The 72089-nt window shown below is 44.8% G+C and overlaps 2 protein-coding genes across 2 annotated transcripts in view; both read left to right on the plus strand.

The window, feature by feature from the left end:
• Positions 1-3648, plus strand: part of LOC119923450 (vomeronasal type-1 receptor 3-like) — a 21329-nt gene extending 17681 nt beyond the window's left edge. Inside the window, 3 exon segments of the mRNA XM_038742826.1 lie at positions 818-1164; positions 1167-1682; positions 3410-3648. Of these exon segments, the coding sequence (XP_038598754.1) occupies positions 818-1164; positions 1167-1682; positions 3410-3648 (1102 nt within the window).
• Positions 3649-31848: 28200 nt separating this feature from the next.
• On the plus strand, positions 31849-47690 carry LOC119923451 (vomeronasal type-2 receptor 26-like). The gene is made up of 7 exons (XM_038742827.1): positions 31849-31880; positions 32123-32471; positions 37431-37572; positions 39511-40257; positions 42109-42355; positions 47051-47112; positions 47596-47690. The coding sequence occupies exons 1-7, from the start codon at positions 31849-31851 to the stop codon at positions 47688-47690; spliced, it is 1674 nt and encodes a 557-aa protein (XP_038598755.1).
• The last annotated feature ends 24399 nt before the right edge of the window (positions 47691-72089 follow it).

Consider the following 72089-nt stretch of genomic DNA (forward strand, 5'->3'; position numbering starts at 1 on the left):
ACTACAACCACATTCAAACATCATTAGGTTCACTTTTCTATTTGTGTGCAATTAGGTGAACAATTCTATGCTTCCTAAAATAGAGATCAGAAATTCTCCAGCATCATGGGATTTTATAATGGCAAACTCTGCCTTTTGATTTATTGTCCATCTTCTTCCTGATGACTGTGCCCAGTGTTTAGAACACTGCTTGGCACATAGTAAGTGCAAACAACTACCATTATTATTATTATTATTATTATTCCCAATTTTATATTGGACTCCTTGACTTCCACAGCCAATGAAGACTTAGCAATCTCAATAACAAGTTGTGATGTGAGGACTTGGAGCCAACTATATCTTAGTTGTAGCTCGGATTATTTTTCCATAGATCCATTACTTAGCATTTGTCCATACTGAAAATCATTTAATGTTTACTCCATTCTCGGGACCACAAAGAATATGTGCACATAAAAATGGCATTCACCAAGTGTGAAAGTTTAGTGTCACCTACAAACTTGGTGATTGTCTTGCACATTGCCTCTCCCAGAACATTCATGGATGTTTTAAACAATATCTCCTATGGTCTCTTTGGCTTCCAGATAGTTTAAGAGCAAATGCAAATTTAATTTTTGTTTGGGAAGATTGAATTCACCTTTCTCCCCCTCCCCATGTGGACATCATCCACCTCTGGAAGTTGCTATCCTGGAACATTACTTAGGGGTGGACTGGAATAGATATTTTGGCCATCATGCTGAACAGAAGCTTTCAGATCATCCTAATTCAGTGTTTCCAATGCTATCTAGCACAGATGAGCCATTTTGGTTTTCTCTTTAAGGTATTCTGAATTTTGCAATTCTGAAGAAATCAAGAAAATGTTTTTGAGTGACTTGATTTTCACAATTCTCTTCATCACTCAGACTGGGTTTGAGCTTCTGGGGAATTCAATTCTGCTCATGCTGTATGTCACCATCTTCATTTCCCATCACCGACAGAAGAAGATCACAGACCTGATCCTCATTCACCTGACTTTGGCCAACACAGTGACTCTTCTCACCCAGACTACTCCAGGGATGGTTATTGCCTTCAGATGGGAGAATTCTCTGGGTGTTATTGAGTGCCAGGTCAACTCCTACATCAGGAGAGTGGCCAGGGGACTTTGTATCTGTACCACCTGGCTCCTAGCGGTTTCCAGGCTGTCACCATCAGCCCCAGTAACTCTGGCTGGGCCCATCTTAAACACCAGGTCCCCAAATTGATCTTGCCTGCCTTTATCATATTCTGGATCATTAATCTTTTAGTGGAAATGAATGTACTAAAACCAATTGTAGACAGCAGAAATGTCACCATCCCAATCAGTGGCAATAATAGGAAGAGTTGTATTAACATATATTATTTAAATAAGCTAAACAGTTCTTCGTTCCTCACTGCTAAAACTGTCCGTGATGTTTTCTCTGCACTCCTTATGAGCTGGGCCAGTGGCTATACGGTACTTATGCTACACCACCACCATAGGCATGTCCAGCACATTCACAGCAGCAGGCAAACCCACAAAGCTTCTCCAGAGTCCAGAGCCGCCCAGACCATCCTGCTTCTGGTCACTTGTTTCATTTCTTTTTACTGTGTCAATAGCAGTATTATTCTGTTTTTGAATTTTATCAAGATGGATGACATGACACTTTATGATCCTTTATTATTTCTGGGTTCATCTTAAGCTTTCTTTTGCCCCTCGGTGCTGATCAGGGGCAAAAGGGGCAGACTCAAATCAATCTTTTAAGGAGCTGAGATATCATTCTCAGCTATCTTTCCTTCTATGTAATGAAGGAAAGAAATTCAGGTCAGCTCTTGTTTTCATTCATGGCATAAAGAATGCCTGTAAAGGCTCTAGTAAATCTAGTCATTCTAGTCAATCTAGTCAGCCGAGTCAGGAGATCTAGCTTCTAGTCCGAGCTCTGTCTCTGGCCTGCTTTGTGACCTTGGGCAAGTTGTTTGCCTTCCCTAAATCTCAGTTTCTTCAACTGTAAAATAGAGATGATAATAATATATTTTTCCTCTCTTCCAGGAATATTGTGAGGATAAAATTAGATTGATGATCTAAAAATATTTTGGAAAAAATAAAATAGTTCTACAAAAGCAAGGTTTCCTCACAACACAGATGGAAATCCTCATTGGTTTTCTTCCTTGTGCATTTTACTACGTTTGAATGTGAGGCTAATATTTTTCATTGATATTACCACTTGCTAGTTTTGGTTCTTGGTATTCTATTTCACAAGGAAATATTTCAAATTCTCACTCCATCACTTAGGGTCTTGACGATCTAATTCAATCTATTTATGATAACGTTTGGTCACATGACCTATTATGGTTCTTTTGCATCAAATAAAGTTCAAAGATTTGATATCTTAATGGTTTCTTTAATTCAATCAATCAATCATATTTATTGAGCACTTACTGTATGTAGAGCACAGTACTAAGCACTTGGGAGAATTAAATGTAACAGAGTTGATAGATACATTCCTTGCCTGGAAAGAGCTTACAGTCTAGAGAGGGAGAGAGACATGAATGAATGAATGAATAAATTGTGATTTGTACTATAAGCACCTTCTAGACTGTAAGATTGTTGTGGGCAGGGAATGTGTCTGTTAATATTGTTATGTTATACTCTCCCAAATGCTTAGTACAGTGCCCAACGTGAAGTGTTCAATAAATATGATTGAGGGATTGATTTGCATAATTGATGTGGGACTGAGGGAGGGGTGAATCAAGGGTACAAATCCAAGTACAAGGACAACACCAACGGCAGTAGAAGAAGAGGAAATGAAGACTAAGTCAGAGTATGCCTCTTGGAGAAGGTCTGGAAAACGATTGTCAGATATGAAGAGGGAGGTCATTAATTCCAATTCATTCGCTTTTAATAGTTATCATCATGTGTCCCATAATTCTTGTTTCAGCATACTTTTTTATTTCTAATGAGAGAAGTTTTGAATATTTCAAATATCACTTTCAATTTGATTTTTGAAGAGCTGTTATGATTTAGGAAAAGTTGTGTCATAGAAGAGTTTAAAATGGCTTAATGTAAAAAACCAGTCCACTTAAAAAATTATAATTAATTAATTCATTCATTCAATCGTCTTTATTGAGCACTTACTGTGTGCAGAGCACTGTACTAAGCGCTTGGGAAGTACAAGTTGGCAACATATAGAGACAGTCCCTATCCAACAGCGGGCAACAGTCTAGAAGGGGGAGACAGACAGCAAAACAAAACATATTAACAATGTAAAATAAATAGAATTAGTAAATATGTACAAGTAAAATAGAGGTAATAAATAAAAAATGCTAAACTATTTTCCATCAATGGCACTATCCCAAATCCATCCACAAATCCCAGACCGACCATAGATCCATTTCGTTTCTGGGCTGTGCAACCCAGGTCTTCTGGTGGTTCCATTTGCTGGTTCAAAGGTGTTCCTCCTCACGGTGATGTTCTATTACTGCTATGCCCGCCATCTGCCTCCCCCGCTCTTACAAGATCCTCAAGGACCCAAGGGCTTGCGGGAAGATGGCTACCATCTCATGGCTCGGTGGAGGGCTGTTTGCAGTGATGTCATCCTCTGGAACGTTCTCCCTATCCTTCTGCGTGTTCTTCCTGATCTGGCAGTTCTTCTGTGATAATGCCTCTGTGATCCGACTCTCCTGTTCTGAAACGTACCTAATCATCAATGTTGTCATAGTCACTGGGGCCCTTTTGGGGCGTCTTCTGCTTTGTTTCCATCATTGTCTCAAACATGCGCATCTTCCGGGACGTGTTGAGGATCCCAGCTGCTGAGGGCCGGGCCAAAGCCTTCTCCACCTGCCTGCCCCACTTCTTCATCGTCACCGTTATTTTCTCCATAGCCACCATTGCCGACTTAAAACAGACTTCCAGATAAAAGAGAATTCCCTTTCTCCTGAAAGCAGACGCACTTTCAACAAATGGCATCTGCAGCTAGCTCAGAGAAAGCATAGGAGAAAGGAAAAGGTGGTTTTTATGGACAGAACTGGAGGGGAGGTAAGGCCTGGCACTACTCAACCTAGCCAAGGACCTAGAGAACTGCCCTCTGCCCCAGGCACAGGAGCTCTAGCATTCCAGACAGTGGGAGCACCATGGGCAACTGGCATGAGGATGGGAGTCCAGGTGGTTAGCTCCTAGCACCGTCCCCCCTCTCTATCCAGCTATATTTCTGGAGCTTTTCCTGCAATCAGCAGCGGGCAAACTGAGGCAGGGGTGAGAGGCTTGGCAATGGGGGGAAACTGCAGAGAAATGGCAGTCAACAGTCTGGCCTAAGTGACAGGGGTGGGCCTGGGGACAGGGGACCTGGGCTCTAAGCCTGACTCTGTCACGTGCCTGCCCTGTGATTGTGGGCAAGGTGCTTAGTGTCTCAGTTTCTTTGTCTGTAAAATGGGGATTAAAGACCTCTCTCCTCCCCCATCCACCAATTCCCATTCCATGAGAAGGCAGTATGGTATAGTGGAAGAGAGAAGCAGCGCGTGACTCCGTGGAAAGAGCACGGGCTGGGGAGCCAGAGGTCATGGGTTCCAATTCTGGCTCTCCACTTGTCAGCTGTGTGACTTTGGACAAGTCACTTCACTTCTCTGGGCCTCAGTGAGCTCATCTGTAAAATGGGGATGAAAACTGTGAGCCCCAAGTGGGACAACCTGATCCCACCTTGTATCCCCCCCAGCGCTTTAGAACAGTGCTTAACGAATGCCATCAGTTATTCCAGCACTTAGAATAGTGCTTTGCGCATAGTAAGCACTGAGCAAATGCCATTATTATTATTAATCAATCAATCGTATTTATTGAGCGCTTACTATGTGCAGAGTACTGTAACTAAGCGCTTGGGAAGTACAAATTGGCAACACATAGAGACAGTCCCTACCCAACCAGTGGGCTCACAGTCTAAAAGGGGGAGACAGAGACCAAACATACTAATCAAAATTGAAAGTGATATTCAAATAGAATATTTGAAATATTCAATTATGAAATATTACTATTATTATTATTATTATTATTATTATTATTTTTATCACTGGGGAAGATGCAAGCTAATCAGGTTGGATACAGTCCATTTTACAGATGAGCTAACAGGCCCGAGAGAGGTGAAGTGACTTTCCCTGGGTCACACAGCAGATGGACGACAGAGTGGTGACAAGAATCCACGTCTCCTGACTCACAGGCCCGTGTTCTATCCTCGGGACTACGCTGCTTCTCCAAGCTCCTTTCTCGATCGAGACTGATTAGTTCTCTAGTCTGCAAGCTCGTTGTGGGCAGCAATCATGTCTGTTGTACTCTTCCAAGCACTTAGTACAGTGCCCTGTGCCCACCAAGTGCTCAGCAAATGCATCAAGCTGATCTGGTAGATTTGCTGCAGTTGTCTTCCAGCTTTCCATTTGATGCACTTTTCCTGTGCTCTGCTGCGTGGGAGTCAGAAGGACCGAGTTCTATCCTGGCCCTGGCACCTGTCTGCTGTGTGACCTTGGGCAAGTCATTACATTTCATTTAAGCACTTAGTACAGTGCTCTGCACACAGTGAGGGCTCAATGAATACGATTGAATGAAGGAATGAATTTCTCTGGACCTCATTTCCCTCATCTGTGAAATGGGGATTAATACTGTGGGACAGTGGAACAGGGCTGGGTGAGAGCTAACCCAGCTCTTAGAACCGTGCTTAACACATAGTAAGAGCTTAACAAATACCATCATTATTATGATTGTTGTTATTATGCTTATTAGTTACCCCATCATGGCTCACTATTCAGCAGCTAAGTTCAAAGCTTGTTGCAGGCGGGGAACGTGTGTATAACTCTGTTTTACTGGACTCTTCTAATCAATTAGTACAGTGTTGTACACCCAGCATATCACTCAACAGATATGCTTGAGAGATCACGGGCCTGGGAGTCTGAGGATCTGGTTTCTCACCCAGCTCTGCCACATGGTGCGCTAGACCATAAGCTTGTTGTGGGCAGGGATGTGTCCCTTTATTGTTATAGTCTGCTCTCGCAAGTGCTTAGTACAGTGCTCTATGTATAGTAAGTGCTCAATAAATGTGATTGACTGACTGGCATGATGATCGATTGAATATCCACTGGCCACCCTTTCTCCCTATTTATCCCACCCAGGAAAATTGTGTTTCACTGAGCAGAATTTCAGAGCTGTTAGAATGACAGCATTCTAAGAATTCCTGGTTTCTGATCCAGTCTTGCCACTTGGTGTCGAGGGATAACTAAAAGAAAAGATACTTTCTAGAAGCTCGATGACTGTTCCAGTGGAAAAAAAGTGTCATGGTAGAGTGCAGGTAACACAGGTGCTGAATAGCAAAACCAGTGTTGTCTGTCTCCCCCTTCTAGACTGTGAGCCCATTGTTGGGTAGGGACTGTATCTGTTGCTGAATTGTACTTTCCAAGCGCTTAGTACAGTGCTCTGCACACAGTAAGTGCTTAGTGAATACGATTGAATGAATGAAGGAATGAGTAACAATAAAAATAATAGTAGTACTTGTTAAGCTCTTACTATGTCCCAAGCACTTTCCTAAGCACTGGGATAGATGCAAGTTAACCAGGTTGGACACAGTCCTTGTTCCACATGGGGCTCACAGTCTTAACCCCCATTTTACAGATGAGGTAACTGAGTCTCAGAGAAGTTAAATGACTTGTCCATGGTCACACAGTAGACATGAGTCAGAGTTGGGATTAGAACCCATGTCCCTCTGACTCGTGACTCCCAAGCCTGTGCTCCATCCACTTTATAACACCAGAACAGACACATTCCCTGCCCCTATTGGAAGACAAAAAAGAATGTAAGGATGAATATGCAATTATCGTGTGCCATTTTACAGATGAGGAAACTGGGGCCCAAAAAAGTGAAACGACTTGGCCAAGGTCCCACAGCCGCCAGGAGACAGAGGTAGGATTAGAACCCAGGTCCTCTGACTCCCACTAAGCTATGCTGGGGAGAGTACAATAGAATATGAATGCTGACCTCAAGGAGCTCACAGTCAAGAAGAGAACTCCTGGGCCCATGCTTCTTCCACTAAATGAGAATGGAAATGAGTTGATTCCTGCTTGAGTTAGGTGAAGTGAGTTTAGAGACCTGAGTAATGAATCTGGGAATCTGGTTAGAGGAAAGGGGGATTTTAGCAGTGTTCAGAATTAGGAAAGAACTGTGCTCTCTCTGATTTTGAGTGGATAAGAGAAAGAGTTCCAGACTAGGATGGAAACGTGAGAGTTGATCGAGAGTAACAGCTAGAAAGTTGCTTTGAGAGCTGAGAAGATGAGTTCAACGATGGAAATGGGGTGAAGTGCCCTCATAGGGGTGGAGAGTTTATTAAGCCGCTTAATGAGATCTTCTAGACTGTATGCTCGTTGGTGGGCAGGGATCCTGTCTGTCAGTTGTGTTGCATTGTACTTTCCCAAACACTTAGTACAGTGCTCTACATGCAGCTGAATGATACCATTCTGAAAATATAACTGAGAGCACCTACTGCTCGAGAAATTCCTGAGCTCCAAGGATAAGGACGGGGTAGGAACAGGATTCCAACCTTGTTCCATTTGCAGCTCCCTGCCTCTGGTCTACCAAAACTGGAGGAAAGAGGATGGACAGGGATAGAATAGGGGAAGGCAACTGTGGACAAGCCCTGTTGTCAGACGTTACTTATTTTTTATAGTATTTATTAAGGTCTTACTGTGTGTCAAGCACTGTTCTAAGTGCTGGGGTAAATACAAGTTAATTAGGGCCAGATACAGTCCCTCTATCACATAGAGCTCACAATCTAAGATGGAAGGAGGAGGATTCAATCCCCACTTCAGAGATGAGGAAAGTGAGACACAAAGAAATGAAGTGACTTGTCCAAGGTTACAAAGCAAAGAAGTGGTGGAGCCAGGATTAGAACACAGGTCCTCTGACTCCCAGCCCCTCGGACCTTTTCCACTAAGCCATGCTGCTTCTCTGCCCATTTCTTGCCCACAGTCTGCCCCACCCATCCTGTCCCTACCTTCTGTCTGCCATGCCCTGTACTACCTGGGCCCTGATCACTGGGGTCATTTTGACCCTACCCTGCCCCTAGCCATGGAAGCCTCCTCCTACGTCTGGCCATGACTCCCAGGGATAGACTTTCTTCTAGCCAGTGAGAAGGAAGACCCTCGTGTTGTTGGATCTGGGTGAAGGTCAGTGATGCTGCCTGAGGCTGTGGATGGAGAGGATGGATTGGACACACACGAGGAAGAACCCATACCCCCAAGAGCTGTTCCACTATTGATCCTGGAGGACAGGAACCTGGCACCCCATCCACAGTCAAACCCCACGCCTCTCCCTTCACCAGAAGATATTATTGGTTCCCAGAATCCCTTGGGAAAATAGTCCCCTCCGACTTCCCCTATGGGTCAAAGAGATTAATAGTTTCATCCTTCATCCACAATTCATGATCTCCAGTATCCCAACCTTCCTACCAGCCCCTACCTTGATGTCTCCCCTTCAAATTCTCTGTGGACACTGATGTTGGCAACATCTTGTCTTTTTGGAAGAAACTGGTCTGTACACCACAAGATTTGGAAAACTGTTAGGAGTGAGCTTAAGCATGAGGATGAGGATGACGATGAAGAAACAGAAGCCAGAGAGTTGAGAGTAAGCTTAAAGCTAGGCTGGAATGTAAGCTCGTTGGCAATGAATATACTTACCAACTCTGCTGTATTGTGCCCTCCCAAGTCCAGGCAGTGTGGCATAGTGGAAAGACCCCGAGCTTGGAAGTCAGAAGTCGTGGGTTCTAACCCCTACTCCACCATTGACCAGCAGTGAGACTTTGGGCAAGTCACTTAACTTCTCTGTGCCTCAGTTACCTCAACTGTAAAATGTGGAGTAAGTCTGTGAGCCCAACTGGGAACGACCTGATTACCTTATATCTACTCCAGAGCTTAGAACAGTGCTTGACACATAATAAGAGCTTAACAAATGCTATTATTATTATTATTATTATTATTATTATTATTGTTATTATTATTATAGTGTCCTGCGCACAGCAAGCCACTCAATAAATAAATATCATTGATTGATTGATTAAGAGGAATCAAGGGAGAAGGTTCTGGGTTCTTGCAGCTGAACTCCAGGCAGGGGGAGAACACAGTCTTCCTCTCTTGACCCTGGGCAATTGTCGTGACTTTCTCCGCGCTCCGGGCAGGGGGAAGAGTCCTGGTGGATGAGGGAGGAGGGGACAATCTGGGGAAAATGGAGTGAGGCTTGAAGAACAGAGAGCAGGGGAGAACAGACTAAGAAATGGAAAGGAGGAACTGAGAACCTTTTCAATTAATGAATCAATCAATGGTATTTATTGAGAGCTTACTATGTGCAGAGTACTGTATAAAGCATTTGCGAGAGTACAATGAAACAGAGTTTGTAGACACGTTTCCAGACCATAATTAGCTCACAGTCTAGAGGAGGAGGCAGGTGTTAATAGAAATAAATACATTGCAAACATCTACATAAGTGCTGTTGAGAGCAGGATGGCGTGAATATAAAGTACTTAAGGAATACTGATTCAACTGCCTTGGTGATGCAGAGGGAGAGGGAGTAGGGCGAAAGAGGGTGTAATTGGGGTAGGCCTCTTGGAGGAGATGTGACAAGAGTGGGGTTCTGTCAGCTATGGAGGGAAAGGAAGCTCCAGGTCAATAGGGGGGACATGGGCAAGGGGTAGGCAGTGAGATAGACGAGATTGAGCTACAGTTAGTAAGATGGTGTTAAAGTTGGAGCAAGACGTTTAGACTTAGTAGGGAAATCAGTGATGTAGGGTAGAAGGGGACAAGCAGATTGAGTGCTTCAAAGCTGATGGAAAGGTGTTTTTGTTTGATGTGGAAGTGGATGGGCAACCACTGGAGGTTCTTGAGGAGTGGGGAAACATAGACTGAATGTTTTTGTGGAAAAATGATATGATATGAGGAAAGCCAGGAGAGAATAGTGTCAGTGAAGCCAAGGTTGGATACTATTGCCATGAGAAGGGGGTGGTTTACAGTGTTTAATACAGCTGAAAGGTCGAGGAGGATTAGGATGGAGTAGAGGTCATTGGTGACCCTAGAGAGAACATATTTCATGGAATGAAGAGGCAGAAACCAGGTAGGAGGGCATCAAGGAGGAAATTGGAGGAGAGATGGAGACACTGGGTATAAACAACTCGCTCAAGGAATTTGGAGAGGATTTATAGGAGGGAGGTGGGGAGATAACCATAAGGCACTCTGCAATTCATTTTAATGCCTGTCTTCCCCTCCAGTCTGTAATTTTTTTGTGGTCAAATATCATCTATACGTACTTTGTTGCACTGTGCTCTCTCAAGTGCCTAGTATACTGCTCTGCCCACAGTAAATACTCATTAAATACCATTAATTGATTGATTGATTCTTTAGGGCTTCTGTCGAGCTTGGCCAGGGGGACTAGGTTTAGAGCGTAGTAAAAATGATAGGGAAGGGAGAGACACAGAGAAAAGAGACAGATAATACAGACACGTTTATAAAGTACACACCTACTCTCCTCAGCCATCTACTATTCCTTTTACTCTCTGTCCCACAATCCATCACACACTCTTCTTCACCGAAACCAGCTCCAATTTGCTCATTCAGTTGTAGCAACGTATTCTCTCATACCCACACTTTAACAGGTGGTCTTTCACCCTCTCACACAAACAAACTCATATGCATAACAAGGCAGAATCTCAGAAAATGTGCTGTCAAACACTCAGCCACAACAAGTGCACATCATCACTCCTCACTCATCCAACAGCAGTGTAGAACTTGGAGAGGTTCCCAAAACCAAATAGGGTTTGCCATGCAGAAGCAATTAAAATAGCCACCCACTTCCTGGGCATCATCAGGAAATGATTAGCAGCATCAGGGCCTAGAGGACAGAGCATAACCCTGAGAGTCAGAGAATCTAGGTTCTAATTCTGACTCTTCCAATCAATCAATCAATCGTATTTATTGAGCGCTTACTGTGTGCAGAGCACTTCCACTTGTTTATTGTATGACCCTGGGCAATTGTCATAATTTTCTCTGGGCCCATGTTACCTCATCTGAAAATGGAGATAAATTACCTATTCTCCCTCATTCTAATACTGAGTCCCATTTTTAAAATTATTTATTTATTAGTTATATTTATTGAGGGCTTACTGTGTGGAATACAGTAAGCCCTTCTTAGACTGTGAGCCCGTTGTTGGGTAGGGACCGTCTCTATGTGTTGCCAACTTGTACCTCCCAAGCCCTTAGTACAGTGCTCTGCACACAGTAAGCGCTCAATAAATACAGTTGAATGAATGAATGAATGGAATGCACTGTACTGAGTCCTTAGAGAGTACAGTAGAACATCAGCCACATTCCCTGCCCATGATGAGCTCACAATCTAGAGGGGGAGACAGACATATGACATTTATTCATATAATATTGGTATTATAATATAGTTATGTATTAAACGATGTATAATATGTTAGATAATGTGAATAAATAAATAAATAAATTACAGGTAGATACAGATACATACATATGTGCTGTGGGGAAGGGAGAGCAGATGACTGAAGAAGCAAGTATGAGCAGTGCAGAAGGGAGTGAGAGAAAAGAAGAGGAGGGCTCAGTCAGGGATGGCTTCCTGGAGGAGATGTGCCTTCAATAAGGCTTTGAAGTGGGGGAGAGCAATTATCTGACTTTTATGAGGAAGGAGGGTGTTACAAGCCAGAGGTAGGATGTGGGTTGGTGATAGATGATAGTGCCATGTGGGACTACAACTGTTTTTGAACTCATTATGTTTTATTTTACCCAATGCTTAATGCAGTACCTGACACATAGTAAGCACTTAACAAATACTGCTATCAATCAGTCATTCAATCATATTGTTATAGTACAAAATAGCAATGAAACCAACACATTCCCTATCCACAACGAGCTTACAGTTTAGAGGATTGAATAACAAAAGGTATACCTATAGAAATGTTTTAAACTACGTTACTTACACCTTCATCTGTACTGTTTCATGGAGTTTTATGAAGGACATACCAGGCTGGAGGAAATAAAGCAAGGGGAAGGGGCAGCTACTTTAGAGGAAAGATCAGGATAGTTAGCCTGAAAAGATGCAGCCTGAGGCCTAAGAAATCAAGGAGGGTGTGAACTGAGACTTTACAATTTTTTTTGAATAATCAAAACCCAAATCACTCAGAGGAGGGGACAACCAATTAATTCTGAACAATGAAAGAACAAAGGATGCACAAAGAGTCACATTTCTATATGGCAGAAGTGGTTAAAAGGTAAAGGCTTGCCTCTACAGGTTTCCCACTGGGTACATATTAATTGATATACTTAAGAAGGGGTGAGCTCCATTAGGATCATAAAGAACATGGTTGGTCCACTGAGGTTAATCATCTCTCTGATGGTGGTGACAGGATGTTCAGAGACAGAGATTGGTGGTTGTCATTTGTCATATTCATGCTAACAATTCTTAGGGAAATTCTACATCCTGATTTTTCCTTTCTGTATTAAAATCCCTTTGTGAACTCACCTTCTACTTTCTTCTCCTGTAGAACAGGAACGGGAAGAAGAGACTCCCCAGGAGTGCTGGAGTTCAGCTGAGGGAATGGATTGTGCTCATGATTCCAGTGGTATTTATTCAATGCTTATAATGTGCACAGCACTTCACTAAACACTTGGGAGAATATATAACAACATGCAACAGAGTTGTTAGACATATTCCTTGCCCACAAGGAGTTCATGGTTTACAGTGATGTGATTGAGCCTCTTAGGTTCTATCTCAAAGCAGACTTAGTCAACAAGCAAGTCTGTTTAGCATTAGAACCTGAAGGAAGGAAGGACTTTTAGCTACCTAGGTTTTCTAATCTCTGCCCAGTTCGCTCTTGAAGAAAACCCCTGGGGTCATGGTGGAGCAACAAAAGAGAGACTAGATCTTGGCTACAAATAGTAATAATAATGATAATGGTATGTGTTAAGTGCTTACTATGTGCCAGGCACTCTTCCAAGCACTGGAGAATATAAAAATAATAATGATGGCATTTGTTAAGGGCTTACTATGTGCAAAGCACTGTACTAAATGCCGGGGAGGATATAAGAGAGAGGGGCTGAAACCCATTTAAGTCATTCAAAAGTCCAAAGCTAAGGAAAGATGAGGATGGGATCATTATAATGTTGGATTTTGCTTAAATTTTAGAAATGAAATAAATACATAAAAAAGGTGAGTTTATTAGCAAATATACTAAGGATTGAGATGGGACTTTTAAGGATCTGGAATGCCCCAGAAGGATAGATGAACCTGAGGACTCAAAGGGATTTCAAGAGGGAACCAGCATAACCTAGTGTAGAGCATGGACCTACAAGCCAGAAAGACCTGGGTTCTAATTCCAGCTCCACCACCTATCGGCTATGTGACCTTGGGCAAGTCTTTTAACTTCTTTGTGCCTCAGTTAACCACACCAGTAAAATGGGAATTAAGACCATGAGCCTTATGTGGGACAGGGACTGAATAGCTTGTATCTACCCCAGCACTTAGTATAGTGCCTGGCACAGAGTAAGTGCTTAGCAAATACCACTGAAAAGAAAAAAATGGAAGTTCAAGGGGGCCTCAGGAGGCCCAAATTGGAACACTTCCACACTGGATAGAGGAGGTGGTCATGCTGAGTATTAAGGCACCCTAGGGTAAAAACAAGGGCAGTTATATTGCAAGCACTGCTGAAGTGGGTGAGGGACCTTTTGGAGGAAAAGGTCATGTCTCATTATACCAATATCCATCAGGTGATCTCTAATCAGTCGGGTTCTTATGGACGTAGATCTCATTACTTTGCAGTTACAGGAAAAGATGGAGGCGATTCAGAGGCTCCTTTAACAACTTTGGGGAACAGAGCAAAAAGTTACGAATTCCTGGGGAACTGCAAGGGGGAAGGCACTCCAAGACCCAACCCTCAGTGAATATTTAGATATTTAGATCTCAGTTGCTCTGAACTTAAAACCACTCCCCTCCTGGGAGTGCCAAGATGATTGCCCTCATCGAGCAGATGAGGATAAAGGCTAACCTCCACCCTCCATGAACCAGCCAGAAAGTGTCTTGTGATTTTGCAGACATAGGCATATGGTTTGGGAACAATCCCTGAGCCCCTGTATGGGCCTGCAGCAGAGTTCCCTGGACAGGGAACTGGCATCATGACTAGAGAAGCAATCACATTCCCCTTTCTAACATGAGGAGCGGTGTGAGCTCAGGGACAAGCTCAGCTCCTAGCCCCGGGGTCTGGGAGGTCGATCTGGGAAACCTTGGTAAAGAAGCCACTCTGAGCTTGGAGACCAAACCAGTTGGTCCAGGAATAATTAATCTCGGGGAGGGACAAGGTTTGCCCAAGATGAGTGGGGGTCCTTCTCTGTCTCTATGGGAGTTGCTTTGCAAGAGTCCAGCAAGAGGAAGAGAAATAATTCCTCAGATGGGGAGGAAAATATCGCCAAGATCCGCCCTTTCCTCTCCATCCAAACTGCTACCCTGCAAGTTCAATCTCTCATCCTATCCCGACTGGATTACTGCATCAGCCTCCTCTCTGATCTCCCATCCTCCTGTCTTTCCCCACCTGCGCGGATCATCTTTGTGCAGAAAGGTTCTGGCCATGTTACTCACATCCTCAAAAATCTCCAGTGACTACCAGTCAACCTACGCATCAGGCAAAAACTCCTCACTCTCGGCTTCAAGGCTCTCCATCACCTCGCCTCATCCTATCTCACTTCCCTTCTTTCCTTCTACAGCCCAGCCCGCACCCTCTGCTCCTCTGCCGCTAACCTCCTCACTGTGCCTCGTTCTCACCTGTCCCACCGTCGATCCCTGGCCCACGTCCTCCCCCTGGTCTGGAATGCCCTCCCTCTGCACATCTGCCATGCTAGCTCTCTTCCTCCCTTCAAAGCCCTACTGAGAGCTCATCTCCTCCAGGAGGCCTTTGCCGACTGAGCCCCCTCCTTCCTTTACCCCTCTTCCCCCTCCCCATCCCCCCCGCCTTGCCTCCTTCCTCTGTGGGGAAGTACTTATTACTCTATTTATTTCTTTATTTTACTTGTGCATATTTATTCTATTTATTTTATTTTGTTAATATGTTTTGTTGTCTGTCTCCCCCTTCTAGACTGTGAACCCGCTGTTGGGTAGGGACCATCTCTATGTGTTGCCAACTTGTACTTCCCAAGCGCTTAGTACAGTGCTCTGCACACAGTAAGCGCTCAATAAATATGATTGAATGAATGAATGAAAATGAATGAAAAGCTGTAGGCTAGAATTCTGCGGACTGCTAGGAGTCCTGGAGCATAAGGAGTTCAGGATACAGAAATTCTCTACTTCTGGAAGATAGACCACCATAGGAACTAAAGCCTGCATTGAAATTGGCATTTACCAAGTGTGTTAAATTGCAGGGCCCAAAAGCAGCTGTTCATGACAGGTCAGCCAATTTCAGCCACGTGTGACCTGTGGAATACCTGCTCCATCATGGGGGAACTTCCCTTAATCCTTGACCTGTTCCTGATTCAGTCATTCCTCCTCCTCGCCATCACTGAACCCTCGCTCTCCCCATATGACACAGTCTCTGCTTTTGCTCCCTCCAGAGGGTATCTGATCTTCTCCCACTCCCCCAAGCTCACTGGGAAAGGAGGAGGTGTTGGCTACCTTCTTGTGGCTCAGTGCTGCTTTTGCAGTAGTTCACCTCCCCCATCCCCTTCTTTACCTTCCTTTGAAGTCCATATTATCTGCCTCTATCACCCACTCCAGATTCTACTAACTGTTATCTACCACCTCCAGTCCCACCTCCAACTTCTTTGACCATTTTGATCTCTTTTTCATATTCCTTCTCTCATTCTCCATGCCCACATTGATCCCTGGGGCCTTCAATATCCACATAGATGTTCCTGATGACTCTTTTGATGACTGCCTTCTAACACTCTGCAACTCCACTGACCACTAGCCCCATCCACCTTGCCCACTCACCAACTTGGGCACACACTCGATTTCATCATCTCTAACCACTGCACAATCTTTACCCTCACTAACTTTGAAACCCATCTCTCTGACCACAACCTTCTCAGTTGCCTCCTCTCCCACAAGCCTCCTCCCCATGAATCTGTCCTATTCCCTCCACAGAGACCTCCAATCCCTAGACACCATCCAGGAGTTTTCTCAACTCATCATGCACTGCTTAGCCTCTATACCCATGCACTGCTTAGCCTCTATACCCAATCTATCTCCCCTTGATGACCAAATAGACACTCTCAATACCACTCTCTCTACTGAACTCAACCAACTTGCTCCCCTATCCCTTCATCAATCTCGTACCATTAACTCACAGCCCTGGATCACCTGCACAGTTAGTATCCTTCATTCCTGTGCTCAAGCCACAGGGCACTGCCGGTGGAAATCTAAATATCAGGCTGACTTCTTCCACTCCATTCTTATAGCTTAGGAATGCCTATAGGGGAGGTATATAATTATAATTGTTATTATTAATAATAATAATACTAAATCGTAATATTTGTTAAGCAGTTACCATGTACTAAACATTGTGCTAAGCACTGTGGTAGATACAAGACAATCAGGTCCCAAATGGGGCCCCCACTTAGGAATGCCTATAGGGGAGGTATATAATTATAATTGTTATTATCATTAATAATAATACTAAATCATAATATTTGTTAAGCAATTACTGTGTACCAAACATTGTACTAGGCACTGCGGTAGATAAAAGACAATCAGGTCCCAAACGGGGCCAACACTTAATAAGTGGGAGGGAGAACAAGTATAGAATTCCTAATCTGCATATTAGGGAACTGAGGCACAGAGAAATGACAGGTCACAGAGCAAGAAGGAGACCATTGGTGACCTCTGAGAGGGCAGTTTTTGTAGAGTGAAGAGGACAGAAGCCAGATTGGAAAGGATCAAGAAGCAATTGGAGGAGAGGAACATGAGACAGGCAGGGTGTAAACAGCACGATCTTAGGAGTTTGGAGAGGATTGGTAGGAGGGAGGAGGCGCAATAACTGGAGGAAGCCATTGGGTGAAGGGAGGGGTTTTTTTTAGGATAGAGGAGATATGGGCATGTTTGAAAGCAGTGGGGAAAAAGCCATTGGAGAGTGAACAATTGAAGATAGCAGTTAAGATGAGAAGTAATAGGGCTGGAAACGCAGGTGGTGGGTCTGGACTTTGAGAGAAGGCAGGAGATCTCCCCAGAGATACTGCTGGAAAAGTTGGGAGAGTTAAAGAAGGGTCAGGAGAGGGGAGCGACTGGAGAGGGGCAGGGGAGATTTTAATGAGATCACACCTGCCAGTGTCAATTTCTTTAATGAAGTAGGTGGACAAGTCACTTGGGGCAAGAGATAGGGGAGGTCGGGAGAGAGGGTTTTCAGGAGGGAGTTGAATGTCTGGATCAACTGGAGAGGGCAATAGGCATGTGTGTTAATAAGGATGGAGAAATCAGTTTTTCGGGCAGAGGAGAGGGCTGTTAAAGCACAAAATGGTAAACTTTAAGTGGACAAGGTCAGCCTGATATCTGGGTTTCTACCAACAGTGCTCTGTGGTTCCTCCACAAGAGCAAAGGAGGTGGACTGTGGAAGTGGTCCAGGGCTGTAGGTCCATGGTACAAGATCCATAAAGGATAGAAGAGTGAGTGAGTAAAGTTCAGTTGAGAGGGTGGTGTTGAGAGTGTCACCTCGATCATCAAGGGAAGGCATTTTTTGAGGATGGAGGTTAAATGAGGCAGGATGAGTTGATAAAACTGGTTGGAATCAAAGGATCGGAGGTCTCTGTGAGAGAACAGCACAGATTTATGGGGAGGAGAGGTGTGGAAAAGAAGTCAGGTCAGGAGGTTGTGATCAGTTAGAGGGATTGCAGAGTTGGTGAGGGTAGAGATGTGCATTGGCTAGAGATGATGAGATCGAGTGTGTGTCCAATTTGGCGAGTGGGTGAGGTGGGGCTGGAGCAGGAGGACAGTGGAGAGGAGGAGCTGATAGAATGTGGGCAGCAGAAGGGTCATCAGGAACATCTATCTGGATATTGAAGTCCTCAAGTATCAGTGAGGGCATGGAGAGAGAGGGCGTGGAGAGAGAGAAGGAAGGTGAGAAAGGGATCAAAATCCTTCTTGTCACATTCAATGGCCGTTACCCCAACCTAATCCTCCTTGACCTGTTGGCTGCCTTTGACATGGTTGACCACCTCCTTTTCCTGGAAACGTTGTCCAACCTCAGATTCCCTGACACTTTCCTCTCCCATCTCTACTATTTCTCCACCCTGCTTATTCTGAGTCTCTTTCATAGGCTCTTCCTCTGCCTCTCCACCCCAAGGTTCAATTCTGGGTCCCCTTCTATTTTTCACCTACACCCACTCCTTTGGAGGAATCATTCACTCACATGGATTCAACTACCACCTCTATGCAAAGTATTCCCCAATTTTCATCTCCAACCCTGATCTCTCTCCCTCTCTGCAGTCTCACATTTCCTCCTGCCTTTAAGATATCTCTACTTGGATGTCTTGCCATCACCTCAAACTTAACTTGCCAAAAACAGAACTCCTTTTCTTCTCACCCAAACCCTGCCCTTCTCATGAATTTCCCATCACTGTAGATTGCACCACCATCCTTCCTGTCTCACAAGCCCGTAACCTTGGCGTTTTCCTTAGGACTCCTCTCTGTCATTCAACCCTCATATTCAATCCATCACTAAATCCTATCGGTTTGACCTTCACAATATCACTAAAATCCAACCTTTCCTCATTCCTCCTCCAAGCCCCAGCAGCACTTTTGTACGCATCTGAAATTTTATTTATTTATATTAAAGTCTGTCTTCCCCTCTAGACTGTCAAGCACATTGTGAGTTGGGAATGTGTCTGTTAAATTGTAATATTGTACTCTCCCAAGCATGTTCCTGAACACATTAAGCACTCAGTAAATAGTATTGACTAACTGACTGACTGACTGACTGTGGGCGTTAGAGTTATCTGAGGCATCTGTCTACATGTTTTGTTTTGTTGTCTGTATCCCCCTTCTAGACTGTGAGGCCCGCTGTTGGGTAGGGACCGTCTCTTATATGTTGCCAACTTACACTTCCCAAGTGCTTGGTACAGTGCTCTGCACACAGTAAGCACTCAATAAATACGATTGAATGAATGAATAAATATAATTGGATGAATGAATGAATGAAATAGTGCAGAACTGATGCTTGAGGGACCCCCAGAGTTAGAGGTGAGCATAGGAAGGGATAGAGAATGAGAAAAAGAATCCAGAAAGATCGGAGGGTAACCAGGAGGAAACAACATCAGTGAAGCCAAAGTTAGTAATTCCAGGAAAAGGGAGCACTGAAGGCAGAGGTTGTGGAGCATTAGTATGGAGTAGAGTCCATTGTATTTGGCATGAAGGAGGTCTTTGGTGACCTTAGAAAAGGACGTTTCCATGGAGTGGAGCAGAATCTAGGCTGGAGGAGTCGAAGGAGAAAATTTGAGGAGAGGAAGTGGAGGTAGTGGGTGCAAACAACTCACTTGAGGAATTCAGGGAGGATGAGGTAATAACTGGGGGATGATGTGAGGGCAGCGGAGGGTTTCTTAGGATAGGGGTTTCATGAGCTTGTTTGAAAGCACTGGCTTGTTAAAGATGTCCTCATAATGCATAGAAGTGAGGGTTCTGAGTGTGCCATTGTGATTGGCTGGTAGGGAAATGTCATCACGATACCCAGGTAGAGGAGGGTGAGGCAGGGAGCTTCTGTGGAATGGTGTCTTTCTGGTCTACAAGCCTGAGGCTGCAGTGTGGGAGCTAAATTGTCCCAAGAGCTGAGACTCCACACTCACTCCAACTCCTGCTTCCAGCCCAAACACCAGGTCATCTTCCTCCCTTCCTCAGAACTCCCATCTAAATTCAGTTTCAGCCCCATTCTAGCTCTGCCACATATGCTTGATTGCACCTATAAAATAATCATAATAATAATAATAGTATTTGTATGCACTGTTCCAAGCACTGGAATAATAATGATGGTATTTGTTAAGTGCTTACTATGTGCCAGGCACTGCTCTAACCGCTGGGGTAGATACAAGGTAATCAGGTTGTCTCAAATGGGGCTGAGTCTTAATCCCCATTTTACAGATGAGGTAAATGAGGCCCAGAGAAGTTGTGTGACTTGCCCAAAGTCACACAGCAAATACTGCCCCAATTACCCGATAGTCTGACCAGTGTCTGAGTTCCAGTTCTCAGTCCTGGCACCTAGTTGGGGAATGATCTGTTATCTGTCAGTCATTGCCTCTCTTCCTTGATGCCTGATTCCTTATTTCTTGAGAAATCTGGGCTCCTAAAGTGCCCAGGATGATGCAAGCTCTCAATGTTAACTCATGCCCATATCCCTTTCGCTTCTACCTTCTGTTCATAATTTATGGTCTCCCCCTAGATTGTGAGGTCTTGAGAGTGCAAATCAGTGAGGGCAGTGCGTGCACTATGCATTCATTCCATTGACGCTAACAGGATCAGGACCGAGCCCACGACATGGCTGCCAGTTTATCCGTGCGTTGTCTGCAAGTGGCTTCTCTGTACGACGGGGCGAGTCGGGGGTATATATTCCCACTTCCATCAGGTTGTGGAGAGACGATGTTCCAGACACACCCGGGATGCTTATTAAAGTGTAATTCTTTGTTCCACATTTGTCCCTCACTATCAGATGTTGCTGAGGTGACACCGGGATACAGCTGATGTCGCTGTCATTATGAGTTGTCAGACAAAGGGGTGGAAGGTCAGTTACAAACTCAGTATTGTTGATAGCAAAAAAACTAGTATTATTAGGCCCTCCGTCTATCGCCGGGGGCATCCATACCCCACCTTCCATTCCGTGTCATTATTCCCGATATGTGGTATAGGATCCCACCAGGTTATAGGTTTTGAAGACGGTGTGGATCAAGAATATGTGCCCAGTAAAGACCATTCCCCGTGACAGGCACGGCAAAGACTTCCCTATCAGGCTCCCTGATCATAAACATTATTGACAGTGTGAAGCCCCGTATCAGGGCGGCACTCGCACCGCGTCTTTCACCATCCTAAGTGGCCCTCCAGAGATTTTGGTATCTCTGTCTTGAAGGGCTTGACAACAACGCGCCGGCAGCCAGTAGGGGCTGAGAAGGCAGAGAGAAACACAGGCGTACCCACGGCCCCAGGTGATCAGAGGTGCAGGTCCTTGCCACTGTCCCGACCCAAGAGGTCCTATATAATACCACACGGGGCCGTTCGGGCACGTAGTGTCTCATCCCAAAGTGGCGCTGTGCTGCCGTAAGGGAACAAATCAGACAAGGTTAGAAAATTTTAAAACGTATGTAGCCTTGTATAACCGTTCCTGATTAGTCATTCCCGTGGGATTCCCCCTCTTTTGTTTAAACAACAGAGCTTAAGCGTGTGGTGCATCCGATTCCACAGTGGCTTGCCCAGTAGGGGAGTAAGGGATACCAGTGATATGGCGCACACCCCCAATCCTTGGAGAAAGAGTTGTACCCTACGAGAGACATAGGCGGGGACCATTATCAGTTTTAACAGTAACCTGGGACCCCCATGACGGCGAAAGAGTGCAACCAATGTCGAACCACATCACGAGCCTTTTCACCTGCATGGGCAGGTGGCCACAACAAGATGCGAGGAAGGAATCAACAGTAACATGAACATAACGCAGTCTACCAAATTCGGCCACATGAGTGACATCGGATTGCCAAATGTCATTGGATCGAAGGCCGCGGGGATTATACCCCCGCAGGAACTAGGTACTGAGGACAGCTGCTGACAGTCAGGACAAGCGCGAACAATATCCCGTGCTTGTTGAATAGTCAGCGAAAATTGTTTGCGCAGAGACCTGCGCATTCTGGTGGAAAAACTCGTGTGAAAGCCGCGCCTGAGTCAACAGATTTGGCCGTACTACATGCATTGTTAAAGCATCCGCTACAGCACTGCCCTCGGTCAGCGGAGCCAGGCAATGCCGTACGTGATCTGATATGGACGACAAAATACGGGTGAGACCTTTGTGTTAACAGGCGCGATAATCGCAGAAGCAACTGGAATGAGGCTGATTCTCCACTTCCTTAATAAAGGCCCCTTCTAGGCGTTGGACTATACCCGAGACGTACGCAGAGTCTACTATCAGATTCAGAGCTTCTGATGCAAATAATTCAAAGGCTGCGCACAGCGGCGGCCAATTCCGCAATCTGGGTTGATCCCTGTACTTGGAAAACATCTGATTCCCAAGCGTCCGAGGCACCTTTCCAGACGACTACCGCCTTTCATGGTTAAGGAGGCAGCCTGGGTAAAGGCCACCCGGTTTAATTGAACCTGTGCTTGAGGGCATGGCAAACTGCCCTTGCCCTACTAACTCATCCACCCCAAGATTAATATTGTTAGCAAGATTATCCATAACTTGCAGGGCAACAGCTTCCCGATACTCTGAGTCCCAAACAGAGTACTGTGTCGGGCTAAGCAACAAAGTGCTCCAGTCACGGGGTGTCATCACATACGATTCAGAGACAGCCACTATTAGATTCATTGTATAGGACGACTGTAACCCATAATCGCGAATACTTTTCCGCAACTCCTTAATCAACTCATAAGGGAGAGAGTCATACTGAGCCGGCCGCCCGGGAAGATACACCACCGGCATTGCTTGCAGTAGCTGTACATCCCCTCGGCGCAATGCCTCCTGCCGGCAGCCCGAAAGGGCCCCGGGTATAGGCAGGCTGGCACTGTAGCAGGCACAGCATATACATACGGCTGGCGCAGCAGACAAAGGGGGAGCAAGGCGGGGGAGGGTGAATGATCGACGAACGGGATACAGCCTGCAGGAGCTGGGTCTGCAAAAGGTCCTTTGCTGTGGGCGCGGCAGCAGCCGTCGTTGTAAGAGGGGCCAAAGGCGGGTATAGAATCAGATCCCTCCTTCGGGTCTGCAGTCCCAGAGTCAGAAGGATCGCCAGAGTCATTATGATCCTGGTCCCGATACAAGTCCTCGGGATCCTGAACAGTCAGCGTACACCGGCTCCAATTCTTCTGTTGGAGGCAAAATTTCAAAGGACAGGGGGTCCTCCTGATCACTCCCTGCCCCCAAGTCGCGCGCCACCGGCGTCCTCCTGCAACACCCTGTTCAGCGGGATGCAGCGCCCCGCAGCGCCGTAAAAAACAGTTTTCCATGTAATCAGTACCCCTTTGGGTAGGGGCTGGGACAAGCCTTTCACGAGTCTGTAGCTCCTGGCCCACCTTTTGCCATAAGGTAAGATCATAAGAACCGCCTTCAGGGAACCATGTACAATGATCGCCGAATCCATACTAATAACTGGACCAACTGCACAGGTGGCACCTTGAACCCCTGCTCCTTCAAAATACGCTGTAATATTTCGAGCTGTAACTTCTGCTCTCTCGTGGACTGATTGCCCCATGTTGTCAATTCCTTCCACGGCCCGCTCACCTCTCCGTCCTGCGGATGGTGATGTCCCTAACGTCTCAGGCCAGAGTTTTTACGAACTCATATCCCTCCGTCCAGACGACGGGTACACCACTGGATCGTAAATTCAGATTTGTATTTCCCGATTCGGGAGCCATTTGTGGTTTATGAAGGCACGGACTCCGGCTAGGGTAAGCACAAATCGTTTATTAGGGTTAAGCAGCAAGACTTTATATCCTTCGTCACATTCTGTATTTTTCATGTTCCCTGTGTTTATAGCTAACACAGCAATTCTGTAACCTTTAAGGCCAGTAGTAACAAGCTACACCCATCTATGCAAGGCCGTAGGGCCGATAACAGTAACTCTTGCCTGTACACAGGCTGTGATAACAGAGACCAGCACAAGTCAATCAGGCACAGCCTCTCCTCTCGGTTCCTTGTTTACTTGGCCCTGCTGTTTTCCACAGCCTGGTACTTAGTAAACACTTAAAAAAAGTGTGATTATTATTATTATTATTACTCTCAATTTTTAGTGCAGTGCTCTGCACATAGTAAATGCTCAATAGATACAATATTTTTATTGTATTTGCTAAGTGCTTCTATGTGTCAACCACTATTCTAGATGCTGTAGTAGATACAAGTTAATCTGGTCAGACACAGTCCCTGTACCACACGGGACTTACAGTCCAAGTAGGAGGCAGAACAGGCAATAAATCCTCATTTGACAGAGGAGGAAATTTAGGCACATGGAAGTTAAGTGACTTGCCCAAGGTCACACAACAGGTAAGTGGCAGTGGTGAGATTAAAATTAACTCCCAATCTCCTGATCCTTCCATTAGGTCATGCTGCTCAGAACCCGACCCAGAAGAGTCTCAAGAGTGAACAAGGGCTATTTGGCAAAGGGACATACAACCTGAGGACATGTAGGGGTTTTGCATTTTAAGTGATGCCTGGACTTTTCCAAAGCCTTGGTCCCACTGAGGTAATTGACTCCTGGGATTTCTCTGGAGATTCTAGTGTGATTTCGGGCTCTTGCTTTTTTGCAGTGCTCCTGGGTACCCAGGTGCAGAGTACAAGACAGTTTTCCTCGGTGACTATGATTACTCCCTGTCTGGGAGTGGGGTGTGCTGCAGGAGAACAAGGAGGAGGCTGTGATCACTTAGGTCACTGAAAGCAAAGACAATCAAGTGGAGCTGGCATCTCTTGCATCACTCAAAAGTATTCTTATAACTATTCCTCCACACCCACTCCCTCCAACGTGCTGGAGTGAGACCTGTCCCCAGTCAGGCGATGCATCAGTGTATCCAGTGAACTCTTTGAGGATTCTGTAATTTCTAAAGACGTGCTCATCTGAACATCTCTGGGTCTGGGTCAGCTTGGCCCTTCAGTGAGAAGTTGATAGTTTTCTCTTTGAGATTTACAGCCATCAACATGAGGATTAGTCTTTTCTGGATGACTCTATTTACGCAGATTCATGGTTTCCAGTTTGGGATGGCAAAATATCCATGCACTTTGGAGAGACATTCTCCTAGCAGCTATTATCAAGATGGAGATTTGGTTATTGGAGGACTCCTCTCTCTGGATTTGATTCATGGTCATTTAGGTACTAGAAATCAGTTCACGATGCAGCCTCGTTTCATCTCTTATCCTATACAGTAAGCATTTTTGTTTCCTATTGTCTAGAATGGGCAGGAAAGGAGTGGGAAGATGAGGGAGGGCAGCAGGCATTAGTGCTGGGTCACTGCCTTTATCAACGTCAGAGGGGAAGGGTGCAGGGGTAGAGCTAGAGATTGAATATCTGTCAAAATTTTGTTGTTCAGAAAACTCAGAGAGCTTAGATAATTTGTTGGGGTCCGAAGACCATCTCAGAACTATGCATCCTCTCCCTTTACTTTCTGTGCTGCATGAGTCAGGACACTATGCTGTTTTGTATTCTATATGCCTTTCTCCTGATTTCTTCCCTGGCTGCCTTTCCTCCCAAGGTCATTTTGCATCAGTTACATCCCAGATCGCACCCCACAGCGTTTCCTAACAGGACCCTCCTAGGTCAGATCCTGGTCATATTATGGTTTCCCAATCAGAGGTACAGGGAAAGTTTTTTTACTCACTTTCTGCTTGCCCTCCACAGCTACCAAGGACTTTCTCTTCTCTGCATCTGTTACACTGTTGTTCTACAATTTAAAATCCAATGACATGTGCTGCCTCTCTTGTTCTTCCCATTGCAGGTATTTCACCAAACACTACCAGCATGTCCTGGCCCTAGTGTTTGCTGTGGAGGAGATCAACAAGGACCCCATCCTCTTACCCAACATTTCTCTGGGCTTCCACCTCTTCAACGTCCACTTCCTTAACTATATTGCCATAGAGAGTTACATGGCTTTGCTCTCAGGAAGAACTGCTGCAGTGGTCCCCAACTACAGATTTAAGCAGGAGGAGCAGGACAAGCTGGTGGCTGTTATAGGAGGAATGTCGTTAGCAGTATCCATGGCCAGCTCCTCGGTGCTGGTTCTCTACAAGTTCCCACAGGTAAGGGATCCCAACTCAATCTTATTCCCAAGGCAATTGAACACCATTAGGGCACCAGAGTAGAGTTCAGTTTCCTGTGAGTGCTCTTGTCCATATATCAGTTCAATCTTTCTTTCTACAAGACCAGTTGATTCTGTGATTTCATTGAGTTGGAAAATATTTCTTCTGTTTGTTTCCATGCTGTGCAGAAATGTGCATGACAATCAGTCTGCCCACAGAAATATACTGGTGTCTCATAATGCTACAGGTTACCGTGGCTCAGTGGAAAGAGCCCGGGCTTTGGATTCAGAGGTCATGGGTTCAAATCCCGGCTCCACCAATTGTCAGCTGGGTGACTTTGGGCAAGTCGCTTAACTTCTCTGGGCCTCAGTTCCCTCATCTGTAAAATAGGGATGAAGACTGTGAGCCCCACGTGGGACACCCTGATCACCCTGTAACCACCCCAGCGCTTAGAACAGTGCTTTGCACATAGTAAGCGCTCAATAAATGCCATTATTATTATTATTATTATTACTTTTGTATCAGTGACTATTGTTTACTGTGGACACTCATCCATAGTAAATAACTTCAAACTCTGCAGTGACACCAACCTGTAATTTATTTTAGTGTCTGATTCCCCCACTAGAATATAAGGTCTTCGAGGGCAGTGATAATGTCTACTAATTTTATCATACTCGTCCAAGCCCGCAGTACAATGGTTTGCACATAGTAGATGCAAATAAACACTAGTAGTAATAATTTTTATTATGTTCTTACTGTATACAGGACACTGTACTAAGTACTGGGAACCAGCATATGGATGTTATCCGTTAAGGAACTCACAATCTATGGCTAATAATTGTGATATTTGTTATAAGTGCTTACTTTGTGCCAAGGACTGTATTAAGCTCTGAGCTAGATACAGGATCATCAGATACCACATGGAGCTCACAGTCTAAGTAGAAGGGAGAACAGGTACTGAATTTCCGTTTTGTAAATGAGAGACCTGAAGCAGAAAGAAGTGAAGTGACTTGCCCAAGGTCACATACCAGGCAAGTGGCAGAACTAGGATTAGAACCCAGGTCCTCTGATTCTCAGGCCTGTTCTCTTCCCACTGGGACACACTGCTTCTAATAGATTGATGTGCTCTAGGTGAATATTCATTTTGATTTCACTGCGGAGGTTACAGATATAGGTCTGGCAACATTTCTGTGGGATTGCTTATCAGCATCAGAAGATACCCACTCCATGTGCTTCAGAGATGGAAATCTCACATCCTGCAGATGGGGAGTTGAGTGGCAGGAGAAAGGCAGCAGGACCAGTAGAGGGGAGTCAAAACCAGGGGGTTAAATCGGAGATCGGCAGATATTCTGAGTCTGTTAGGGGGTGTTGTGCAACCCAAGAAAATGACAGAAATAGATGGGATATGGGATGAGGGTGAGGTGTCTTAGTGGCATAGTGGGAAAAGCAGAACGCAGTGGGTCCCTAGGAGAAGTTACTGATGCAATAAAATAAAATTAGATGGTGGGTAGTTGAGTGTGGAGAAGCTCATGGAGACTACAAACTGAGTCTATGGGGTGACAGACGATTTGGGATACTAAGTATGGGACAAATAGATAGTAAAAAAGTTCACAGTGGTTGTCCGGCCACTCATTCCCTAACTTTTCATTCATTCATTCATTTAATCGTATTTATTGAGCACTTACTGTGTGGAAAGCATTGTAATAAGCGCTTGGGAAGTACAAATCGACAACATATAGAGATAGTCCCTATCCAACAACGGGCTCACAGTCTAGAAGGGGGAGACAGACAAGAAAACAAAACAAGTAGGCAGGTGTCAATACCATCAGAATAAATAAATGATAGCTATATACACGTCATTAATAAAATAGAGTAATAAATATGTACAAATGTTGTGGGGAGGGGAAGAGGGTAGGGCGGGGGAGGGGAGGAGGGGTGGAGGAGGAGAGGATAAAGGGGAGGCTGAGTTTGGGAAGGCCTCCTGGAGGATGTGAGCTCTCAGTAGGGCTTTGAAGGGAGGAAACATGCTAGTTTGGCTGATGTGTGGAGGGAGGGTATTCCAGGCCAGAGGTAGGATGTGGGCCAGGGGTCAATGGTGGGAGAGATGAGAACGAGGCACAGTGTGTAAGTTAGCAGAAGAGGAGTGGAGTGTGCGGTCTGGGCTGTAGAAGGAGAGAAATGAGGTGAAGTAGGAGGGGGTGAGGTGATGGAGAGCCTTGAAGCTGAGAGTGAGGAGTTTTGGCTTGATTCGGTGGTTGAGAGGCAACCACTGGAGATTTTTGAGGAGGGGAGCGAGATGCCCAGAGCGTTTCTGTACAAAAATAATCCGGGCAGCAGAGTGAAGCAGGGAGAGACAGGAGAATGGGAGATCAGAAAGGAGACTGTTGTAGTAATCCAGTCGGCATAGGGTGAGAGATTGAACCAGTGAGGTAGCATTTGGATGGAGAAGAAAGGACGGATTTTGGCGATGTTGTGGAGGTGAGATTGGCAGGTTTTGGTGACGGTTTGGATTGTGGGGTGAATAAGAGAGTGGAGTCGAGGATGAAACTAAGGTTGTGGGCTTGTGAGATGGGAAGGATGGTAGTGTTTGGAACTTGAAACTCCTCCCTCTTCGCATCAGACAGACCACAGTTCTTCTCAGGTTCAGATGCCTCCTAATATACGACCTCCTTCAACAAGTCTTCCCCAATTGCTTTGCCAGTACCCTGAGCCATTTTGTCCTTTCAGCCAACTCTAATACTTACGAATATATTTACTACCAACTTCAGCACTGATGTGTACGTAGACCCTTAGTCAGTTCTTGATCCACTTGAGTTGTAAATACTTTCAAATTTGTTTCCCCTATTAGAGTGTGAGCAGAACGTGTACCACTTCATCATTTCATATTTCCCAAGTGCCTAGTGCAATGAGTTGTTCCAGGTAGGTGCTCAATAAATACTGTTACTACTACTATCAACACTACCAGCTGCGGTGGAAAACTGGAGGGTGGAGGGAATTCAGGGATTGGCCGTGAAGATTATCCATATTTGCCCTTCAAAACTCCAGCTACCAGTACTACTGTTCCTACCCAAAACCATTTCCCCATACTACCCACTTAGTTGTACCAATCCCTCCAGAATTCGCCGTCTCTCCACTCCTCCCCAAAACCTAATGTCCCAGAGTGGAATGTTAAATGAAGAGGGGAAATAGGGCACAGCTAGGTGAAGAGGATTTTCTCTCAGTCTACCCAAAGACATATGTCCCAAACTAATCCTCCCCAACCTCCACCCTGCAAAACCTGAGACTTTCCCTGTCACCAGGATGAATGGGAAACCCTGCCAAACCCTGCCCTCTCCCGGACTTTCCCATCACTGTAGATGGCACTACCATCCTTCCCGTCTCACAAGCCCGCAACCTTGGTGTCATCCTCGACTCCGCTCTCTCGTTCACCCCTCACATCCTATCCATCACCAAAACCTGCCGGTCTCACCTCCACAACATCGCCAAGATCCACCCTTTCCTCTCCCTCTGAACTGCTACCTTGCTGGTTCCGTCTCGCATCTTATCCTGACTGGATTACTGCATCATCCTCTTCTCTGATCTCCCATCCTCCTGTCTCTCTCCACTTCAGTCTATACTTCATGCTGCTGTGGGGGTCATCTCTGTGCAGAAACGCTCTGGACATGTTAATCCCCTCCTCAAATATCTCCAGTGGCTGCCTGTCAACCTACACATCAAGCAAAAACTCCTCACTCTCGGCTTCAAGGCTCTCCATCACCTTGCCCCCTCCTACCTCACCTCCCTTCTCTCTTTCTACAGCCCAGCCCACACCTTCCGCTCCTCTGCCACTAACCTCCTCACTGTACCCCGTTCTCGCCTTTCCGGCTGTCGACCCACAGCCCACGTCCTCCCCCTGGCCTGGAATGCCCTCCCTCCACACATCCGCCAAGCTAGCTCTCTTCCTCCCTTCAAAGCCCTACTGACAGCTCACCTCCTCCAGGAGGCCTTCCCAGACTGAGCCCCCTTTTTCCTCTCCTCCTCCCCATCCCCCCCCACCCTACTTCCTTCCACTCCCCACAGCACCTGTATATATGTTTGTACAGATTTATTACTCTATTTATTTTACTTGTACTTGTACTTCTATTTATTTTGTTAATGATGTGCATTTAGCTTTAATTCTATTTATTCTGATGAGTTGACACCTGTCCACATGTTTTGTTTTGTTGTCTGTCTCCCCCTTCTAGACTGTGAGCCCGTTGTTGGGTAGGGACGGTCTCTATATTTTGCCAACTTGTACTTCCCAAGCGCTTAGTACAGTGTTCTGCACAAAGTAAGCGCTCAATGAATATGATTGAATGAATGAATGAATGAATGAATGCTTCCAAGGGCTTAAATGGCATGGCTTTGCTCAGCACTTCTACGACTATCCCACTCCATCTCCTCTCTTCCCGCCAACCTAGCCCTCCCCTGACCTAATCCTGGCTCCCTCAGCTGCTGCTGTGTTTCTGGTAGGCTGGAATTAGCATGGACTGACTTTTACGGTCTTTAGTTTTTAGAATGAGCCTGATTCTCAGGGATATATCATCTCCTGCCTCCGATGAAAGCTAAAATTCTGGACATGTACAGTGACATCGTGGTCCAAGCATGGGGTCCCAGGAAGTCTATTTCTGAAGCACCAGCATGCTTAACACTGACCAAGAGGAGCCAAAGAAGCTCTAGACAGACGGCAGCCATCTGTTTCAGGTAGCTCTAGGTAGCCCTGTCTGTCTCAGGGCCAGGGACCTGCCTCTGAGGAGTGGGTCATCCTCATGAAGAGGATAAATGTGTTCAGTTCTGTTTCTGCCCTGGAGAGATGCCAAACCTCCCTCTGAAAGGAGATCTTTAGAGCAGAAATTGCAAAGGAAAGGACGCTATCTGACTCACCTCGTTTTCTGCTTTTCCAAATCATGTGGGATATTTCTAGGCAGGGAATTGTTTTGTGGGAGCAAATGTAAATGCAATGAACTGCTCCAGTCTTTAATCAGAATGGGAGAGGCAGTATTTGGGAAAATGGAACATCGTTGTATGCCTGTATATGTGTGTCAGTCTTTTCCCTGGTCCACCCCACCGCTTAACCCACTCTGTCTCCATGTAGATCTGCTATGGTCCAGTGGACTCCATTCTCAAGGATAAAGCTCAGTTCCCCTCTATCAAATCTCTATGATGTCTCCAGATCTGTACTTGGGAATGATCTGTCTCATGAAACATTTTCATTGGGTCTGGATTGGCCTCCTGGTCACCGATGACATTAGAGGGCAGACGTTCGCCAGTACCATGACAGAGGAAATGGCCAGGAATGGAATCTGTGTGGCTTACACTGAGAGAATCCAGGAATACTTTACTAAAAATATAAATACAATTAGTTCTTATTACAAAAGCGTTATTAAATCATCAGCCAATGTGGTTGTTGTCTATGGGGATACTTTCTCTTTATTGCTTTTTGTACTTAATATGATTAGTATTCCTGTTCTTGGTAAAGTTTGGGTCACCACTTCGGATTGGGATTTTACCACAAATTCCTTAGACAGAGATAACAACTTTTTCCAAGGTACCTTGTTATTTTCAGGCCACAGGAATGACATTCCGGGTTTCAGTGATTTTGAGCAGACCCCGAACCCTGGGAAATATCCACAGGATATGTTTCTACAGTCATTCTGGGGATGGGCATTTAATTGTCCACTTGTAGAAGAACCGTACAGAATGGCACTGCCAGGAATGTGTAATGCAAATGGTACTTTGGAGAGCCGGCCCTTGGCCTTCTGGGACATGAATATTTCTCCTCAGAGTTACAGCGTGTAGAGTGCTGTTTATGCCATAGCTCATGCCCTCCATCAAAACCTCTTGGCTGGGAAGGAGATGGAAATGCTTAGGGATGGACCAAGTCAAGTTCCTCGCCCATGGCAGGTAATCCTTCCCTGAATTCCAGCTCCCTAAGGAGGCTACGGTCAGCCTGTAGCCATTGGCAATATGAACCCAGTTACTCTAGGTCTTAAGTGGCTTTTGCTTAGGTCCTGGGGTGGTGTGGCCATCACTGGGGCAGAGGATCATTTACTGAAGTGACAGATATGTTTAAAAATACTAAAATCCACCTCCTTCCTGGAATCAGTTCCTGACTACACCAGTTAACACCTGTGTTGTCCTTAAAGATCTCCAGCTGGTCTGTCCTGTCCCTTAGCTTCTTGGGCTCAGGTTATGATGGGAACATCAAGGGGTGAACAGATGGTGATGGGATGGACTCCAGTCACTGGGATTAATCTCTCCCTCCAGCTCAACCTGCTCCTAAAGAACACTCGATTCCACACCAAAGCTGGTTATCAGGTCGATTTGGAGGACCGCAACAAGGTGACAAGTAGATTTGAAATCTTGAACTATCAGATTTTCCGGAATGGCACCACAGCCCATGTCAAAGTGGGAGAATTTAACTCCCTGGCCCCAGCTGGAAAAGATTTCAACATCCTTGAGGAGAGGATAATGTGGTACAAGCTATTTTCTCAGGTAATGTAGTAGAAGTAGTAGTAGTAGTCCTAACAGTAATCCTAGTAGCAGTCAAACAATCAATCAATCGTATTTTTTGAGCGCTTACTGTGTGCACAGCACTGTACTAAGCGCTTGGGAAGTACAAGTTGGCAACATATAGAGACAGTTCCTAGCAGCAGTAGTAGGAATATGAATAGTAGCAGCATTAGTAGTGGGAAGAGGAGGAGGAGGAGGAGGAGGTGACTGTGGGGAGGCTGGGAGGAGTATTGATTGAGGATCCACTTAGTTCATTGCACTGTATTAGGTACTTGGGAAGTACAGAAGCTTGAAGAGACACGTTTTCTGCCCACAGGGAGCTTGCATTCGATCGAGGAGGTAAAAGTCAGTTCCACTGTCTGTCAGGACAAAGAAAGGAAATGATTCTTCTCTGGCAGCATCCCTGGGTTTTGGTTTGCACTGACGGTTGCACACAAACCAAAGTAACCAACTCCAGCAGTAAAAAAACCCAAAAAATCAGGTTGTTGAATGTTGTATATTGATTGTTGATGGTTTTGCAGCCTGAGATTCTCTTTATCATTGCACTTGCTTTTTTCACCTTATTATTAGTCTTGTTCTGAAGATGAAAATTAGCATGATAACTCAGTCTGTATATGTACTCAGGCCTCAGTCACCTAGAGGTTAGAGGTCAAGGTGTCCTTGTGATAGCACAGTATCTGTCAACAGATAGGAGGGGGCAAGGTGATTGAGTGTTTTAAAGCCTATGGCAAGGAATTTCTGTACGATGCATAGGTGGATGAGCAACCACTGGAGGTTTTTAATGTGTGGAAACATGGACTGAAGGTGTTTGTATAAAAATGATCCGGGCAGCAGAATGAAGTATGGACTGGAGTGGGGACAGCCAGGAGCCAGGGAGATCAGCAAGGAGGCTCGTATAGTAATCAAGGCTGGATAAGATAAGTGCTTGGATTAACATGATAGCCGTATGGATGGAGAGGAAAGAGCAGATTTTAGTGATGTTGTGAAGGTTGAACTGACAGGATTTAGTGACAGATTGAATACGTATGTTGAATGAGAGTGATAAGCCAAGGCTAGCCCCAGGGTTATGGGGTTGTGACGCAGGAAAGATGGTGGTGCTGTCTAGAGTGATAGGAAAGTTAAGGGGGAGGACAGGGTTTGGGTCGAAGATAAGGAGTTCTGTTTTGTACATGTTAAGTTTGAAATGACAACAGGACATCCGACAGGGCAGGACATCACCTTAAAGGCACGAGCAAATGAAAGACTGCAGATAGGGAGAGAGATGAAGGCTGTAGATGTAGATTTGGGAATCATCTGCATAGAGGTGGTAGTTGAAGCCAGAAGCCATGGGAATGAGTCAATTCTCCAAGGGAATGGGTGTAGATGGAGAATACAAAACTGACCTTTGAGGGACACTCACAGTTAGCTGGTGGGATGCAGAGGAGTAGCCTGCAAAAGAGACTGAGAATCAGCAGGCAGAGAGATAGGAGGAGAACCAGGAGAGGTCAGTGTCAGTGAAACTGAGGTTGGATAATGTTTCCAGGGGTTGGCCAATACTATCAAAGGCAGCCAAGAGGTCAAGTAGGATTAGAATACAGTAGAATCCGTTTGGAGTTGGAAAGTACGAGATCATTTGTGAACTTTGAGAGGATTATTTCTGAATAGCGAAGGGAACAGAAGCCAGACTGGAAGAGGCCAAGGAGGGAATTGGAGAAAAGGAATTTGAGACAGAGGGGAATAGACAAGTCATTTGAGGAGTTTGGAGAGGAGTGGTAGGTTGGAGATGAAGTGATAACTGGAAGGAACTGTGGAGTCAAGGGAGGGTTTATTTAGGATAAGGAAGACATGAGCATGTTTGACAACAGTGGGGAAGAAAGCATTGTAGAGCAACAGTCGAAGATGGCTGTTAGGGAGAGAGGATGGAAGAGGGCAAATGCTTTGATAAGGTGTGAAGGGTTAGGGTCAGATGCGCAGGTAGAGGGGATGGATTATAAGAGAAGGCAGGAAATCTCCTCTAGAGATACTGCTGGGAAAGATAGGACTCTGACTATAGGATAGGATAGGATATGAGAAGCAACTTGGCTTAGTGGGAAGAGCACGGCCTTGGGAGTCAGAGGATATAGGTTTTAATGCCAGTGCTGCCACTTGCCAGGTTTGTGACTTTGGGGAAGTCACTTCACTTCCCTGTGCCTTAGTTACCTCATCTGTAAAATGGGGATTGAGACTGTGAGCCTCACGTGGGACAACCTGATTACCCCAGCGCTTAGAACATTTTTTGGCACATAGTAAGTACTTAACAAATACCATCATTATTATTATTATTATCATAGGAGAGTTCAAGAAGGAGCAGAAGGGAGAGACTGGAAAGGAGTAGGGGAGATTTTAGGTAGATCGTGCCTGTTAGTTTCAATTTTCTCAACAAAGTAGGTAGCCAGGTCATTAGGGAAAAGAGATATGGAGGTTGTGGGGCAGGGAGGGGCAACGAGGTTGAGAAGAGAATTGAATGTCTGAAACAACTGGTAAGGAATATGGGGATGGGCATCAATAAGGATGGGCTAAGAATTTTGCCGGGCACAGGAGAGGGCAGAGCTAAAGAACTCAATAAAATCGACCTGTTACCTAGATTTCTGCCAGCAGCGCTCTGTGGCCCATGCACAAGAGTGAAGGAGGCAGACTGCGCAGGTGATCCAGGACTGTGGGGTAGTGGTACAAGATCAGCAAAGGAATAGGGGAGCATGTGCGTTCAGTAGAGTGGGTGGCTGAGGGTGTCAATTTGATCATCAAAGGAAGATAGCTTGAGTATTCATTCATTCATTCAATCATATTTATTGAGAGCTTACTGCATGCAGAGCACTGTACTAAGTGCTTGGAAAGTACAATTCGACAACAGATAGAGACAATCCCTACCGAACAATGGGCTCACAGTCTAGATGGGAGGAGACAGCCAACAAACCAAAACAAGTAGACAGACATCAATAGCATCAAAATAAATAAATACTTAAGAAAATTGGATGGGTTCAACAGATCGGAGGTCTCTGTGGGGGAATAGGACAGGTTGGTCGGGAGGAGAAGTGTAAGAGAGAGGCAGGTGAGGAGATTGTGATCAGATAGGGAGAATTCAGAATTAGTGAGGATGGAGATTGTTCAAAGGCTGGAGATTATGAGATAAAGTGTGTTTCCAAGTTCGTGTGTGTATGTGTGTGTGTGTGTGTGTGCGTGTGTGTGTATGTGTGTGTGTGTGTGTGTGCTTGCTGACGGTTCTATCTTCACAGCATCATTAAAATCCACTCTTTCCTCTACATTCAAACTGCTATCATGCTGATCCAAGCACTTATCCTATTCCACCTTGCTACTGTACCAATCTCCTTGCTAACCTCCGATCCTCATGTATCTCCCCACTCCAGTCCATACTTCACTCTGCTCCCGGATCATTTTTATACAAACACCTTTAGTCCATGTCTCCCCATTCCTCAAGAACCTCCATTGGTTGCCCACCCACCCGTACATCAAACAGAAATTCCTTACCATTTGCTTCAATCACCTTAACCCCTCCTACCTCACCTCATTATCCTCTTACTACAACTCAGCCAGCTCACTTCGCTCCTCTAATGCTAACCTTCTTACTGTTCCTTAGTCCCATCAATCTCACCACTGACCACTCAACAGCATGCTGCCTCTGGCCTGGACTGCTCTTTCTCTTCAAATCCAACAGGAAATTACTCTCCCCGTGTTCAAAGCCTTATTGAAGGCACATGTCCTCCAAGAGGTCTTCCCTGACTAAGTCCTCCTGTCCTCCTCTCCCACTCTCTTCTGTATCCCCCTTTCTCCCTTTAGTCATCCTCCCATCAGCCCCACAGCACTTATGTACATATTTGCAATGAGATTTATATACTTTCATTAATGTCTGTCTCCCCCTCTAGACTGTAAGCTCGTTGTGTGCAGGGGATGAATCTATTTATTGTTGCATTTCCTCTCTCAGGTGCTAAATACAGTGCTCTGCATACAGTAAATGCTCAATAAATACAACAGAATGAATTAAGAAATGAATGTCTGGTGAGTGGGCGAGCTGAGGTGGAGCATGAGATCAGTGGAGTTGAGGGCAGAGCGGCCAGAGGAAGGCCAGAGGAAGGCTCATTATGAACATCAATGCCGATACTGAATTCCCTAAGGACCAATGAACAGATGGAGAAAGAGAGAAGGAATGTGAGAAAGGATCAAATGGTTCAAAAAGTTGGAGGTGGGGTCTCGTGGGGTGAAGATTACTGTGACTAGTATCTGGGGTGGGTGTTACTACCAAGTAACCATCTAATGGAAGAGATAGACATTAAAATAAATTACAGAGTGGGGAAGTAAAAATATAAGAATATGTAGCTATCATAGTGGCAGAAGAGTTTGTTTCTGCACTGAGGGAGAGTGAATGATAACTAAGCTACCCGAAGAGATTTACAGATGAAAGTGCAGAACCCACCAAAGATAGCCCTGGAAGACACGAGCAACCATGTACTCCTTCTGCCTCCCCTGAAGTGATAGGCATGGAGGCAGGGGAATCCAGTTAATTCTATATTTTGGGGGATGCATGAGTGAGAGTCTCTAATTTGGGTTGGTTCTGTTGTTCTCTTCCTGCTGTGTATTCCCCATTTCCTCTTGCCTGGTAAAGCTTCATACCTTTCAAAGTCCATCCCAGGAATTGTACAACTGGGCTGGGAGGGGGAGTTATTGGATGAGGTACAATAATTTTATTTTGACCCACAAGGCCTAAGGTCTGTGGAAAATGGTGAAAGAGTGATCTAAGATCTGTCCATTATTGGAATTGACTGTCTCGTGCCCCTTTGTAAGGAGTGTAGTATTGCCCTTTGCAACAAAAGAAAATTATTGCTTTCTTCTCTTCCCCCATTCTCTTCAGTCTTACAAAGGAAAGCCCAAATCCCTCTGTCCCTTTCCCTCTTCCCTATCCTTGATCAGATCCCTTTCTCCGTGTGCTGTGAAAGCTGTGGGCTGGGATTCAGGAAAATGGCTCGGGAAGGAAAAGCTGCCTGCTGCTATGACTGTGTCCCCTGCTCTGAAGGAGAGATCACCGATCAGACGGTAGGAGTCTGCGGAGACGGTTCTTCCTGGTGAAAGAGCGGTGGTCAGATCAAAGCTTTCTGGGAGGGCTTTCTGAGAACAGGAAAGCAATTGGGTTTAGGAGTTGACACTTTAGGATGCCTAGAGTGTAGAACACTTCCACAGTCAACTGAGCACTGGGTTCTCAACCCACTTCAGTTTTCCCCTCCCCCCATGTGCAGCATGATTCAATGGAAAGAACACTGGCTTTGGAGTCAGAGGTCATAGGTTTAAATCCCAGATCTGACAGTTGCCGGCTGCTGTGTGAATTTGGGCCAGTCACTTAACTTCTCTGTGCCTCAGTTACCTCATCTGTATAATGGCTATTGACTGTGAGCCCCCCATTTCTTTAGAGAAGCAGTGTGGCTCAGTGGAAAGAGCCCGGGCTTGGGAGTCAGAGGTCATTCGTTCTAATCCCGCCTCTGCCACTTGTCAGCTGTGGGACTTTGGGAAAGTCACTTAACTTCTCTTTGCCTCAGTTACCTCATATGTAAAATGGGGATTAAGAATGTGAGCCCCATGTGGGACAACCTGATTACCTTGTATCTCCCCCAGTGCTTTATGTTTGTACATATTTATTACTCCATTTATTTATTTTACTTGTACATATTTATTCTATTTATTTTATTTGGTTTATATGTTTTGTTTTGTTGCCTGTTCCCCTTCTAGACTGTGAACCCGCTGTTGGGTAGGGGCCGTCTCTAAATGTTGCAAACTTGTACTTCCCAAGCGCTTAGTACAGTGCTCTGCACACAGTAAGTGCTCAATAAATACGATTGAATGAATGAATGAAATGCTTGGGACATAGTAAGTGCTTAACAAATACCGTCATCATTTCACCTCTTTTGCTTTCTTCTTATCAGTATTTCTTTTAGTGTCTGTCTTCCCTGCTGGGCTGGAAACTCCTTAAGGGAAGGGAGCAGGTCTCATGATTCAATTGTACTTTCCCAAGTGCTTAGTAGAGTGTTCTGCACATAGTAAGCATTCAGTGAATACCACTCTTTAGTTGATTAACTGATTGATTGTTTGATAATGGAGTGATGAGTGATCAGAAGTTTTCGCCCATGCTACCTATAGCAGCCACCCTGTCCATCCAACCTGGGATTCAGTCTCTGACAGAGACACCAGGCTACTATTAATAATAATGATAGCATTTCTTAAGTGCTTACTATGTGCAAAGCTCTGTTCTAAGGGCTGGAGAGAAAACAAGGTGATCAGATTGTCCCACGTGGGGCTCACAGTCTTCATTCCCATTTTACAGATGAGGTCACTGAGGCACAGAGAAGTTAGGTGACTTCTCTTAACTGTCACACAGCTGACAGTTGGCAGAGCCGGGATTTGAATCCATGACCTCTGACTCCTAAGCCCATGCTCTTTCCATTGAGCCACGCTGCTTCTCTAATAATGATGGCATTTGTTAAGCGCTTACTATGTGCCAAGCACTGTTCTAAGAACTGGGGGGAGACAAGGTAATCAGGTTGTCCCACATGAGGCTCAGTCTTAATCCCCATTTTATAGATGAGGTAACTGAGGCACGGAGAAGTTAAGTGACTTGCCGAAAGTCACACAGCTGACAAGTGGTGGAACCGAGGATATTTGGAGATTGTGTGTGTGTTAGGTGCCCTCCTGGACACCCTTCTTCTTATGTGCCCTCTTGTCACGTTGGTGTTGGATTGCAGGATGACATTTCTGGTTCTACCTCGTCCATTTTTTGCGATTTGGGAAACTTCAAACAGCTCTCCTTTCAGCCTTCGACTCTAGACTAAGCAGAACCCATCATTCAGATTGTCCTCTTCATGAAGCTCCTCCCTCCACCTGATCATCCTTGTTGCCCCTCCGTTTTCCCCTTTCCACCTGTACTATGAAATTCTCACACTCAGCGACTGAAACTATCCACCTCATCCCAGGCGTGGCATGAAATCCCATTTATTCCTTTCAGATATGGATCACTGTGTAAGGTGTCCTGAAGATCAATATCCAAATTATCGAAGAGATGAGTGCACCCTGAAAATTTTGACCTTCCTGTCCTATGAGGAACCTTTGGGAATGGCTCTGGTGATCATAGCTCTTGGTTTATCACTCCTCACTGCTCTGGTTTTGGGGATATTTATATGCCACCGGGACACACCCATAGTGAAAGCTAATAACCACACTCTCAGTTACACCCTCCTCACAGCCCTGCTGCTGTGCTTCCTGTCCTCCTTGACCTTCACTGGTTGTTCTGGCCTGGTGTTCTGTGTCTTGCGACAAATAGTCTTTGGAGTTGTCTTTTCTGTGGCTATTTCCTCCGTGTCGGCAAAGACCATCACTGTGGTCTTGGCCTTCAGGGCTACCAAGCCAGGAAGCAGAATGAGGACTTGGTTGGGCCCCAGGGCATCCAGTTCCATTGTCCTTGTCTGCTCCCTCGTTCAAGTGGGAATCTGTGTTTTCTGGCTGGGAAGCTCCCCACCATTCCCCGACGTGGACATGGCATCAGAACCTGGTCTCATCATTGTCCAGTGCAATGAGGGCTCCACACTTGCCTTCTACTGCGTCCTGGGCTACATGGGGTTCCTGGCACTAGTCAGTTTCATTGTGGCCTTCCTGGCCAGGAGGCTACCCGACAGCCTCAACGAGTCCAGGTTCATCACGTTCAGCATGCTGGTGTTCCGCAGCGTCTGGGTCTCCTTCCTGCCCGCGTACCTGAGCACCCATCCCCCCGATCTTACCTCTTTCCCTTCCCCACAGCACCTGTATATATGTATATGTTTGTACATATTTATTACTCTATTTATTTATTTATTTCACTTGTACATATCTATTTATTTTATTTTGTTAGTATGTTTGGTTTTGTTCTCTGTCTTTTAGACTGTGAGCCCACTGTTGGGTAGGGACTGTCTCTATATGTTGCAAACTTGTACTTCCCAAGCGCTTAGTACAGTGCTCTTCACACAGTAAGCCCTCAATAAATACGATTGATGATGATGATGATGATGGTTTTCTCCAACCTGGCTTCCAGTCCTGGGCTCCTGGGCTGTATCATTGGACCCAAGGTCTACATCATCCTGCTGAGGCCAGACAGGAACACTAAATGAGAGTTACTGGAGCAACAGGGGAATCATGAAATGGGACGTTAGAAGTTGAGATCACCAGGGCCATTTTCAGGTGATAATGTACCTTGAGATGAGAGTTCAAATGTTGACCACTTCCCACAGACAAGTGATGTAATATATTTCACCAAAGGATGCTCTTTCATCATATGGTGATTTCCAGCATTAGCTCCCACATCTATAATGTGCTACCCTTCCCTTCATCTCCCAACCTCCCCCTCATGGATGTCCATGACAGCCTGAGTTAAGCTGAGCCAAGGGCCAATTTCCATCTCCAGGAGAAGGTTGAGGACAGTAGCTCCAAAAGGCAGAGGGAGAAAGAGGCAGATCTTTTCACATCTGCCCTCTTTCTCCAGGAGAATCCTCAATGATTCGGATTGGGAACACCAATTCTGAATCAGACCCTACTCTGGGCCTCTGATCCTGTCCTTTCAGGTTCTGCCCTTTTCCCATTTCCCTCATCACTCTCCTCTGCTGATCCAACACTATAGCCCACACCCCTCTCCTCTCTGCTGCTTCCTTGGGTTCTCCACTGATCACTGGCCCTGCCCTTGGTCTTCCTTTCCCGCACCTCCTGACTAGGGTCTGTAAGTAGAGCCCAATCAGCACAGGAAGTGGACTCTGGACTCAGCTTCCTGGAGTAGAGGTTGGGGTCTTGACTATCCCTCCCCACCTTGGGAGCCTCTAGTAAATTTCCAGAGCTGGCATATCCACGGTCCCCCTCCCCCGCCCCCCACCAACCCATCTCCACTCCCACCCCATAAATGACCATAAATGACCATAAATGTCTCTCACTGGACACTCTCCCAGCCTCCCCCATTCATTCAACGTAGTTATTCAAATGTACGTATTCATGAATATGCATATTCATTAAATCGCATTTATTGAGCACTTACTGTGTGCATAACACTGTACTAAGCGCTTGGGAAGTACAAATCGGCAACATATGGAGACGGTCCCTATCCAACAATGGGCTCACAGGCTAGAAGATTAGAATTGGCCCCCAGCCCAAGCCCTGATGCTTAACTGCTTATCTGTTGCCTGCTCTCCTTTGCTGGCTATTCTGCTGTTTCTGTGACAGTGGGAAATGGATAGCTTTGGATAGTCTTTGGACCCAGAGATGCCACCCTAGGCACCCTCAGTCCACCCAGTCCATCACACAGTTGCCTTCCTCAGGTGAGGACAGTCAATCTTGGATGCACAACTCGGAAGAATGTAGGATAGGGAGATGGATGTGGTGAAATATCTGTGCATTGCAGCCTCACCTTCCTGCATACCCTCAGACCCCCAAAATTGCCATGACTGAGGAACTCTCTGCCTGATCCCACAAGCTCTTCACAAGCTGGGCCTTGTTTAAAAGTTCTTGCTGTTCGTCTTTCACTCCCGTTTCACCTCCAACCAAGTAGAACATCTGGTAATTGCAATCTTGTTTCCCTGTGTACTCTCAGGCCTCCTACCCCAACTGAAGAACTTTCAGCCTGCCCCCAGCATGCTTTGTGCTCCAGTCAGGCTGCCTACCAGGGAATTGACACTGGCTCCCCTCTGCACCACTGAGGAGACCCCAGATTCCCATCTGCTTTCAACCATCATGGCAGGAAAGGAATACAACATTAGGCTCCTTAAAACCTCGGGAAAATTAATGACCTCAGTAGCCATCTTTGTGGTTTTGAGTTTGCTGTGGACCCAGTATCACAAGTCCTGAAATTCTGCTCCTTTAGCCACAGCTCCCTACTGACTTTTGTTTTCAATTTGGGTATTGTGTATTTGTCCTTCTCTCTTAAACTCTTTTATCATCATCAATCGTATTTATTGAGCACTTACTGTGTGCAGAGCACTGTACTAAGCGCTTGGGAAGTACAAATTGGCAACATATAGAGACAGCCCCTACCCAACAGTGGGCTCACAGTCTAAAAGGGGGAGACAAAACCAAACATACTAACAAAATAAAATAAATAGAATAGATATGTACAAGTAAAATAAATAAATAAATAGAGTAATAAATATGTACAAGCATATATACATATACGCAGGTGCTGTGGGGAAGGGAAGGAGGTAAGATGGGGGGATGGAGAGGGGGACGAGGGGGAGAAGAAGGAAGGGGCTCAGTCTGGGAAGGCCTCCTGGAGGAGGTGAGCTTTCAGTAGGGCCTTGAAGGGAGGAAGAGAGCTAGCTTGGCGGATGGGCAGAGGGACGGCATTCCAGGCCCGGGGGATGACGTGGGCCGGGAGTCGATGACGGGACAGGCGAGAACGAGGTACGGTGAGGAGATTAGCAGCAGAGGAGCGGAGGGTGCGGGGTGGGCTGTAGAAGGAGAGAAGGGAGGTTAGGTAGGAGGGGGCAAGGTGATGGAGAGTCTTGAAGCCCAGGGTGAGGGCTTAACTCTTTTAATGTTTGATTGTTCATTGTTCCTGAAGTATTTGTTCCAAGTCCTCTTCCTCACCTTTATTCATAAATTATGAGCTTCTCAAAGGACAGTGTCTACACTTATTTCTTGGATTTTTAAAAATATGGTATTTGCAAAGTGCTTACACAGTGCCAGACACTACTGTAAGTGCTGGAAGAAGTGCAAGATAATTGTTTTGAACGCAGTCCCTGCCCCACATTGGGCTCACAGTCTTAATCCCCATTTTACAATCGAGATAACTGAGACACAGGGATGCCAAATTACTTACCCACGATCACACAGCAGAAGACTGAAGTAGAGTGGCCTAATGGAACAAGGATGGGCCAGGGGGTCAGAGGACTTGGGTTCTAACCCCAGCTTCACCTCTTTTCCACAGTATGACCTTGCACAATTCACTTCATCTCCCAGGGCCTCAGTTATCTCATCTGAAAAATGAGGATTAAGACTGTGAGCATTATGTGGATTATGGACTGTCCCCAACCTTAGGTTGTATCTATTCCAGCACCTAGTACAGTGCCTGGGACACAGTAAGTGCCTAACAAAAATCATTAAAAAAGTGCCTGAGTAAGGATTAGAACCCAGACCCTCTGACTCCCAGACCCAGGATCTTTACACAAGGACATAATGGTTCTCACCAGCCTATGCTGCTTCTCACTTATGTGAGAAGCGGCGTGGCTTAATGGAAAGATCATGGGCTTGGAAGTCAGAGGTTGTGGGTTCTAATCCTGACTCTGCCTCATGTCAGCGGTTTGACTTTGGGCAAGTCACTTAACTTCTCTGTGCCTCATTTAACTCATCTGTAAAATGGGGAACAGGACTGTGAGCCCCAAATGGGACAACCTGCTAACCTTATATCTATACCAGCGCTTAGAACAATGCATGGCACATAGTAAATGCTTAACAAATACCAATATTATTGTTATTATCATTATTATCATGTTTTTTCCCAGCACTTAGTAGAGTGCTCTGCAGACATTAAACACTTAATAAAATTACTATATCTTCTACTACTACTACTACTACTACTACTACTACTACTACTACTACTGGGAAGGAAAATGGGCCCATGTTTCTCTAGAGCTTAAAGGAAGAAAAAAGGGGTCAATTTCTTTCTTTCTTTTCTTTTTTTTTTACAAAAAAATTGGCAGGAAATAAGGCAGCCCCAAATACCGGCCAAAACAGACCCTGGGGGTATTGTCGAAGTGCCTGGACTCTAGTTAGACTCTGCTGGTCTTCCATTCTTAAACACAGACTTGGGGACCTTCTGTTCAGGGTATACCTGTGAAGCAGCGTGGCTCAGTGGAACGAGCCTGGGCTTTGGAGTCAGAGGTCAGGAGTTCAAATTCCAGCTCTGCCAATTGTCAGCTGTGTGATTTTGGGCAAGTCACTTCACTTCTCTGTACCTCAGTTACCTCATCTGTAAAATGGGGATTAAGAATGTGATCCACCCGTGGGACAACCTGGTCACCTTGTAACCTCCCCAGCTCTTAGAACAGTGCTTTGCACATAGTAAGCACTTAATAAATGCCATCATTATAATTATTATTATTATTACCTATCACTGTCACCACCCTTTGACAGAAGTCCAAGACTTGCCCTGAATATGAAGGGATAATTAGGGACTAGCCTACCACCACCATCCCAAGCTGATTACAAGAAGCTCGTGGAGAAAGTGCTCCCTCCCTACTCCATGGCTTCATAGAGCAATGTGTATCCCTGGAAACTAGAGTTCTCCTCTAACCTCTACTACAGGGACACACTATCATCAGAGATCCCCAAAACGCTTAGTCTTTTCTTTTCTCAGTAACAGTAAAAATTATTTTGGTTCAAATCTCCGTTCCCTACAACTAATATGCCACCCCCTGCCCCCGACCATCACCTCTCTTCCTGCCCCCCAGCCCCGATAGGCTCTCTGTACTTTATTTTAGGGATTCCAGAGCTCACACTCCTTAAGTCCTTCCCCCATTCTCTTGTCAGGATTTAAGGCTGAGAATAATTGAAAATCTCGCAATAGTTCTACTTCCCTGCCTACCTCCCTGCAAGCACTGGTCATACATCTTCCCCTTTTGGGGTGTATGAAAACTCAGTCACGGTCTTGAAAATCCCATAAGTGATAAAACTCCAGTTCCCAAGGTGTGGAGTATGTATCAGCTTCTCCATCAAATGAGAAGCAGCATGGCTCAGTGGAGAAGAGCACGGGCTTTGGAGTCAGAGGTCATGGGTTCAAACCCCCATCTCTGCCAATTGTCAGCTGTGTGACTTTGGGCAAGTCACTTAACTTCTCTGTGCCTCAGTTACCTCATCTGTAAAATGGGGATTGAGACTGTGAGTCCCACGTGTAACCTCCCCAGCGCTTAGAACAGTGCTTTGCACATAGTAAGCACTTAATAAATGCCATTATTATTATTATTATTATTATTATTATTATCAAATGCCTTTGTAATTAACCCTTGGTAGGGAGTACTCAATTCCTTCACTGAAGACCTTTTGAACATGAAAGGAGAGTTTGTCATTCTCCCTGTGGTTGTTGTCCAAAGTCTTTTTTAAATTCACCAAAATTCTCTGTGATCATTTACCCAAAACTCCTCTTTCACAAAAAAAGAGGTTTTTTAAAAAAATTTATCTGGAATATTCCCATGAATATCTCATGTCCTTTTGAATGAAATCTGTTTAACAAGGCAGGTCTCCTGGTATCTCATACAAATTTCCCAGATTCTCTGATCCCACATTTATTTCTCTACCCCAGGACACTCTCCTAGGATGAAACAGTAGTGAATGGTGAGATTGCTCTACTCTGATAGCCTCAATGTAAAGGAATTAAATCCCCACTCTCACAAGCATCTCTAGAATGAGAAAGCTTATTTTAATTAATCTTTCCCAACTGGCTCTTTGGATTAATCACACCAAACATGTGAAAACTAGTTTTCTGAACACGTAAGCCCCTACCTCAGAATAAACAAGTCAAACATTTAAGGGAGGCACTTTCCTTTGAACAATTACTTGCATTAAGACCACAAATTCTTCCATTTCTTCTTCCTTACTATGAGGATATATTGTGAGTATTGTGTGGGACAAGGATTCTGTTCAATCTCATAATTTTATATTTACCTCAGTGCTTAGCTCATCTTAAATTCTTCTAAAATGCCATAATCAATTACTTCTGACAAGGTGACTGGAGAGGGTTTGGCAGATTGGATAGAGATCTAGTTTGAGCATTCGAGGACAGTGAAGCAGTGTGGATAGAGCACAGGCCTGGAAATCACAAGGATCTGGTTTCTAATACCAACTCCACCACTTGTCTGTTGTGTGACCATGGTCAAGTAACTTCTGTTCTCTGTGCCTTAGTTATCTCATTTCAAAGTTGGGATTAAGACTGTGGGCCCCAGGTGGGACAGGGACGGTGTCCAACCTGATTTGCTTGTATCCACTCCAGCATTTACAACAATGCCCGACACATAGTAAGCACTTAATAAATACCACAGTTACAAATAACTTAAAATTTCTGGTCTTTCAGGATTGGGATCCTTAATAGCTAAGTGTTCAAAAACTGTATAGGTGTCTGTGACTATTGGGGAAGGTGGTGAGAAGGGAATCTCTATATTTAAGGAGAAAGAAACAGATCATTACCCTTTTTTTTCCTGGGAAAGCGTCAGTGGACATTGGACTCAGCTGGAGAAGTCATAGCGATTCAGAGTGGGTGGTTGTTAGGTTAACGAAATATTTCTTCAGTTAACCAATGAATAAGGTTCAGACCTGTGACTACAAGTCCCCTTTTTTCAGAGAAAGAAGCACAGACACATAGCAATATAGGTGTATCGTTACAATTTGAATAGAAGGACAATTTTAATAGAAGGAAGGGAATACGAAAGAAGAAAACAAACAAATACAAAAAAGGGTTAAAACAAACACACACAAAAAGGGGTTACATCACCAATTCGGGGGAACACTAACTCCTGAATTTTCATGCTGGGGAATCCCGGATTCAGCTTTCAGGATCCCGAATGGGAGGGTCCCAGGCAGAGTGTCCTCTCCGTGGATGAGATTCCGAGTTAGCTCCAACGTACGAGCCTTAATAAACCCTTTGCAAACCAAGAAGGTATTTTGCCAATTGCACAAGTTCCCGGGCGACTGGCCAGGTCACCCTGGGAAGATGTGTTTATTCAAGATGCTTCTGTACTGTGGGAAATGGCCTGTTTCCAGAGTACAGAGATAAGTTATTTTTCTTCTCCTTTGTTTTGCAATTGGTTATCTGTCAAGCCCAGTCGAGGTTGCCCAGCAGACAGGACGGTCTAGCCGTTGCCAAATCGAAGCCTATACTTAATGTGCAAGAGTTTCTAAATTTACCCATCATTTGGCCTCAAAATTAATCACATTAACAGTATAGGCCGTTAATAATTTGGGAGTAAAGTTAGTATACAACATTTTTATCCTACAAAACATATAACAATTGCATTAAACATAAAATAAATAAAATGCAGGTAAATATTTAGCCAGAGCATTAAAATACTTCTGCGCGGTCGCTGATTTGAAGAAATCATACCAATGCTGATTTGTGTCTGTTACTATTACATGAGATGCGTCTATCAGTTTTCCAGCAACTATAAGTTTGTATGCGATGTTCATTAAGAGCTCTTTGATTTTTAATAAGCAATCGATATAGTAACTGTGACGTATTCAGGATGGCTACTAGGGGTTCGATAGATACATAGGTAGTGGGTAACGGGAGGGGTTTCGGGATCCAAGTGAGGTTTACATCATTCACCTGTACAGGGGCAAAGTAAAGATCATCACCCTGCCAGTGAAGAAAACTAATACATCATTCACCTGCACAGGGGCAACGTAAAAATCATCACCCTTCCAGTGAAGAAAACTAATACATCATTCACCTGTACAGGGGCAAAGTAAAAATCATCACCTTGCCAGTGAAGAAAACTAATACTTCGTAGGACACCGAAGAAAGGGGAAGCCTTCCCTACAGATTCCAAATCAGTACTATTACTAGAGGTAATGCATATATGCTGAGGGGATACCTCATATAACATAGAGAAATTAGTTTGCAGGTAGAGAGTTAATGTACATAAGTTAGAGGAATGGTTTAGCAAACAGGGTTCCATCTGTCGTGTGGCCATTCCACATACCATCCCTTCGAGGATTGTTACGTTGGTCTAAATATTCACCGTTCAATTGGGGCAAAACGAAATACGAAGAGAAGACAAAAGGAATGACATGATAATTACACGTGATCATAACGGAGCTAACCTTAAAGTGAGTAATTGTCCCTGTACATATATCCTCAGTACATTGCATCACAATTCTATTGGATATCCAGTTATCTCGAGGAATATAACGAGAAAGAATTTGTCTCCAAATGTCCGGGGTTCCAGCCGATAACGTTCTTTGAACCCGTTCTTTTTGTACCAAGCTATAGATAGTATCCAATGAACACCTTGTCCAATTAAATAGCTTAGAAAAATCAGTGCCTATGTTGAGAGAAGCTAACGTTGCGGCATTAAACAACTGTAGAAATTGTCCTTGGAAGTTTAAGGTACGTTGGTGGGGCAGGATCATTGTGGGTAACCATTGAGCATTTATTGTGAGAGCCTGAGGGACATCATGGCCAGCACTGCGTTGTCTGTTGGCCAGGGTCTCAAGGTCTATTGAATTTACTATAACCAAACCTGTTCCTGCCCCTCCAAGGAGAGTATCAAACAATGATCTCCTCTGCCTGTTACAAGGTTTCCAGGAGGGAAAAGTTACGTTAAAATGTAACAAGTTTTTCTGGGTGTTAAAAGTCACATTCTGACAACTTCCAGGTACTCAAACGATAATTAATTCTTGTGAAATGGGGGTAATATTGGTCAATAACGTAATGTACTCTACCCACCAAGTCCTATTAGCTATGGTGGTGGTGTTAAAACGAAACAATGTGGTGGCGTGGTTCACACTAATAGTAAAGTTAGAGCCCTGGTATTGGGTAACAGTGCTGTTACTGTTACTCTTGCTACATTCACATATTAAAGCAAAGATATCGTCTCGGGGAGAAGGAGAAGGTAGCATTATAGAGTCGTTATACATAAAGCATGTAATATTTATGTCGTTCTTAGTTTGCACAGTCATGTCAAGTCCGCTGTGGACAACAATCCCCCCTTTGATCCTCCCGAGGCCCATGGCCTCCGGGAGGATCACATACAACCCTCCTCGGGATAACAAAGGTCTTCCGCAAAGCCGGCGCCTAAAGCATAGGACAAGATAGAGAAATCCAGACATAATTTTACACACACAACAATCCCACTCCTCAGCGAAATGCAGCATCCAGATGTCCATGACCTCGGCCTTGGACAGGGGTATGGTCAGGGTTTGCAGAAGCATCCGGGTAGATGAGGTGCATCAGAGGCAGGCCATCAGGAGCTGAAAAACACAACACACCAAAAACAAGCCAGCAGCAACACACACAAATAGGCAAATAAGCAACCAGACAAATCTCACGGGACCGAGGCCCATCCGGTAGAAGTTCGACGCAGCCATAAAGCTGGGACAGTGGGTGGCTCAGAATCCTAAGAGTCAGCAGAAACCGATGGGGGGGTACAATCAGGAGGCGAAGCATCAAAAATGGCTGGCTTCACCTGGGAGTGGTGGATCCATGAGGGGCGCTCAGCAACACGAACTGCAGAAAAGGAAGACAAGAGAACCTGGTAGGGCCCCTCCCAGGATGGCTCAAGTGAAGCATTGCCGACCATGCGCTTAACCCAATCTCCAGTGACAAACAGATGCAGATGATCGGTGAGAGGGGTGCGCTGATGGAGGATTCCAGCAGCCTGCAGCTCAACTAGAGTTGCCTGGAGAGACAAAACATAGGCTCGCAGGGTATCATTGCCCACTTGTTGGGTTGGAGGAGGTCAGGGATCTGAGAGATTTCCCCAATACGGAGGATGACCAAACAGCATCTCATAAAGTGATACATTTAAAGGAGCCTGGGGGCGACAACATAGGGGTTAAAGGGCAGGAGGCAGGACCTCCAGCCACTTGACATGAGTTTAAAATGTGATCCTTGATCAGAATCAATAACAGCAGGTGGCTCAAACCGGGGGATGACTTCCCACAAGAGACATTTCACCACCGTAAGAGTGGTTGCTCGGCAGGAGGGGAAAGCCTCAATCCAACCAGTCAGGTAATCAACAATAACCAGTAAATGTCAGAAACGACCAGCCCTTAGAAGTGTCACAAAATCAACCTGCAAACCCTCAAAAGGGGAATAAATCCAAGGGCGTCCCCCCAAGGGAACCCGAAGACCAGGGTGAGCATTGAAGATCTGGGAATTAGCACAACTGGCTGTAACCCATTTGGCAATAGGATGGATACCTGGGGCAAACCAAGCTCGGAGAACTGTGGCTGCCAAGGCATCTGCACCAAAGTGAGTCTCCTGGTGAAGACCCAGACAAACTGGTCACAGTGCAGCAGCGGGCCAAATAGGGCATCCATCAGGGACCCAAAAGAGTCCATCCCGTTCCAGCACCTCATATTGCCGATGCCACTCAGCTCTTTCCTTATCAGTAATCAGGGAGGGCAAAAGAGTGCCAGGTATAGACATGGGGGCCAGGGCCATAACAGGAGCTACACATACAAGGGGGCATGCCAAGCTGCCCAACAAGAGGCCTCGTCAGCTTGGCGATTGCACAAACTTGGGGAATCAATTCCTCGGGTGTGGGCATTCACATGCACGATGACCACCTCGGCTGGGAGCAAGAGGGTCTGTAGTCCCGCCTACGTGCCTCCTGAACCCATACCGGAGCTTGGCCATTCCCCTATCCCCCTTTGAAAGGTTCAAGGGAGGGGTATAGTGTGGCATTGGGAGCTGACAGGGACACCAGTGGGGAATCCCAAGGTTCTGGCTCCTTTTCTGCGTCTATCTTTCTGGATTCCTTCCTCTCAGACAGATTCTGTTTCTTATAAAATCTGGTACAACTCGGACGTAGGAATACCGTCAATGGTTTCCTTCTTTACCCCTGCCTTTAACAGGGCAGTGAACAAGTCCTTTCTAGAGATACGCTTATTTCCTCGAGTGTCATTCCGCCCATGGTCACGATTGTACCACACCCCTTCGGGTAGTTTCTCCTGGTGATCCCATTCTCCCATATCTCCTAACTGAGACATTTTATCTAATTCTTCTGATAGAGGCTTCCCAGACTCACTGAACAGTAAAGTCATAATGACATTTTTGTACGCGGATGGTGCCGTTTTGACTAAAATATTCTCAGCTGGAGAAGTCATAGCGATTCAGAGTGGGTGGTTGTTAGGTTAACGAAATATTTCTTCAGTTAATCAATGAATAAGGTTCAGACCCGTGACTACAAGTCCCCTTTTTTCAGAGAAAGAAGCGCAGACACATAGCAATATAGGTGTATCGTTACAATTTGAATAGAAGGACAATTTTAATAGAAGGAAGGGAATACGAAAGAAGAAAACAAACAAATACAAAAAAGGGTTAAAACAAACACACACAAAAAGAGGTTACATCACCAATTCGGGGGAACACTAACTCCTGAATTTTCATGCTGGGGAATCCCGGATTCAGCTTTCAGGATCCCGAATGGGAGGGTCCCAGGCAGAGTGTCCTCTCCGTGGGTGAGATTCCGAGTTAGCTCCAAAGTACGAGCCTTAATAAACCCTTTGCAAACCAAGAAGGTATTTTGCCAATTGCACAAGTTCCCGGGCGACTGGCCAGGTCACCCTGGGAAGATGTGTTTATTAAAGACGTTTCTGTACTGTGGGAAATGGCCCGTTTCCAGAGTACAGGGATAGTTATTTTTTATTCTCCTTTGTTTTGCAATTGGTTATCTGTCAAGCCCAGTTGAGGTCGCCCAGCAGACAGGTCGGTCTAGCCGTTGTCAAATCGAAGCCTATACTTAATGTGCAAGAGTTTCTAAATTTACTCATCAGTGGTGAATATTCAAATTTCAGCACTAGTCGTAGTGAGCCCTCTGGAAGGGTCAGGACAAGCCTTTACTGGGAAACCGAGGGAGCCTTAGCTGGATGGAAACAGAGATGAGGAGACCATGTACATGAGACTGGAGTCCTCAAAGTAAGGATCCAAATGTTGATTCCTAGCCCATAGCACTGAGGATGTACTGCTAGAAAGCTCTCAGTTCTTGGAGACTGAAATGAAGTAAAAAATCCACTCCCTGATGATCGGCACTCATGCTCCTCTAATAGATGAATAAAAAGCTCTTTTTGAGCTCAACAGTCAACCAGCAGGAGGCATAACAAACATTGAATACTACAGCACATCTAAAGACAATATATGTGTATGCACAGTGGAGTCAGAACAGTGGATTCCAAATTGTAAACTCCATCATCAGTGACCTCTTCTTTGAGCAGGGAGGACTGCTACATATACTTTTTAAAGAGGAGCGTCAGCTTTCTGGATTGGAGGCACAGCACGATTCTACTGCACCACTTAACTACGTTTCAGGAATCATAATGGGAATAACCTCCACAGCAGTATCAACCTTGTCCTTCACTTTTAGTATCTGAAGACTGCTCCTAATCGCTTATGGAGCTTTCCTTCCTTCTTCCTACCTACCATTTCCCTTCAGGAGAGTTGTCTCCCCAGTATGTCTGGAAACCCTGTACTTCTCGATGTCTGCCGAGACTGATTTCAAAATCAGGCATCTTTTATTCCCAGAGAATCCTCCTTCTCTGGGTTGGGGTGCTCAGAGACAGGAGGATGCCAGAATGGCCAAGACTGATCAAACAAATGGCTGCCAACCCGGGGAAAGAGAAGAGAGTAAACTGTGACTTCTTTTCTTCCTCAAGAAAAAACTAGCCCAAGGTAGAAAGTGGAAACATTATGATAACATGAGCTAAGGAACAAGGAAACCAATGATATTCAAGTTGTGCTGAGCCTGGAACTCTTTCTCCACCCCTTTAAGGAAAAAAATCCCTTTAATAAAGATCTTCCTCTATCTTAGCTAAGGTGTTTACTCACCTCAGATGGGGTTTACTTCACAAAGTAGGAGGGGAAGAAATACTGTTGATTGATTGGCTAACCAACATTTTTAGAAGAGCCAACAGGACACTACAGATCAGTAGAAGAGAGGAAGAAGGAGGGAGCATCTTGTATGCAGTTTTTTCATTTGACCAGATGAAGACAGAGGTAGGAATGTGGCCTCGTTTAGCAAGAACACCCGTCTCCCCCACGTCCTTTCCCAACATGCCTTGCCTCAATTTCTATGCCTCCAAAATGGTTTCTCTCTGTGTCACGCCCTCTGGATTGTTCCTGTTTCCCATAGCATCACTTTCATTTCCAATGTAAAACATCCATTCATTCATTCACTCAATCATATTTATTGAGCACTTACCGTATGCAGAGCACAGTACAAAGCGTTTGGGAAAGTACAATGCAGCAGTAAAGAGAGACAATCTCTGCCAACAACATTGCTGAATTGCACTTTTCTAGAACTTAGTACAGTGTTCTGAGTACAGTAAGCGATCAATAAATACAATTGAATGAGTGAATGAAATAGGTAGCAGTCGGGAGAGGGGGAGACAGACATCAATACAAGTAAACAGACATCAATATAAATAAATACAATTACAGATACATACATAAGTGCTTTGGGGGAGGGGAGAGTGGAGAAGAGCAAAGAGAGCACGTTAGGATGATAAGAAAGGGAGTGGAAGATGCATAAAAGTGGGGCTTAGTCTGGGAAGTCCTCTTGGAGGAGATATACCTTCAGTAAGGCTTTGAAGGAGGGAGAGTAATTGTCTGGTGGATTTGAGGAGGGAGGGCTTTCCAGGCCAGAGGTCGGATGTGGGCCAGGGGTCGGCAGTGAGGTAGGAGAGATCGAGACAGATTGAAAAGATTAGCACCAGAGGAGCGAGGTTTGCAGGCTGAGTTGTAGAAGGAGAGAAGCGAGGTGAAGTAGGAGGGGGTAAGGTGATGGAGAGCTTTAAAGCCAATGGTGAGGAGCTTTTGTTAGATACAGAGGTGGATAGGCAACCAGTGGAGACTTTTGAGGAGGGGGGTGAAATCCCCTGAACGTTTCTGTAGTAATATAATCCTGGAAGCAGAGTGAATTATGGACTGGAGTGGGGAGAGGCAGAGGGTTGGGAGATCAGAAAAGAGGCTGACACAGTAATCTAGGAGGAATAGCATGAGTGATTGTACTAGCATGCTAACAGTTTGGATAGAGAGGAAAGGGAGGATCTTAGTAATGTTGTGAAGGTGAGACCAACAGGATTTGGGGATGGATTGGATACGTGGGTTGAATGAGAAAGTGGAGTCAAGGATAATGTCAAGGTTATGGGCTTGTGAGATGGAAAGGATGGTTGTCCCATCTACAGTGACAGGAAAGTTCGGGAGAGGGCAGGGTTTGGGGGGAAAGATAAGGAGCTGTTTTGGAAATGTTAAGTTTGAGGTGACAGGAGAACATCCAAATAGGGATGTCTTGAAGGCAGGAGGAGTTGTAAGCCTGGAGAGAAGGGGAGAGAGATCAGGGGAGGAGATGTAGATTTTGGTATCACCCCCTTAGAGATGGTAGTTGAAATCATGAGAGCGAATGAGTTATCCAAGGGAATGAGTGTAGATGGAGAATAAAAGGGGACTAAGAACTGAACCTTGAGGGCTCCCCACAGTTAGGGGTTGAAAGAGAATGGAGGAGCCCGCGAAAGAGACTTGGAATAAGTGGCCAAAGAGGTAAGAAGAGAACCAGGAGAGGACAGAGTCATTGAAGCCAAGGTTGGATAATGTATCCAGGAGAAGGGGGCGGTCCACAGTGTCAAAGGCAGCTGAGAAGTAGAGGAGGATTAGGGTGGAGTAGGAGCCCACCCATCCTTGGAAAGAAAGAAATCTTTAGTGACCTTTGAGAGCGCAGTTTCAGTGGAGTGAAGGAGTTGGAAGCCAGATTGGAGGGGGTTCAGGAGAGAGTTGGATGAGAGGAATTTGAGACAGCAGGTGTAAACGACTCACTCAAGGATTGTGGAGAGGAAAGGGTGGAGGGAGATGGAATGATAATTGGAGGGAGCTGTGGGGTCATGAGAGGTCAAAACACCCAGATGTGAAAATGCAAGATGCTCACCACTAAGCTAATGAGGGACAGGTTTTCAGGCTGAAACACTCATTTCGAACAGAATGACAAGGGAAATACCTTTTCAATGGCCAATCCTAGGTCTCTGAGATAATTTCCTTCCATATGGGAACCCACTCTCCTAGTATCCAGAACATGCCTTTCTAAGTTTAGTGATCAACATTGCAGCTCTTCAGTGCTGCATCCTGGTTTCAATCCCAACCGAGATTTTCTTTAAATTTATTTTATTTTTTTCTCTTTTGGCTACACGATATAGAGAATGAAATTGCAACTCAAGTCAAACTCATCTTACCATCCCGTATATCCGCAGCAATGTCTTTTCTCTTGTAAATGCTCGACTTACCAATTGTGGTTATTCTTCAGATCCAAGATTCGAATGTAAGAGCTCTCAAGGTAAAACTGCTGGTGAAACAGAGCCCAGACCAGGCTGGTTCCTGTGGGATGGGAGTCACCCCGAAAAAGTATGTGTGGCTTTTTGTGGGTTTTAGTTAAAGGAAACCCAGGACAATGTCCTATCTGAAGTCGAATATGCTGCTATTGTCCCAGGAGGTTTCTGCTTGGGAAACCCATTCCCCAAGCCTCATGCCTGTCCCAACCTGAAGCTGATTCTGAAGGTGGTGGCCACGGGGACCTTCCTAGACAATTCTCCCCTTCTTCCATCCCACTCTTTCTTTCTTCCTCTTTCTTCTTCCCTTGTCTCCTTTTATTCCACCCTCTCCCTCTTCCTTTATCCCTTCCTCTCTATCTCCATCCCTCCCCCGGAGCTTCTCTCTTTTCCTGTTGCCAGATTTTTGCTCAATCCTTGGAAATTCACCATGATGGTACAGTGCTGTGCACACAGTAAGTGCTCAATGAATAAGATTGAATGAATGAATCAGAATAAATAGAAGTAAAGCTAGATGCACATCATTGTCATCTTTGTACTTCCCAAGCGCTTAGTACAGTGCTCTGCACACAATAAGCGCTCAATAAATATGATTGATTGATTGAATGAATGAATGGAGGCTGGGAGATATAGACAAGGCAAGTGTGCATCAGTGTCTGGGATTTAACCTTTGAAAAACATTTATGAAGAAAGACTGGTCCAATTAGCCATACTGGTGAGTATGCCCATCTGTCATACAGAAAATCGGGGTTAGATTCTCAGAGTGGATGGCAGTTTTATAAAAGTATTTTTGTACTCTACTGCATTCATGGCTGAGGTTCAACAAGTGGGAATTCTAAAGCAGAAACGATAAATTATGTGTCTCCAATGAGGCCATTACCAGGGAATTTGTCCAATAAAACCATACAAAGACAAGAGAAATGATCTTGCCGAAAAGATGCAGGGCTGGTAGACTTTCTCCCGGTCAATAATTTTCATCAGTCTCTCACATCAAATTTTAAGATCCTTGAGGGCAGAGAAAGCATGTCTTGGAACTGTTCAACTTTCACTGGCTTTTAATAGGCACTCATTGATTCAATTATTGATTAATTGACTGACCAATAAGGAGAGAACAACTTACATTAAACTATAGTTCTTCCTAAATGATTGGAATTCAGTGGCCCTCATTACAGTGTGAACTCTCTGCCAGCAAGGGGAAGAGTGGCCCATGGCCCCACTCTCCTCTTTCTGCAAGAAGGACTCTGGGGTCACTTTGCTCTGTTGCTGGATTCTCTCCATGAAGCTCACGGCTGCTGAAGCGTCTCAATGGCTGAGGCTCCAGCAATGGATCCACACCAAATTGGCAGAGTGAGATGGAAGGGAATTACAGGCTTCAGATTGGTTTGTGGTTTGGGAATGGTGGTATGGTAGTGGGACTTCCCAACCAGAATCCTTAGGGAGAGGAAGACAGGAGCAGGATGTGGTGGCATTGGCTAATCTCCCATGAGAGTGGCTCACCCTAAAGGAGTGGTCTGGCCCCAGAGGTGGTCAGGCCAGTGGCATCCTACCTTGAGTGTTGCCACTGGGAAAGCATCTGGGGCAGGGAGTTTTAAACCAATCCAGTTCCCAAAACATCAGTTCCCTTTTGTCCTCCACCCTGGCACCCAGCCACTGCCACCCAGCTGGCCTATAACTACTGTGTCAGATCTGAGATTTTAAAATCTTCATTACTCCTCCAGGAAGCAATCAGACCCGTGGGTTCCACTGAGGTTCCTGGAGATGACCTACTGGAATCTCCTAGAATCTCAATTCCATTTTCCTTTCTGATTTCCTGGAAGTCAGAAAACACATGTGATGGGGGGGGGGGCACAAAGTGATTGGTCTGAGAAGTGTCTGTTCTTCTTCCCTGCAGAATTCTCCTGCTGCCAAAGACCATTACTGCCCATGAAGCCTTATCCAGGAGCAACGTCTTGATCGGCCCAAAGGCAACCTGGGTCTAAATCTTTAGTATTTTATAGCATCATTCCAAATGATTGAAGACAATGAAGAGGTTGAGCAATCATAGAATGAGAATTCCACCCACAGGACAGGACGACAAGCCTATTGCCCAGGACTGGAGACCCCTCAGAGGTCAGATAGGCTGGAGGAAAAGTTTGGATGTGAATCTCAAACTGTCCTCGGTGGGGGAGAGATGTCACTGCGAATAGTAGATGATACCATTTGGATTCTTTCAATTGGGAGTTGAGAGATGGTGTTGATATTGATTGGATCTGGGCCCCACCAGAGAATGATAGAAAATAGTTGCCCAACCACCTCTGTATCAAACGGAAACTCCTCACCATAGGCTTAAAAAAACTCAATCACCTTAGACCCTCCTACCTTACCTCCGTGATTTCCTTCTACAACCCAGCCTGCACACTCTTCCTCTAATGCCAACTCACTCACTGTATCTCAGTTTCATCTGTCTTGCTTATGCCCTCTCCTGCATCTGACGTGAATACCCTCCCTCTTCACATTCGACAGACTTCCAGTCTTCTCATCCTCAAAGGCTTATTAAAAGCACATATACTTCAAGAGACCTTTCCTAAGCCCTCACTTCCTCTTCTTCCACTCCCTCCTGTGTCACCTTAGGACTTGAGTTTTCACCCTTAATTCACACCTCCCTCAGCCCCACAGCATTTATGTACATAGTCAAAATGCATTTATTTATAATGATGCCTGTATCCCTCTCTAGACTGTAAGATCATTGTGGGCAGGAAATGTGTTTACCAAGTCTATTCTATTTTATTGTACTCTCCCAGGTACTTAGTACAGTGCTCACCAATCAATCAGCCATACTTATTATGTGCTTACTGGGTGCAGAGCACTGTACTAAGCACTTGGGAGAATATAATGTTACAATATAATAGACACATTCCCTGCTCACTCACAGGGAATTAAATATGTTTGACTAATTACTAGACCTGTAATATATAATATTAGGCATTTGCTGTGCTTGCTATTCTGTGTGGCTCAGTAGAAAGAACACAGGCTTGGGAGTCAGAGGATGTGGGTTCTATTCCTGCTTCTGCCACTTGTCTGTTGTGTGAACTTGGCCAAGCCACTTAACTTCTCTGTGCCCCAGTTACCTCATCTGTAAAATGGGGATTAAGACTGAACCTCATGTGGGACAATCTGATTACCTTGTATCTACACCAGCACTCAGAACAGTGTTTGGCACATAGTAAGTGCTTAACAAATACCCTTAATATCATTATTATCATCATTTGTTTTGTAATTCTTAGAGCATCATCAGTCATCAGCAAACTCATTTGCAACTTCCCGGGCAGAGCTTGGTGGTGAGGAGGGCAGGGGAAGTATTGATGGAGAACTGTGAGAGTATAAACATTATATAATTCAGATAGGTAGATAGATAGATGGATAGACACATGTTTCCCTTGGAGATAGTGTTTTGTAGGTAACTATAAATACCCGACAAGTTTGAACTTTTTGTTTTGTCTTCAGTTTGTCCTTAGTTTGAAACTTTCCATGACTTAGGCTTCAAGTAAGACAAATTGGGAAAAGCGGTTCTTTCTGTGTTGCAGACTCTGTGTCCAGCCTCCAGCTGAGCAGAGCAAAGGTGCTCTACCATCTCCGGGCCTCCAAAAACTAGTTTTATTCATTCATTCAATTGTATTTATTGAATGCTTACTGTGTGCAAAGCACTGTACTAAGCACGTGAGAAGTACAAGTCGGCAACATATAGAGACGGTCCCTACCCAACAACGGGCTCACGGTCTAGTGTCACTGACTCCTAGACTGATACAAATTCCTCTGTCTCCATGAGCCTGAAATCTGCCACGGAATTTGTACAGTGAGGTGTTCAGGAAGTAGCATGATTAATAGAAAACAAATGTGATTTACAGTCAGGATATCAGAGTCCAAGTCCGGGTTTTGACACATGCCTACTGGTGTTGAGCAACTCACACAGTATCTGTTTCCTCTTCTGTTCTCCCTCCCTTTTGAACTGTGAGCAACATATAAGACAGAGACTCTCTAATCATGTATTATTGATTCTATTTATGCTATTTGTTAAGGACATACTATGTGTCAAGCACTATTCTAAGTGATGGGGTAGATACAAGCTAATCAGGTCAGACACAGCCCCTGTACCGCATGGGGCTCACAGTCTAAGTAAGAAGGAGAACAGGCTTTAAATCTCTCTACAGTTGAGGGAAACAGAGACACATAGAAGTGATTTGCCCAAGGTCACACACAACTGACAGAGCCGGAATTCCAACCTGCATCACTTGACTCCTAGGCCTGAACACTTTCCACTAGGTAACCTCTCTTCCTACTGAAAAGGTTAAAAATAACTGCAACAATAAAGTCATTAGTAAAATTAATGAAGGTGATGCTAAACCTCACCAATCAACAACTGTCTGGCTTGAAGTCCTCACCTCTTTCATCCCATCTATCTGAAAAGACCGGAGTGCTAGGCCTGAAAACCTCAAAATGGCAGCTCTCTGAACTGTCCCTTCCAATCTGCTTCCTCTTTAAGGCCCCAACCTGTTTAACCCCCACCACTCTCACAATGAAGTATTGGCCTTGTAAATTTATTTGTTGGAAAGACAACTCTCTTGGCAGAGTAGTTACATCTGAAGGATGAGGTCAGCTTCTATTAAGAGATTCTAGTTCTCATCCAATAGAAATATCTGCAAAAGCTTTGTTCACTAGGCCTAGATGGAATCAATTCATTCATTCAATCTTATTTACTGAATGCTTACTGTATGCAGAGCACTGTACTTGGAAAGTACAATTCAGCAACAGAGACAATCCCTGCCCAACAATAGTCTCACATTCTAGAAGGGGGGACTCAGACAACAAAACAAAACAAAACAAGTAGACAGGCATCAGGAACATCAGTATAAATAAATAGGATTATAGATATATTCACATCATTAATAAAATAAATAGAATAATAAACATGTACATATATACCTCCGGGGAATTGAGGGACAGGGAGGGTGGTAGAGCAGAGTGAGGGAGTCGGGGCAATGGGGAGGGGAGGAGGAGCAGATGAAAAGGGGGGCTCAGTCTCGGAAGGCCTCCTTGAGGAGGTAAGCTTTCAATAAGGAATCCATTCTCTAAAGCAGAGGACTTTTCCTTGGTTCTCCTGACAGGAATCCCAGGTAGGGTCAGTTAGAAATCTCATTTCTTCTCAGGCAGATATGGGTCTCTTTTCATGTTTCATTGCAACTGGCCTTAGCTAATAATGCTTGTTTCATTTCCTTCAGCTGTTGATGGCACAAACACATCTCCAGAAGAAATTTTCCCAAAAAGATAGTTGGCTGTTGGGAGGTATTTTTTATCCAAGAAATCAACTCGACACTGAGTACTGTTGCCTGAGAGGGGAATGGGAACTGATAATGGTATCTAACCATGGGATTTATTAATCATCATTGCTATCATCATCATAATCATCAATCATCAATGATATTTATTGAGTCCTTACTGTATGCTTGGGAGAGTACAAAACAACAGTGTTGGTAGATATTTTCCCTGACTACAACAAGTTTACAATCCACAGGGGGAGATAGACATTAATATAAATGAATAATTTATGATATATATTGAAAATGAAGTTCTGTACTTTGCTATGTACTCAAAATATCTAATTCAATTTTATTCATTACAGAAATGTTAACATTGCTATTCAAAATTTAAGCTACTTATGATGATAATGATGCTCATTTTGGTATTTGTTAAGTGCTTACTATGTGTTAACCTCTGGAGTAGACACAAGGTAATAAGGTTGGGCCCAATCCCTGTCCTACATGGGGCTCACAGTAATAATCCCCATTTTACAGATGAGGGAACTGAGGCACAGAGAAGTGAAGTTACTTGCCCAAAGTCACACAGCAGACAAGTAGCGAGCCGGGATTAGAACCCTTGTATATTTTTCATCACTGGCTTTACATATGTCTATATTACATTATTCAAGACTTTGTATCTCCAGAACTCATCGAAGAGGTTTATATGGGAAATTAATCATCGTTTCTCATTCTTTCAATTCAAATTCCACGTTCATGAAATCAACTAAGAGCACTCCATTAATCAATTAATCAGTCCAATTTATTGAGGACTTACTATGTGCTGAGCATTCATCTATTCACGCAATCGTATTTATTGAGCACTTACTGTGTGCAGAGCACACAGAGAGACGATCCTTGCCAACAATGAGCTCACAGTCTAGGAGGTGGGGAAAACAGACATCGTTACATGTAAACAGACATCAATATAAAGAAATGAAATTATAGATATATGCATGAGTGCTGTGGGCAGGGAGAGGGCGGCAGAGCAAAGGGAGTAAGTCTGGGTGATGCAGAAGGGAGTGGGAGAAGAGGGAAACTGGAGCTTAGTCTGGGAAGCCCTCTTGGAGGAGATTTTCTTCAATAAAGCTTTAAAGGCAGGGAAAATAATTGTTTGGTGCGTTTGAAGAGGGAGGACATTTTAAGCCAGAGTTAGGATGTGAGCCAGAGTTAGGTGGCAAGACAGACAAGATTGAGGCCCAGTGAGAAGGTTAGGACCAGCGGAGCAAAGTGTGTGGGCTAGGCTGTAGAAGGAGAGAAGGGAGGTGAGGTAGGAGGTGGCAAGGTGATGGAGAGTTCTAAAGTCAATGGTGAGGAGTTTTTGTTTGCTACGGAGGTGGAAGGCAACCACTGTAGATTTCAGGGGCGGGGGGTGACATGCCCTGAAAGTTTCTGTAGAAATATAATCTGGGCAGTGGAGTGAAGTATGGACTCAGGTAGAGAGAGAGATAGGAGGTTGGGAGGTCAGAATGGAGGCTGATGTAGTAATGTAGTCAGGATAGGATGATTGATTATAGTAACATGGAGGTAGCTTGGATGGAGAGGAAAGTGGAGATTTTAGCAATGTTGCAAAGGAGAGACCGACAGGATTTTGTGACGGCTTGGATATGTGGGTTGAATGGGAGAGCAGAGTCAAAGATGACTCGAAGGTTGCAGACTTGTGAAATGGGAACTATGGTGGTGCCATCTACAGTGATGGGAAAGTTTGGGAGAGGACAGCGTTTGGGAGGGAAGATAAGGAGCTCTGATTTGGACATGGTAAGTTCGAGGTGACAGGAGGAGGACATCCAAGTAGAGTTGTCCTGAAGGCTGTAAGAGATGTGAGCCAGGAGAGAGGGACAGAGATCAGGGGATTAGATGTGGATTTGGGTATCATCCGCATAGAGATAGTAGTTGAAACTCTGGGAGTGAATGAGTTCTCATTCATTCATTCATTCATTCAATTTTATTTATTGAGTGCTTACTGTGTGCTGAGCACTGTACTAAGCGCTTGGGAAGTACAAGCTGGCAACATATAGAGACGGTCCCTACCCAACAGCGGGCTCACGGTCTAGAAGGGGGAGACAGACAACAAAACAAAATATCTTAACAAAATAAAATAAATAGAATAAATATGTACAAATAAAATGAATAGAGTAATAAATATGTACAAACATATATACATATATACAGGTGCTGCGGGGAGGAGAAGGAGGTAAGGCGGGGGAGTTGGGGAGGGGAAGGGGCAGGAGGGGGAGAGGGAGTTTTCCAAGGGAGTGACTGCAGATGGAGAATAGAAGGGGCCCAATAACCAAATCTTAAGGGATCCCCATACTCAGGGGATGGGAGGGAGAGGAGGAAGCCATGAAGGAAACTGAGACTGAATGGTCAGAGAGATGAGTAGAACTGTACAAAGAGCACTATTCTAAATGCTTGGGAGAGTACCGTGTAACAGAGTAAACACAGACGTTTCCTGCCCACAGTGACCTTACAGTGCAGAAAGGGAAACAGAGATTAATATGATATATAATTTAAGGGTATGTAAATAAGTGCTGTGGAGTTGAGGGTTGAGTGAATATCAAATACCCGCAGTACACAGATCCAGGCACGTAGATGATGCTGAATGGACAGTGAGCTGGGGAAAAGAGAGCTTAGTCAGGGAAGACCTCTCCAGGGAACAGCAGCACTGACTTTTTGTCAGTCCAAGCACAGAACGAATGAGCGGGGTAGGACGGTGAGAGTTAGAATTATCATCCATTAGTAGCATTGAGATTGACCACTAACGGGGGCAAAGTATAGGAAATGCAGTACTAGTATTGCTATAGTACGAAGCATTATTACTATTTCGTTACTACTATTGGTAGGTCTACAAAACTGTTGATACTATTCTGTGTAGTTTTGAGCATTCCAGGAGAGAGCCTGAGCACGAGGCACAATCCAGTAGGAACAAGTGAGGAAAGGTCACAGAATTGGAAGAAAAGAAATGTAAGATTCCTTCTGATTGGCTATAGTCTTCCAAAATGATTGACGAATTTGCTTGGAATAAAGGTGGTTAGAAAGACCAATATGAGATTGATGCACTCTACCACATTGTGTGCAGTTCAGGAGTGATGCTTACTGCAGTAATAGCTTTGATCCCTAAAGGGTTTGTCTGTGTGTTTAAGCTTGACCCTTGGTATCCCAATCTTGGTAAAGCCTTTGCTTAAGGAGAACAACACTTCCCCCAGTTGCTACCCACCTGGCTGATCTATCTACTTCAGAAGTCTCCCAATAATCCTCTGTGATTTTCATTTTTTGGATATTGAGATTCACTTGGTATTGATTTCATTTTATTTTGTCCTCTCCTGCCTTCTTTATGTTTCCTTTCAGTTCCCCTACTGTTGCCCAGTTTCTTCACTTCATTACTTCATAAAAACTATTGCTTTGATTGTACACACTACAGGGAATGAGTTCAAGTCTAAGGTTTTCTCAACCTAGTATCCCCCCCAAAATCACAAATTTCTACTTCTGGACTTTTAGGAAGTTCAGAATGAATACGAGGCCTGTGGATGGGTATGAATAAGGTCAAAAGTGCTTAAGTTGGCTGATAGATTTGTTTGGTGAGGATGGTGGGAAATAAACTGGGGAAGGCTTGTCAGAGGCAGCGGGATTTTATGAGAGCTTTGAATGTGGGCAGAGCTAGGGTCTATTGGACCCCAATCACCTCTATTTAGTCCCTCCCCCTTCTGGCCCCCTCTTCAACTCTCCAATCCTTCCCAGCAATATCTCCAGAGGAGAGCTCCTCTCAAATGTCATCCCCACTTCAACATTGTTGAGGCAGTGTGGCTCAATGGATAGATCACGGACCCGGAAGTCAGGAGGACCTAGGTTTTAATACCAATTCAACCGCTTGTCTGCTGTGTGACTTTGGGCAAGCCACTTCACTTCTCTGTGCCTCAGTTACCTCATCTGCAAAATGGGGATTAAGACGGTGATCCCCACATGGGACAACCTGGTCACCTTGTATCCCTCCCCCCAGGGCTAAGAACAGTGCTTCACACATAGTAAGCACTTAACAAACGCCATTATTATTATTATTATTATTATCCCCTCCACATGAGCATCGCACCCCATTCCTTCGTACCTCATAAAACTCTTGCCCTCTCCCTTCTTCCCTCCCTAACAGCCACTTTACTGTGCACTATCCAATGGCTTCTTTCCCACTGTTTTCCAACATGCCCATGTCTCCCCCATCCTAAAAAACCATCTCTTGATTCCACGGCTCCCTCCAGTTGTAGCCCCATCTCCCTCTTATTATTTCTTACCAAAATCCTTGACCGAATTGTCTACACCCAAATTCTCCTCTTCCAATTCGCTTCTTGACCACCTCCAATCTGGCTTCTGTCCCCTTCACGCCACAGAAACCATCCTCTCAAAGATCACCAATGATCTTCATCTTGTCAAATCCAACGGCCTCTACTCCATCCTAATCCCCCTTGCCCTCTCAGCGGCGTTCAACACTGTTGACCACCCTCTTCTGCTGGAAACGTTATCGAACCTTGGCTTCACTTATTCTGTCTTGTCCTGGTTCTCCTATTATTTCTCTGGCAGTTCATTTTTAGTCTCCTTCACATGCTTCTCCTGGTCGTTCCTCAAGGTTCAGTTCTGGGTCCCCTTCTATTCACCATCTACATCCACTCCCTTGGAGAACTCATTCACTCTCATGGCCTCAACTACAACCTCTATGTAGATGATACCCACATCTACATCACCAGCCCTGATCTCTCTCTATCTCTCCAGTCTCGCATCTCCTCCTGCCTTCAGGACATCTCCAATTGGATGTCCACCCAGTGTGTCAAATGAAACATGTCCAAAACAGAACTCTATATCTTTCAACCTAAACCCTGTCCTCCCCATAACATTCCCAACACTGTAGATGGCACCATCATCCTTTATTTATTCATTCATTCATTCATTAAATCAATCATATTTATTGAGCACTTACTGTGTGCAGAGCACTCTACTAAGCACTTGGAAAGTACAATTCAGCAGTAAAGGGAAACAATCCCTGCCCACATTAGTCTTACAGTCTATTATGGGGAGACAGACATCAAAAAAATAAAACAGGCTTCAAAATAAATAAATAGAATTGTAGATACATATACACATCCAAAGAAGTAAACATGTAACAAGTATAAATAAATAGAACTATAGATATATACATTTATATATAAATGCTGTGGGGCAGGGAGGGGAACAAGAGCAAAGAGAGTGAGTTGAGAGGATGCAGAAGGGAGGGGGAGCTGAGGAAAAAGGGGGCTTAGTTTGGGAAGGCCTCTTGCAGGAGGTGAACCTTCAGTAGCACTTTCAAGGGGGGAAGAGTTATTGTTTGGCAGATTTGAGGAGAGAGGTGTTCCAGGCCAGAGGTACGATGTGTGCCTGAGGTGGACGGTGGGACAGGTAAGAACAAGGCACATTGAAAAGGTTAGCACCAGAGGAGCAGAGTGTGTGGGCTGGATGAGAGAGAGGGGAGGGGAGGTAAGAAGGGGCAAAGGGATGGAGAGTTTTGAAGTCAACAGTGAGGAGTTTTCGTTTCATATGGAGGTGGATAGGCAACCACTGGGGATTTTTTAAGAGGGGGGTGACATGCCCAGAACGTTTCTGTAGAAAGATTATCTGGCTAGCAGAGTGAAGTATGGACTGAAGTGGGGAGAGGCAGGAGTTTGGGAAGTCAGAGAGGAGGCTGATGCAGTTATCCAGTCGGGAAAGGATTTGTGATTGTACTAACGTCGTAGCAGCTTGGATGGAGAGAAAGGGCAGATCTTGGCGATGTAGTGAAGGTGAGACTGGAAGGATTTGGTGATGGATTGGATATGTGGGGTGAATGAGACAGCGGAGTCAAGGATGACACCAAGGTTACTGGCCTGTGAGATGGGAAGGATTTCTGAAGTTATCCTTGACTCCTCTCTCTCATTCAACACACATATTCAATCCATCACTAAATCCTGTTGGCTCCACTTTCACAGCCTAACTAAAACCCTCTATTTCCTCTCCATCTATACAAATAAAACAGATATGCAATCACTTATCCTATCTCATCTGGATTACTGTATCAGCCTTCTTGCTGACCTCCTAGACTCCTCATTCTCCCCACTCCAGTACATACTTCACTTTGCTGCCTGGGTCATTTTTTACAAAGATGTTCAGGTTATGTCACCTTGCTCCTCAAAAATCGCTAGTGGTTGCCCATCCACCTCTGCATCATACAAAACCTCCTCACCATTGGCTTTACAGCACTACAACACCTTGCTCCCTCCTACCACACTCCCCTACTTTCCTCCTACAACCCAGTCTGCACACTTCTCTCGTCTACTGTTAGCCTTTTCACTGTGCCTCGATCTCTCCTATCAATCAGTCAATCGTATTTATTGAGCACTTACTGTGTGCAGAGCACTGTACTAAGCACATGGGAAGTACAAGTTGGCAACATATAGAGACAGTCCCTACCCAACAGTGGGCTCATCCTATCTCACCACCAACCCCTAGCCAATATCCTGCTTCTAGCCTGGAATGCCCTCTCTCCTCAAATCTGACAGACAACTATTCTCCCCTTCTTCCAGGTCTTACTGAAGGCACATCTCCTCCAGACTGAGCCCCACTTTCCTCTTCTCCCACTCCCTTCTGTATCACCTAGGCTTGCTCCCTTTGTTCTTCCCCTTTCCAGCCCCACAGCACTTATGAACAAATCTGTAATTTATTTATTTGTGTTTTATATTTCTGCCCCCTTTACCCTGTAAGCTCATTGTGGGCAGGGAATGTGTCTGTTTATTGTTATATTGTATTCTCCCAAGCACCTAGTACAGTAGTCTGCACACAGTAAGCGCTCAATAAATTCGAATGAATGAATGAATGATTTGGTGAGGTAGCGAGGGAGTTCAAGTTAGGGGAAGAGGGAGAGTGATTGTACCTAGGTGGAGGGGTAGAGAGTAAGATACATCTAAAAGGTTATCTGGAGAATAATTAAATGAGAAAGCTGGAAAATAGTGAGTGAAGATAATAGGTAGGTAAAGTGGGGAGAATTGGTGGAGAGTCCTGAAGATGCTTGTGAGGTGGTTTATTTTGCTTCAGAGAAACAAACGAAGTCAGTGTAGGGCTATAAGGAGAGGAGAATTATGGGTTGGGAGAAACTTTAGGAAGACGAAAGTCACAAAAAGCTGTTGTTTGGAGATTTCAAAATGGGAAACTGAAAGCAAGGAAGGCATAGGAAACATTTTCAGGGCAAGATAAAACAAAGCTTCAGACAATGCTGCAACCCAGATGAAAACTGAGAGTCATTTTCTAAGGATAGATCAGAATGGCACACTGCCATCAAGAACGGAATGATTCTGAGCAAGAGCTTCCTTTGAAGAAAGAGACAAGGAGGTGAATGAAATAATTGCACATTGCTAACATGCAATGTGGCCGGGACCTTCTGTTCTCTCCCTCTCCCTCCAGGCTTGTGTCTCCTGTTGCCTTCAGGACATCTACACCTGGATGTCCGCCCACCACTTAAAACTCAACATGTCCAAGACTGAGCTCTTGATTTCCCCCACCCCCCTGAAATCCTGTCCTCTCCCTGACTTTCCTGTCACTGTGGACAGTACAACCATCCTTTCTGTCTCACAACCCCGCAACATTGATGTGCCTCTCTCATTCACCCCATACATTCAGTCTGTCACCAAAACCTGCCAGTCTCACCTTCAGAACATTGCCAAGATCCTCCCTTTCCTCTCCATCTAAGCTGCTACATTGTTGGTACAATCTCTCATCCTATCTCAACTGGATTACTGCATCAGCCTCCTTTCTGATCTCCCATCCTCCTGTCTCTCCTCACTTCAGTCTATGATATACTCTGCTGCCCGGATTATCTTTCTACATAACCGCTGTGGGCATCTCACTTCCCTCCTCAAAAATCTGCAGTGGTTTCCTATCAACTTTCACATGAAGTAAAAACTCCTGACTACTGACTTCAAAGCTCTCCATCACCTTGCCCCCTGCTACCTCACCTTACTTTTCTCCTTCTACAACCCAGCCCACATCCTCCACTACTCTGCCTCCTACCTCCTCACTGTGTCTCGTTCTTGCCTGACCCACCATCGACCCCTGGCCCACGTCCTTCTGCTGGCCTGGAATGCCTCACAACCACCAAAATAGCTCTCCTCCCCTCTTCCAAGCCCGAATGAGAGCTCACCTCCTCCAGGAGAGTTTCCTAAACTGAGCCCCCTCTTTTTCTCTGCTCTTCCTCCCCTCCCTATCGCTCCTACTCCCTCCCTACTCCCCCACTCCCCCTTCCCCTCTCCTATCCCTTTTCCCTCCCCATAGATCTTGTGCATATTTGTACGTATTTATTACACTACTTTTTTATTAATTATGTGTATATATCCATAATTCTAGTTATTCATTTTGATGTTATTGATGCCAGTCTACTTGTTTTGTTTTGTTGTCTGCCTTCCCCTTTTAGACTGTGAGCCCGTTGTTGAGTAGGGATAGTCTCTATCTGTTGCCGAATTGTACTTTCCAAGTGATTAGTACAGTGTTCTGCACACAGTAAGTGCTCAATAAATACAATTGAATGAATGAATGAGTGGGATTGTGGAACCCTCATTGACCTTTTTTTGCCATTGTTGGACTTAACCCTCCAGGGGATCTTCTTCAAATATGAAGGAATGTACATATAGTAAGCACTATATTGTATTGTATTGTACTCTTCCAAGCACATTGTGCAGTGCTCTGCACATAGTAAGCACACAATAACTGAGTATATATGCATAATCTATATGCATATTTATAATGTATATAGCTCAATCGATCATATCTCTATACATGCCTATATATAGATACATCTTTATCTAGCTATCTATACATATATAGTATTTGCAGAGCACTTATTACATGCAGAGAACTGTACTAAGCACCTGGGAGAGTTGAGTAATTAACTTGTACCTACCCTAGTGTTAAAGGACAATGTTGGACACATAGTAAGTGCTTAACAAATACCATAAAAATTCTGAAAACAAGAGGCTCACAATGGAAGAATAAAGGCTAGGAAAGGAGGAGAAGATTAGAATTGAATACATAAGAAAAAATGAAATAAAAATCAGAAAGATTTCATAAAAAGACAAGACCAGTGATCAATACCAAACCAACAAAGAATTGTGACTAAAGGATCAGCGTTTTAGACCCTTCGTGTCTCAGCTAGGTCTGGTAAGAGCCCAGAAATCACAACAGCCACATCCACAGGCACCATGACTATTGAAAAGTGATTACAGGAACGTTAATGCTGCTTCCTCATGCTGGCCACCTGGAGGGGAGCTTGATGGGATTCCAAAATGGTATGGGGTTTGGACAGTCTCTCTTTCTCAGGTAGCAGCCCAATGGTAACAGAGCAATGAGAACCTCAAGTTGATGCTTCTTTTCCCTCTCTGAAGGCAAATAGAAAGCAGAACTAACCTCCTTTCTGTTGGGAACAGGTCTAGATTGAGGAGAATTGAATCAATCAGTCAATAACATTTATTTAGCATCTACTATGCACAAAGCATTGTAATAAGTCCTTGTAATAAGACAATTCCTGTCCTCTAGGAATTTATTGAGTATAGTCAGAGTGCTCACTCTGAACCCAATGTTGGACTAATGGAGGAATATTTCATTCTCCATAGATTCTGAAAGCAGGAGGGCCTCCATCCTTTTCCCCACAGAAACTGAGGAACAGAGGACAGATTTACCACAGCTCAAAGGGGATAATCTTTTGGTCCAGGCTGTCCAGTCTATGTGAGCCCAAGCTGAATGTGGTGGCACACTCCTGCTAAATACCTTGACCAAGGCAAGAAAACAATGTCTATTAATCAGTCAATCAATTCTATGTATTGACTGCTCACTGTGATTATGCATTTATTCAATCATATTTATTGAGCACCTACTGTGTTTAGAGTACTGCACTAAACATTTGGAAAGTATAATTCAACAAAACATAGAGGTAATGCCTGCCCAACAATGGGCTCACTGTCTAGTAGGGGAGAGACAGACATCAAAACAAGTAAACAGTCATCAACAACATCGATATAAATAAATACAATTATAGATATATACACATCATTAATAAATAAATAGAATAATAAATATGTACATATGTACACAAGTGCTGTGGGGCAAGGAGGGGGTAGAGCAGAGGGAGCGAGCACTTAACTGAGGGCTTGGGAGAATACAATATAACAGAGTTGCTAGATACATTCCCTGCTCAAAGAGATCTTTCAGTGTAGAGGGGAAAACAGAAATTAACAAAAACGAATAAATTTAATTATGGATACATAAATAAGTTCTATGGGGATGGAGGGGGCGTAAAAAAAAAGAACGCAAATCCAAATGAAAGGCCCACTTGGAATGGAGTGGGAGAAGAGGAAATGAGGACTTAGTCAAGGACGGCCTCTTGGAGGAAATGGGTTGTTAATAAGTTTATAAAGTGGGAAGAGTCAATGTCTATCAACAAATATGTGGATGCTGAGAACAGTCTTTAGAGTTTGGGCAAGATTTGGCTGTTTGGAACGTGGCTTGAGCCTTGGCATGGACTGGGTGCTCTAATGAATGTTGCCTCTCTTGTCTCAGGCTTGGCAGTTTGCCCTGCAGGAAGACTCTTCTGGTTCTAGTGGTGAATCCAAAGGATGGATCCCACGGAGATTTTTGGGGGGATCCTGATTCATTCATTCAATCGTATTTATTGAGCGCTTACTGTATTCAGGGCACTATATTAAGCACTTGGAAAGGACAATCCGGCATCAGATAGAGAGAGTCCCTACCCAACAACGGGCTAACAGTCTAGAAGGGGGAGACAGACAACAAAACAAAACAAATAGACAGGCATCAATGGCATCCAAAAGTCACTTCACTTCTCTGTGCCTCCTGTTCCTCATCTGGTACAACTCAGCAATGGCATCCATGGCTTTATGGTCCTCTTCTTCCAGATCAAACCGACTCAGTCTCTGCTTCTCCAATAATTCATGGGAAGCTTTGATCTATATGTGTGAGTCATCCACATGCCCAGCCTCACCGAGGAGAATCTCACGCTCTTCTCCCTGGGCCGTCATCAGCTCTTCCATGGCTGCGGTGTGGTCAGCCAGATGTTTCCCGATTATGTCCTTCCTTTGCTGATCTAACTCAATCTTGAAACGGGAGACTTCTTCCCAGAAGACTTTGTGCAGTCTCGTTAGGAGCTCTTCCTTGTGACTGAGAGCTT

The sequence above is a fragment of the Tachyglossus aculeatus genome, unplaced genomic scaffold (genome assembly GCF_015852505.1).
Source record: "Tachyglossus aculeatus isolate mTacAcu1 unplaced genomic scaffold, mTacAcu1.pri scaffold_1_arrow_ctg1, whole genome shotgun sequence".
In the NCBI taxonomy this organism is placed as follows: domain Eukaryota; kingdom Metazoa; phylum Chordata; class Mammalia; order Monotremata; family Tachyglossidae; genus Tachyglossus; species Tachyglossus aculeatus.

Excerpts from the sequence above, each read along its gene's own strand:
- LOC119923451 (XM_038742827.1), top strand. The coding sequence starts at position 31,849 with ATGGACCAAGTCAAGTTCCTCGCCCATGGCAG. Across the intron at positions 31,881-32,122 it reads AAGTTCCTCGCCCATGGCAG|ATCTCCAGCTGGTCTGTCCT; the intron begins GTAATCCTTCCC and ends TTGTCCTTAAAG. Across the intron at positions 37,573-39,510 it reads GGTAGGAGTCTGCGGAGACG|ATATGGATCACTGTGTAAGG; the intron begins GTTCTTCCTGGT and ends TATTCCTTTCAG.